This window comes from Vigna unguiculata, chromosome 7 (genome assembly GCF_037176805.1).
Source record: "Vigna unguiculata cultivar grain cowpea cultivar isolate G323 ecotype 2 chromosome 7, ASM3717680v1, whole genome shotgun sequence".
Taxonomy (NCBI): Eukaryota; Viridiplantae; Streptophyta; class Magnoliopsida; order Fabales; family Fabaceae; genus Vigna; species Vigna unguiculata.
Genome location: NC_140798.1, coordinates 36845876 through 36917964, shown reverse-complemented (window position 1 = coordinate 36917964; position 72089 = coordinate 36845876). Strand labels below are relative to the sequence as shown.

General features: G+C 29.9%; 4 protein-coding genes, 1 long non-coding RNA gene and 1 pseudogene across 6 annotated transcripts; 3 read left to right on the top strand and 3 right to left on the bottom strand.

The window, feature by feature from the left end:
- Positions 1 to 19698: 19698 nt before the first annotated feature.
- Positions 19699 to 20796, top strand: LOC114190352 (ethylene-responsive transcription factor 1B-like). Its single transcript, XM_028079200.2, has one exon. The coding sequence runs from the start codon at positions 19805 to 19807 to the stop codon at positions 20426 to 20428; it is 624 nt and encodes a 207-aa protein (XP_027935001.1). The 5' UTR covers positions 19699 to 19804; the 3' UTR covers positions 20429 to 20796.
- Positions 20797 to 27942: 7146 nt separating this feature from the next.
- On the top strand, positions 27943 to 29999 carry LOC146884853 (uncharacterized). The gene is made up of 2 exons (XR_014996584.1): positions 27943 to 28333; positions 29408 to 29999. It is a non-coding gene; the product is annotated as an uncharacterized LOC146884853 (long non-coding RNA).
- A 397-nt stretch (positions 30000 to 30396) lies between these two features.
- On the bottom strand, positions 30397 to 32218 carry LOC114191371 (calmodulin calcium-dependent NAD kinase-like). Its single transcript, XM_085676052.1, has 5 exons — positions 32214 to 32218; positions 31856 to 32047; positions 31405 to 31537; positions 30922 to 31265; positions 30397 to 30832 (listed from the first exon to the last, which is right to left on the bottom strand). Exons 1-5 carry the CDS (start codon positions 32216 to 32218, stop codon positions 30676 to 30678), a joined length of 831 nt encoding a protein of 276 aa, XP_085532178.1. The 3' UTR covers positions 30397 to 30675.
- Positions 32219 to 50458: 18240 nt separating this feature from the next.
- Positions 50459 to 53947, bottom strand: LOC146884852 (uncharacterized). The gene is made up of 4 exons (XM_085676051.1): positions 51989 to 53947; positions 51675 to 51898; positions 51339 to 51596; positions 50459 to 51257 (listed from the first exon to the last, which is right to left on the bottom strand). Exons 1-4 carry the CDS (start codon positions 53945 to 53947, stop codon positions 50510 to 50512), a joined length of 3189 nt encoding a protein of 1062 aa, XP_085532177.1. The 3' UTR covers positions 50459 to 50509.
- Positions 53948 to 59298: 5351 nt separating this feature from the next.
- Positions 59299 to 63020, top strand: LOC114192676 (calmodulin calcium-dependent NAD kinase-like; annotated as a pseudogene). Its single transcript, XR_014996583.1, has 8 exons — positions 59299 to 59981; positions 60056 to 60287; positions 60485 to 60546; positions 60760 to 60957; positions 61596 to 61740; positions 61945 to 62270; positions 62355 to 62499; positions 62601 to 63020. The product of XR_014996583.1 is annotated as a calmodulin calcium-dependent NAD kinase-like (transcript).
- Positions 63021 to 63576: 556 nt separating this feature from the next.
- LOC114191378 (calmodulin calcium-dependent NAD kinase-like) lies at positions 63577 to 65569 on the bottom strand. Its single transcript, XM_085676050.1, has 5 exons — positions 65565 to 65569; positions 65207 to 65398; positions 64756 to 64888; positions 64273 to 64616; positions 63577 to 64183 (listed from the first exon to the last, which is right to left on the bottom strand). The coding sequence occupies exons 1-5, from the start codon at positions 65567 to 65569 to the stop codon at positions 64027 to 64029; spliced, it is 831 nt and encodes a 276-aa protein (XP_085532176.1). The 3' UTR covers positions 63577 to 64026.
- Between the last annotated feature and the right edge of the window lie 6520 nt (positions 65570 to 72089).

Sequence of the window (72089 nt, the reverse complement as noted above, 5' to 3'; positions counted from 1 at the left end):
TTGTAAAGGTTGGCATGAGATATTGTGTATGGTAAACATTACTTGATTGATTGAATATGATTGGTCTGTGTTCAGTGCGTAATTCCTTGAAATCTCTAGGTGGGATTTCAGAGTCGTGCTTCAGTGGTTGGGGCGTAATTCCATGGCCCCTGTTAGTGGGTGTCCATAGTGGTGCCCCATCTATATAAGGATTGCATCTTGACACTCTAAGGAGTCAGTTAGTCTCACTTAGAGCGGACTGACTCTTGTGGTGAGAATAGTAGGAGACCTGAAACTCATTAAGGGCTAACCTTGTGTGTGAGAGAATTGATTCATTATAACACTTGTAACACATAGCTAGGGGGTGAGCAGTTCGGGGGTGAGCAGAGGTATCCACCACAAGTGCAAGCATTCGCTGAATCCGACCAGGTTATATGTATCCGGATGAGTCGAGTCGAGTCTTAGTGTATTGTTTTGGAAAGTCATAACATGTTTGGGTGATGTATGCATAATTGACTGAGAAAGTATATATGATTGCATGATAAAACCACTTTTGGCTCTAGCTTACCCTTCTGTTATTGTTGTGTGTTCTTGTAACACCAGATGTTTCATGGATGTCACAGTTCTATTGTGTGGTACTCTCTTTTGCGATGATCATCAACTTGTTGATGTGAGCAGATGCGAGAAACACCCGTGGTCAACAGGGAGGTGATGGTTCCGTTACTTAGTCTTTGGATTGACTTCTGCTTTTGGGCTTTTCTTTAAGGTTATGCCCATGTACGCTTTGCTCTTTAGTATTCTATTATTTTTTTAATTTTCGTTATGTCCTTGGATTCTTGGTTGTATCATGGTGTGCCTTAGTTTCTTCTAACATTTTTGGATATGGTAAGGAGTAACTCCAGGACTTGTCTCTAAATTTCTATCGGTGTGGCATTTCATTTAAATTAAAGTTATTATTTAAATGGAGTGTTAAATTCGTGAAAGTTTGTAATTGAATTGAGTTATGTGAGTTATAAATATCAATAAAAAGATGAGTGTGATGAAATTTATACAAAAAAAAATATGAGTGAGGATATTTATCATATTTAAATATAAACTATTAGATAAAAAATAATTTATGATCTATAAAAATATACACAAATTCAAAATATACAACTGAACATAAATTAATTTAGATAAATATAAACATTAAAAGTAACCGAAGTTAACACTTACTAAGTTAACATTAAATTAAATAAATAAAATTACTGTGTGTTAAATCAACACACTAACCTTATTTATTATTTATTATATATATATTTAACGTCAATTTATCCGATGCTAAATTAAATTAATAATATATTAAAATTAAATATAGTTAGTTAACAGTAATCTTATTTATTTTACTGTTTATTTATATATTTATCGTGCTTTAGTTAATGTTAAGTTAACTTTATATATATATATATATATATATATATATATATATATATATATATAAACTAACATTCACTTAGCTTAACTTTATTTGTTTTAATATTTGTTTAACTTTTCTAAATTAACATTCACTTAGCTTAATTAAATACAAATATTAAAAATAAACAATAATAACATCGTTAGTTATACCGATGTTAAAGTAAATATTTATTTAATAAAAAAATTAAAATAATTTTTCATTTTCAATTAAAATGACACGGATAACATTATAATTTGACCGATCCTAATATTTGAAAACTGGATTTATATTTTATTGTAGTAATAATTTTCAACAACCTATTTTATACTGAAATCTAGATTGTAACTTATAAGTACACTCTCAATATTTACATTACTTTATTAATTTTTATAAATCACCACCACCATCCAATACTAACCAGACTCAGCTTATTCAAAATCAAAATAGTATCCGAATTCGTCGATTAAAACCAATTTGAATAAAATAGGATACTTATTAATAATTTAAATTGAAATTTAAGGCAAAACCAATTTCTCTTACCTTAAAGTTTTCTTTGAAATACTTTAAGAAATATAATAATCCAAAGGGAGAAAGATACGGAACTATAGATACTTTGACTAATAACACGATGACTCGAAAAAAAAAAAATAGCATAATAACTAAAACAACGAAATACATTTATTTTGTATACTAAAAAGTTTACCTCACAAAAAATATAATTCCCCAAATTGACATTTGTTTTATAATCTTTTAAAAGTCGTTAAAAATTTATGTAAAGATATTCTTTCCAAAGTCTCGTTTCAATATATTCCTCTAAATCGAGTAGTTATTTTACCACATAATTAATTTTAAAATAAATTAACTGACCACTATAATTTAAAGTTAAACTAGTAATTCAGTCATAAATATATAACAAGATATTGAGTTGGAACAGTTTTCTGGGTTTGACGTTTATGATGAGAAATGTTGTTTGGTTGATGGGTTAAAGAGATGAATGTTGTTTAAATAAAATTTGGATGCAAAAGAGGTAGAGGAACATTGTGAAACACATTTAGCATAAGAAAGAAAAGAAAGAGTTGTAACAGAAAAGCGACACGTGATGAGGTTGGTGGGAAGGGCACGGGAGAGTGATAATGATGAGAGTTGGAAAGGAAAGTTTGGTGGGTAAAGGGAAGGGATGGACTATGTTCCATGAATCTGTAACATCTTCTTTGCCTAAAACTACCTATTCAAATGTCCTGGTGGGGACATTACTTCTTTCCTTCTCTTTTCTGACGTCATTGATTTTTCCACTTTTTCTCCCCTAATTTCCTTCTTGTCCTATTCATCCTAGCTTCACCACCACCAACTGCTTTTTTATTTTATATTTTAACATTATTATTCCTCAATAAAAATATTACTCAAAGAAAATCTCACATATAGCATTTTTTTTTTTAAATTAAAATGAAGTATTCAAAGACAACAATGTACTGATGTTCTGATATCGAGAACATAGTTAAAAAAATATTATCTCCTCAATTTGAAGTTTGAAGTTTTATTGTGATTTTATTATTAAAAAATGTCATGAGTTAAACAAGAAAAATATATTTAAATTTCTCTTCATCTCAACTAAAGTGATATGATATTATTGAACATATGTTTTATGAAAATTTCTTACTCAATATTGTATAAATATAGAAATAATATTAAAATATATGAAAATATTATTTGTTTGATAGGAGAGTTGAACATAAAAATATTGAAGAGTTTGAACAGAATATTGTTGGAAAAAAAATCTTTAACGAAGAACATTACTATTTTTATCTCCAAGAATAACCATATTAACCGGGAATAAGATTAACACAGAGAATACAAAAATATAACGTGAAAACTCTAAATATGAAAAAAAAATAACGATCACATAGAAAATAATCATTATGTACAAATTTGTACAACACACATAAAACACTCTCAACCATTTGACACTAAGTACACTCACATTTTTCAGAGCAAAAATTTAGCTATACCTCATAACCTTTTACTATAAGAGAACATAGTTAAAAAAAATATTATCTCCTTTCAAATTTGAAGTTTTGTTGTGATTTTATTATTGAAAAATGTCATGGTGAGTTAAACGAGAAAAATATATTTAAATTTCTCTTACCAACACATGTATGTTTTATGAAAATTTCTTACTCAATATTGTATAAATATAGAAATAGTATTAAATTATAGAAAAATATTATTTGCTTGACGGGAGAGTTGAACATAAAAATATTGAAGAGTTTGAATAGAATATTGTTGGAAAAAAAATATCTTCAATGAAGAACATTATTATCTTTGTCTCCAAGCAAGAATAACTCTATTAATAGGGAATAAGATTAACACAGAGAATACAAGAATATAACGTGAAAAATCTAAATATGGAGAAAAATCACGATCACATAGAATAATTACTATGTGCAAATTTGTACAATATACATAAAACACTCTCAACTCTTTGACCCCAAGTACACTCACACTTTCCAGAACAAAAATTTAGCTACACCTCACAACTTTTTACTATTATAAGAGAATAAGAAAAGTAAAAAACTAGTTCAAAGTGTCTTTGACTTGAGGCAAGGAACATTACGGACTTATAACCAATTATATAGTTACTAACACCTACCTCCTAGGTTATCCGAGACAATGTGAAACTTTTCAAGACATGTTATTTTTATCAACCCAAAATTAAGTCCAAGTGTGAGTTTAAGTCCCACATTTAGTAAAAATGAGAAAGTTGGATAACATATGAGGATGAAAACTCAAACTCATCGTTTTAAGGTTTTTAGTTAAGAGTTGTGTCAATCCCTGTGTGGGTTGAGCTCATGTCTTATTGGTTTTGTATATCTCAAGTGATCCTCTCTCGAAAGACCCAATAGCGATATTAGAGCCTAGTTCGTGTGATGATCGGTTTAGATGAGATCTTATATCGAAAATTTTCCTGACAATGAATTAGACAAGCATGTTCTGAGATACGGAAAAGGGGTCATTTAAGTAATGTTAAGACTATATTCTCGATATATGTTAATTAGTACATTGTTTAGTTTTGTTTAATTCGTAAATCAAACATGATGTGAAATTTGGTAGATTGAAAGAAGGTGAAAAAGAAAAAAGGTTCAAAGAATAAAGGAGTAGTTTTCAATGAAATAGTGAAAGTATACTCAAGAGAAAGAAAAACAAATCACAGAAGTCAGTTTGAAAATCTAAATGTATTGGTGAATAATTTTCAAGATTTTGAAGGAATAGTAAAAGAAACAAGTTTCTTCAGGACACTAGTATCATTAAGAGATTCAGAACAATGATTAAGATCAACATATACACCTTTTTACTTATGATAAATATGATAGCCTTAAACATGATTGTGTTTAATTCAAATGAAACTTAAGTATTTAAGAAAGAAGAAACACAATAAATCTTTTGAAAAAAATTATTTAGCATGAAAAATAAAAGAACCTATTTACCAATAATACAAGTGAAATATATAAAGAACTTATAAAATCAACCGAAAATTAATTACGGATATTTTCAGAATTATTCCTAATTGGACTTTTACCTTTCCAGTTAAATATTTAAATCATGAAAGTGAGTTATCATGGTTTGATGTGAGTCTCCCATATTTATATTCATTTACTTTTTCTTAACAAAATTTTAGTAATAAATAAATGATTAATAAAATTTGAAGTATTAATATAATTAAAATGTCAAAAATTTTAGTAACTTCTAACACAAACTTATTCAAAAATTATAAAAGTGAAAATAATTAGTATTCAGTTATATGTTTGTTGTTAAAGGTTGAAATTAATTATCATGAATTTGTTGAGAGTGGAATCGATTCCATGGTCTTTCTGTTTAAGATAATTTAATTTTTTATATTCTTTGAAAAAATTTGCATAAATTAATCTTAAAGATGTAGTGTTGAAATCTTGTTGTCCACTTACTTACATCCAAATTAACATATATATATATAGAAGATGGTTTACGTATTCATGACCAATTTCATTTATTTGACGAAACGAAACCGGTTTAAATCCCTTCATTCGTTCCTTAATCCAAACAATACCATAATTCATCTCCCTCCCCATCCCATGAAAATATTAAAATATTAGTCATAATTGAAACTATGAAGAAATCATTAACCCACAAAGCTTGAAAATTATTATAACTATTATTAAATCCTTTCTTATGTTAAAAACTCTTTTTTCCTCTTCAAAATATCAATTAAATCAAATTATCCACTCACTGAATTCATATTTTACTTAGATTACGAGTATGAAAGTATGTGTACCTACCTACATTATTAAGTTAATTATCATATAGGTAAATTACTACCTTATGATTGGTTATCATCATATAAATTTTAATAGTTAATTATTTTTTCATCAGAGATAACCTCAACAAACACCATCTTTTATCTTTAGTATATACTTATTATATACATAATCACTAAGAGATAGAATTTAACATATCACATTTAATCTTTAATATATTACTCGGTTACAACAACTTATTATGGTCGTATTATTGATTAAAAGAGACAAGGCCACACAATTATACACATTAAGATACTTACTACTTTGAGATCCAAACTTCAACTCATTCTCAAAATTTGTAAAAATAAATAAATAAATACTATACTAGTCGATGATGCATATAAAACTAATTCATAATCGGTAATATAATAAGATACACAGGTCAGTAATATAATATATTACACATACAAAACTAAAGAAAATGGAAATCACTCAAATTCTATTGAATTTTTTTTAATTACCTATCTATCATCTACTCTGATGTTAAGTATCATTATAAAACAGTATATTTAAAATAAATAAAAACATATTAAAAAAATCATATATATATATATATATATATATATTAATTATAGACAACGCATAAATTATATGTTAATTTTATCATAGAAAAAAAATATTATCATTCATTATTCTAAAATTAACAAATAGGGTGTTGTTATACACATTAAAAATGGAAAAACACAAATAAATATATATATATATATATATATATATATATATATATATATATATATATATATATATATATATCATTTAAATGTGTTAGATCATTATTTATTATTTATTTGGTTAAAATTATAAATGGCCAATCAATACTAAATTTATGAATAAAGACTTAATTATTATGAAAGGTTATTTTGTAGTTATCCTATAGTGATATTCTGATTTGATGAGGAGCTAAATTGAAATTATTAAAATGGGATGAAGAGTAAACATTTGTTTAAGTCCATTCCGCATAAATTCGTATTCGGAGAGGAAAAATTCTCATATCAATAATTTTGTAACTTTATTTTCAGAAAAAATCACATAAAGTCATTTGACGACTATTTTTTGTTCATTCACTCTGATCATCTTGTAAAATGTGACGAAGGGTAAAAAGAGCACCTTAAGCTTGATTTCACTGATGATAAATAAGGAGAATCTTTCACCTCACACATTGACATCAAGATTGATAACATCGTGTTGGTCAACTTTAACTTCCTACAGACCAATTATTTATATTTTATATTTTACTACATTTTATTATATATAAAGAGAGTATATGAATAAAATAAAATAACAAGTTTCTTCGGTAATATATCTCTTATATCTATCATATATATATATATATATATATATATATATATATATATATCACTACAAAAAAAAATTATATTAGCTACAGAATATTTCCTAACTATTCCGTAGCTAATCCTTCGCTAACTAGTTTTGCGACAGATTAACTATTAAATTGCTACGTAATGTTTGGTAGCTAAATCCATGTAGTTAATTGGAGAGGGATATATTTTCTCGCTATTCCGTTGCTAATGTCTCGCTAATTCCACGCTAATCCCTCGCTACTTAACATCGGAAAGTTTTATAAGTTGTAGCTAATCTGTCGCAATTCTGTTATCGGTAATCCGTAGCTAATTTGTCGCAAATGATTTCTCGCTAATCTGTAGCTAATCTGTCACAATTGATTTCTCACTAATCTGTAGCTAATCTATCGCAATTAATTTCTCGCTAATCCATAGCTAATATATCATAATTTATTTCTCGCTAATCTGTAGTGAATCTATCGCATTTTTTTTTCGCTAATTTGTAGCTAATATGTCGCCATTTTTTTCTCGCTAATCTATAGCTAATCTGTTGCAATTTATTTCTCGTTAATCCGTAACTAATCTATCGCAATTTTGTTCTCGCTAATCTGTCGCAATTGCTTTCTCACTAATCTATCGCAATTATATTTTCACTGTTCTTTAACTAATTGCTCACAAATATTATTTTGTTAATTACAATTACTTCATAGGTATTCACTCTTTAATATGCCCATGAATGATTCACAAGAGTGTCTAAACAACTCCAATATTTGCACTACATATTCGAAAAGGAAATTAGTCCTGCCATGATCAAAGTATTTCCAACAATTATATCAAACAATACAAAATAACATAAGTTCTCACAAATATATAATGGTTTTGGGACACAAAAACATTAGAATGTATCAACACAATTATAATAAAAATAAAGTTTTGTAGTTGAGACACATCTTCATTCTTGTTTCTTTAATGCAGACAATAATTATCTCTTAAAATATTGTATTTGCTCTTGCATTTGTTGTTGCATAACTGCTTGCATTTTTACTTGTGCCTTCATTTGTGCTTGCATTAATGCTTGCATATCAGTATGTGCTTGCAACTGTGTCTTCATTTGCTCTTACAAATTAGATATATGAGATAGGAAAATGGAAAATTGAAAAAAAAATGGAGGAAACCACGTGCCTATGAGCACATTTGAACTATGAGCACGAAGACGAAGGATTCAAAGTATGAGTGAGGAGAAGAACGACCAAAGTGTGAGTGAAAGGAAAGTGAACATTTGAGTGTTTGAAAATGTGAACAAGAAGCACAGAAACGAGACATAAATGTTTGAAGATGTGAACAAGTGGCACGTTGGTCTCTTTCAAAAAAATTAAAAAAGATAGTTTCTAAATAGAAAAAATCTAAATAAAAAAAGGAAAATCGCTTTACTAATTTTCTTTTTAAACTATCTTAGTAAATAAAAAATATCACTAGTTAAAGTATACATAAGCTATCTCCTTCTTTGATTTATATTTTTATTAAACTTATAATTTTTTTACTAAAATTAAAATTTATATATCTAATTTCCTCTTTTTTATTATATATTTTAATTAATATTAATATCTATATTTATATTTTAATATATACAATTATATTTAAAAATATTTTTAAAATTTTAAAATTTTAAAATTTAAAATATTTAAACTAAAAGTAATTTTAAAATATTTAAATTAAAATTAATTTTAAAATATTTAAATTAAAAGTAATTTTAAAATATTAATGTTAAAAATAATTTTAAAATATTTAAATTTAAGATAATTTTAAAATATTTAAATTAAAAATAATTTTAAATATTTAAATTATAAATATTTTTAAAATATTTAAATTATAAATAATTTTAAAATATTTATATTATAAATAATTTTAAAATATTTAAATTATAAAAAAATTAGAATATCTAAATTAAAAAATTATATATTTATACTAAAATTAAAAATAATTTTAGTATGAATTTAATTGAGAATAATTAGCTACAAATATATTTTTTAGTAAACTTGTAGCTATTTTGCTACAAACTAGCTACCTTTTTATTACTTCGCTATTTCATTGCAAATAAGAGAGAGATTAGCTACAAATATATGTTTTAGTAAATTTGTAATTATTTTGCTACGAAGAAGCTACAAATTGTTTCCTTCACTACTCTCTCACAAATTAGTTAAAGATTGGTTACAAATATATGTTCTAGTAAATCTATAGCTATTTTGCTACACGCTACAATTTTATTCTTTCGCTATTTTCTTGCAAATTTGTGAGGGGTTAGCTACAAAATTTTTTCCTCGCTAATTTTCCTAGCAAAATAGAATTTTTCTTGTAGTATATATATATATATATATATATATATATATATATATATATATATATATATATCATAATTTTAAAATCCCTAACAATTTTTAATATGCATAATATTTCATACTATAATTATATGACTCATAATATAAAATTAGAGATCTTGTTCTCTCTTCAGTCCTATCTGGAGAGATAATAATAACAGTGTCTAAAATTTTTCATTATTTAAAATCACATGTTCGTGATTAATCTCATCATTCACATAATTTCTAATGACAATCTCATGAACACTCCCCTATTCTTTTTATCATGAAATATGAAATAGATTATAGATTTATTAAAAATGAATATATGATTGTACTTTGCATTTTGGATATATATATATATATATATATATATATATATATATATATATATATATATATATATATATATATATATATATATATATATATATATATATATATATATATATATATATATATATATATATATATATATATATATATATATATATATATATATATATATATATATATATAAAAGCGGAGACAGAATATATTGCATATATAAAACTCACTATTAGTCGTACTAACTATACATATATATTATAAATAAAATAGATAAGGAATAATATTATTATATTAAAAGTGAGTTTAACAAAACTAGTAAACTTGTTATAAAACATAAAGCGTAGATATTTCATAGACCATGTCACTTATTTTGGTCCATGAATGCTGTCCGTATGTGTGAGTAAAGAAGAGAGAAAAGTCAAAACCATAATTATTTGTAGTTTTGAATTGTAATCGCAAGGAGATCTGCATCCCTGTCCCCATGCAAAAGGGAAACCCGTCTTCCTTCAACTTTCCTTCACAAAAATTCAACTATATTCTAACCGCAAATTATTGTACCCTTACCTCTGCATCATATTAATACATAATTTAATAACAATAAAAAAACATATTATATAACTGAGGCCACCAAATAATTATACGTGGACTCGAATTAATTAAGAGACTAAGTACTCTTGTTTTCAACCATACACCAAAACTAAAATTGAAAGGAAATTATGTAGAAAAAAAATGGTTTGTTTTGTTCTGCGTGGTGAAAGGGACATTAATTAATAGTTAAGCCCAAAATGGGGCTTTCGTAGAAGCTGCACGTATATATGAAAAGGTCTTTAATTTCAAAGATGCGTATTGGTGTGCTATAATGCCGAAAGGAAAAGTCCTAATCTAAATAATAATGTCCATTTTTTTTTAAGGATTTTCAACACATTTAGCCAAAATCTTAGTTTTGGTGACTTGGAAACAAGTTCAAAGGGGGCATGCATCTAGACCATTCAATGCACCCATTTCTAACCGTGATTGAAAGCTTTATGTGCAAAAGAGATTGTGACTTCTCATGACAAATCGATTATCTCCGAGAAAATTCATTCATCACTATATATTGCAGAATAAGATAAAAGGGGTCATTTTCTTTTCGGTATTCACTCACATTCATGTGCACCAATTAATATATACCTTTCACTTTTCAAGTTTCAACCAAAACTATAATCGTTTAACAAATCTCATTTCATCACGTTATTGTTCCATTCATCTTCCAAAACTTTATCAATTTCTATTCTAGAAAAATAATGTTTTGAAAGTTTAAACTATATAACCCTTTGATAACTTGGTTTTAATAATATATTATCGATGAGAAATTTGTGGATATGAATATGAATAGAACAACCAGGTTAAATACATTTTTGTTTCGTCTAAATTTGATTTCCATCATCCAATCTTTTTTGTCAATACAAATTAAATTCTTTTAAATTGATCATCATTACTCTCTCTATTCAAATAAGAGCAATTTTTTTCTGGTAAATTTAAATATAAAAAAAAAATAAAACTACTCTAACCGTATTCAATATCTCCTTATATTTAAAATTAAACACATTTATCAATAGATATATAAAAATTAATTAACAGTTAAGTGAAATGAAAAATATAATTAAATTTATTTTAAAATTTAAAAATGATATTTAAATGGACTTAAAGAAAAAAATGATAGTTAAAAATAAAAGTACAGATTAATCTCGTGGACTAAAATAAGAGTTTACTCTTTCTTTTCAACGTGTTTACATTTCAAACACTGGTGGCACTGTGAACATAAGTTGCATGAATACTGGTAATTGTCTTCTTGTAGGACGATTTTTCAACATGACGAAGTAAACTCACCATAGATTTGTACTCTTAAAATTGTTTACACTTCACATTATCAATCAACAAGTAAATGATAAAACAAAAGACATTTACATTATCATCTGTGAAAAAATTAGTATAATAAATATGTTATTTTTGGGGAAATTAAATTAAAAAAAATACCATCGTTAAAAATGTGAAAATGCTAAAGAAACATGGAGAGTACTCAAAATGATCGTAGACTATGAATTATTCCACACACACACACACACACACACATATATATATATATATATATATATATATATATATATATATATATATATATATATATATATATATATATATATATATATATATATATATATACCAGTTATATTTAAATAATAATGCACTTTTGTTAAATTTTATTAAGGGTGACAAAATGTGTCAGTTCGACTTGTTTTGACTCGATTTGTCCATAGATCATCAAAAACGGATCACGTTAGGTTGACCCGTCAAACAAAAATGGGTCAATAATCATAACATGTCTTGTACAGGACAAGCTAACTAATGGGTCAGGTCAGGTTGCTCGTCAATTCTTTTTTCTTTTTTTTTATCTTTTTTAATTTGTTTTCAATTTTTTTATTTTTAATTTTTTTTATATATACGTATAAATGAATATTAAAAGTATATTTAATCAAATAAAATATTTTTTAAACTTTTAATTGATTAGTTAATGTTTTTAATTAGATAAATTAAAATAATTATTACATTTACATTTTAAATTACTCAATTATGACAAATACTTGAAACTTAATTTGTGAGTATTAATAATTTAAATTACAATACTATTATATAATTACACATTTAAAAATATAATACAATTTTTTTTAATTTAATTTAATTTTTTAAAAATGGGTCAATGGGTAGGGATAGACTGACTTGTATTTTGATCCGTCAAATTGACAAACTAGATGGGACACACCAGAGCAGATTGACGTGTTGAAATCTTTAACTCAACTCATCCCTTTTAAGACAGACTAATAGACTGGCTCGTTCGATCTAGCCTGTTCTGTCACCCCTAATTTTTATTAGACCAGACAACTTGAACAAAACTATATTATTCTTGTGTATATTAAATTTTTTTTTATATATAGTTTAAAATTTTCAGCAAGTACAAAATTGGGATAACACAAAACTATTTTTAAATTTTAAAATATATTTTGAAATATGTATATATAAAATAAAATTCAAGGATAAGTCTAAATTTCAAATTAGGTAAAAATGAAAATGTGAAATACCATGTAAAAATGAAAACTCATAAATTCATCGTCTTAAAGTTTTGGATGGAGAGTGATCAATGTCAAACTCTTATATGATTGAACTCAGATCTCATTGATGGTGTGACTTCCGAATAAATATTTCACCTTAATAAATCCTTTATATATATATATATATATATATATATATATATATATATATATATATATATATATATATATATAATATAAGATTTACATAATATAATTATAGCAAAAGAAAATTTTCATAATAAATAATAAATTAAAATTGGTCTCCTGTTATCTCATTTCAAGATATAACTTGTAGACTTAAACAAACATATATTCATGTATTAACTACAACTAAAACACAAACAACAAATAAAAAGGTAATTTATCAAAATTAAAGATAATACTATAAATGAAATAAATTATATTGAATTCATTACATTCATAAATATAATTCATTTTTTACTCAAAAGGATTCATTAAGTATAAATACACATGTGAACTAATATAACAAAAGAATAATCAAATCAAACAATTCTTTTTAACATTTACCAGTGAAAAATACGATTTGATGTTGTAGTTAATTTTTAAAAATATTTATATAATTATAGATAACAATTAAAGAATAATCAAAACTTATACTTTGATTCCATGAGTATAATAATAAGGGTTAAATATGTTTTTGTCCGATAAATTTTAGAATTAGTCTATTTTAAAATTTTGGACCAATTTAGTCTTTCATTTTTCAAAATACATCAAATTTTAAAATATATGTATTTTTATTTTATTTTTAATAAATTTTTATAATAACAGATAATTAATGAACTTTATAATCACGTTATATCAAAATTCATAAGTATGTTTAACATATTTTTATTTAAAAATATAAAATTATAGGTACATTGACAAGAGGTAATACAATACATTATAAATTATAATTAAGTTCTAGGAGTATACTTTACATTTTATTTAATGTATTTATTGAAGTTGTTATATATTCATGACAAATATATTAATGCGAGAATCAACCGACATAAGAATGTTTTAAAAATTTTAGAAGTCTCAAATTGTTGAAGTTTGGATCCTGCTGTTATATGAAATATTTTAAAAATTCTCAATTCATATAATTCTATCTAACTCTCGACTTGTCAAACATCATTAGCAATAAAATAATTGTAAATTAAATATTACATTAATTTAAATGTATATTAAATTTGTTGTCTGCTTTCTCATTCTCCGCGCCCAAAAATTCAATTGTCCCACATGGAAACGTAACACTATATTTATTGTCTGTTTTTGCCTGGTGGTATTTTTTTTTTATCATTTTTACTGTTCAAAATTAATAGTAATTTTTTTTATCAACCTTTTCATCTATTTAATTTTTTCACGAATTTTCATCCGATTCCATAATTTTCTGTGGCTCATTCAAATATGTGCCTTATACTTTTCTCTTATGTACATGATTTTCTTCCCCACTCGTTTAAAATATTGTTATGATGATCTTTTCTCTTAATCGTAGTTTTTTTTTTTAATTTCATTAATTTTCATATGTTTTCCATAATTTATTTGAATAAATTGTTCATATCTATTTAAACTGATTTTGTTAAATAATTGAACGTTTTCTTTCATTTATTCATTATTTACATGACTTTTATGCCAACTCATTTACAAGTAGGGATGACAACGGGACGGGGCGGAGACGGGTTTCACTATCCCATACCCATTCCTGTAAAAAAAATTCATCCCCATCCCTATACCCAAACCCAACGAGTATTAAACTTTTGTCTCATCCCCATCCCCCACCGGGTAACGGGTATAATCTCGTACCCATACCCGTACCCGTTTACTTACTACTTTAATATTAATTTTAACTAATTTTTATAAAATAATAAAAATTACGGTAAAGGAAACATAATATTATCAAATATTCAATATTAGGAGTATGGTTGTTTCTTTGATATCAAATACTTTGAAATAAATTATAATTGTTTACATTTTAGATTAGAATACCAAATAAAATTTAATGAAAACACAAACATTTATTAAATTTGCAAACATTAATGAAACCTAGTTAATAAACTTTAAAAATATTTTTTAAAAAAACTATAAAAGGAAAAAATATTTTTAAAAAAATATAAAAGGAAAAAAATATTTAAATTAAAATATATTTTAAATGTTTGTTTACTTCAATTTTTTAAATTATAATGAATCTATATTTTATACACTAATAAAAGTTATAATACATCACTTGATCAAAATGATGCAAAGAACAAATAATAAACATAATAATAAAATTTTAACATAGATCTTGTATCTTTTGAACCACAATATATGTTGGATGGTGGTAAAAAAATATTCATGGCAATTACATTAAATTTTTATATTATAGTAAATAAAAATTATTTATATAATTATATTGAAAAAATTAAAGTATGATTGTAATGAGTTAAAAAATAAAAAATAATTAGATAAAATTTATCAAAATAGTATTCTACATGATGAAAATAAACAAAAAATAAAAATATTAAGAAATTATCAAATGTGTGTCTTATTAACAATTTGGAGACTATTAGAAGGAATCACACAAAAAGAAACAAATATATAATTAAGGGTATGATAAGATGAAAAATATCTTAGAGATCTAAGAAAACTTTTCAAATATCAACATATATACTCAATGGTTGATAAAGAAATGACGCAAAGAACAAATAATAAACATAATAAAATTTTATCATAGATCTTGTATCTTTTAAACTCCAATATATGTTGGATGGTGATAAAAAATGTTCATGACAATTACATTAAATTTTTATATTGTAGTAAATAAAAATTATTTATACAATTATAGTGAAAAACTTAAAGTATGATTGTAATGAGTTAGAAAATAAAAAATAATTAGATAAAATTTATCGAAATAATATTCTACATGATGAAAATAAACAAAAAAAAAATATTAAAAAATTAACAAATGTGTGTCTTATAAACAATTTGGAGACTATTGGAAGGAATCACACAAAAGAAAACAAATATATAATTAAGGGTATGATAAGATGAAAAATATCTTAAAGATCTAAGAAAATTTTTCAAATATCAACATATATACTCAATGGTTGATAAAAAAATGACGCAAAGAATAAATAATAAACATAATAAAATTTTATCATAGATATTGTATCTTTTAAATTCCAATATATGTTGGATGGTGATAAAAAAGTATTCATGACAATTACATTAAATTTTTATATTGTAGTAAATAAAAATTATTTATACAATTATAGTGAAAAAATTAAAGTATGATTGTAATGAGTTAGAAAATAAAAAATAATTAGATAAAAATTATCGAAATAGTATTCTACATGATGAAAATAAACAAAAATAAAATATTAAAAAATTAACAAATGTGTGTTTTATAAACAATTTGGAGACTATTGGAAAGAATTGCACAAAGAAAAAACAAATGTATAATTAAGGGTATGATAAGACGAAAAATATCTTAGAGATCTAAGAAAACTTTTCAAATATCAACATATATACTCAATGGTTGAGAAATAACAAAAATTGTTTTAACGAAATAAAAGAGTTATTGAAATGAAATAAAAATTAATAATAATAAGTAAAGATTTTTTTTATATTACCAAGTAAATGAAATGTTTATGCTATTAAACACTTAAATTAAGAGTATTAAACATTCTCATGTGAAAGGAAAATATACAATAAATAAAAATATTAAAAAATAATAGAAATATTCAAATGTTAGACATAATTTTTTTTTTTAATTGACATACATCATTTTAACATAATTACATAAAGATTATGATAAGATAAAAAATATATTGGAGATGCGAATGAGTTTCATGACAAACCAAATATTTAGAAAAAATAAAAAATAAAAAAAATATATAGGGTTACTTAATTAATTGTGAATATTTTAATAATTTAAACGATGATGGAAATATGGCGGGGACGGGTATCATGGCGGGGATATATTCATCCCCATCCCCATCCCCATACCCAATTGAAAAAATCGGAGATTCCCCATACCCATACCCAGTCAATGCGGAGATTCCCCGTCAAAACGAGGACGGGTTCGGGCAATACCCACGGGGACGGGTTTATTTGCCATCTCTATTTACAAGATTTTCCTAACCATCTTTTTTATTTTTTATATAAAATATTTTTTCCATTTTTCATTAATTTTCTAATGTTTCATCTAATTTATTTGGATTTTTTTCATTATTCATTTGAATATTTTCTTTCATTGATTTTCATTTTTTTCTCATTTAATTCTCACTTTTTTTTTTCTTTTGGGATTTCCTATTTATGTACATGTATTGTATTTAAGAAAAGGCAGAAAACAGCATGACACAAAAAAACAAAAAAAAAATACTAAATGTTAGACTTTCCCACCGTTAGATTTGTGCGAAACAATTATATAGGTTTATGTTTTCAAGGTAATCTATTATATGCATACAAAACAGTAACAGTATTGTACTGTTGTCAAAATGTTTGATAAATTATTTATAGAGAAAATGGCGTCATAAGATGAGGTCAGCCACGACCACGAGAATGCATTTCTGACCTGGCCGCCATCCACATCCACTTAATTGACCCACGTGTGCTTATCAATCACCCTCTGCGGGTCCCACTTCTCACACTATATCATCTCCCTACGTCATTTTTTACTTTTTTTTTTTTCATAAAGACAATGTTGCATAGCAAAAAAAATCTTTATGTTCCGCTCATAAATATCAATTAAATTATTTTTAACTTTACATTAAACCATTTTTCATTATTAAACCATACCGCTCTTGTTTAGGAATGTCAACGGGGCGGTAGGGGTAGGATACAGGTAGTAGCTCTCCCGTATCCTACCCGTTAGATAAATATTCGTCCCGTACTCGTATCCATATCCGTCGGGTATCCGTTATGCGGGTACCCGTCTATATTTTTCATACCCGCCCACGAGTACCCGCGGGTATTTACAAAATTATTTAAAAAATAAATATTTAATCATAAATTTAAATAAAATAAAATAAAATACATTACTGTCATAAACTTTAAATAAATTCCACACTAACTCAAGTCCATACAAGTCCAAATAATTATAAAAATAAATATAAAATGACGTTCATGAAAATTCTTTAATTAGTGTTTTGATCAACAAGTCCACTTTCTCCGATTGATTGCTGAAATAATCAAATAATAAACCTCAACTGTCACGTGTCAAGTATTCTTATTTTGAGTCCATTATTTGACAACAAGCATATCATAAACGTCACTATCTATATATGGTGGTTTGATGTATATGCCCAATTTCAAAGAAGGGAAAGAGAAAAATGTCAAGAGATGTACTTAAAAGAAGACAACGTACCAATACTTGAAGTTGGAAGAATGAAGACAGAAGACAAGATGTGCAACTTATAAAAAATTAGGACAAAATGTTTTTTACTAATATATATATATATATATATATATATATATATATATATATATATATATATATATATATATATATATATATATATATATATATATGGGTATTTTTGTAAATTAAAGTTTAGCGGGTACGGGTATCCACGGGTACGGATACTATGATACCCGTACCCGCCCCGTTAACATGCGGGTATCAAAAATACCCGTACCCACAGGTAGCGGGTATCCATTTTTAATATTCATTTCTTACCCATTGCGAGTTTTATCCACGGATAACCACGGGTACGAATATTTTTGACATCCCTACTTTTGTTTCTACGTAGCAAAATGTATGAATTGTGATTTAATTATGACTTTTTAAAAAGGAAGTTTATGTAGTGATCGAATGAAATTCTTTTTTACTTAAAAATATTAGTCATAATAAAATTAAAATTACTTTACATGTTTTTCTTTTTATTTTTTATTTTTGAAAGGATTTCTAATTTTATTCCTTATAAATTTATGTCACTTTTATTACGCACCACTTTTTTTTTTAATTAGTTGAATGATGCTTTTTGATAGGTTCAAAAGTGTAAACGGGTAATATTTATTAATTATTATTACATAATTAGTAAGTGGCATACGTATAAACGAGGAATCCATCATAGATTACCGATGTGTCCCGGTCCTTTGACGAGGCTGGTCCAATCATTTTCTTAAGAAAGCAATACTATATAAACTTTTTTGTTTTATTTAGAATAATGCACAACTTAACTATATTACGTAGTTATTGCTCTGTGAATACCAAATATAGATTAGCATACCTGCAAAAGGATTTCTCCAAAAGCTTCTATTAAACAACTGAGTTGAAAGAGCTCATAAACCAAAATAAAATGTTGAATTATCGAATTTAAAATATGTAACAAAGTTAGCAATCGACAATAAAATTGAAGAAAGTAGTATAATAAAAAAAATTTATATATTAACATCAAGATAAATTTAACTTTTCAATATCTCTAGTTAAATAAAATAATTTTAAGGATTAATTAAGTATATTAGACTCCAATAGGCATGTATTATAAGTGTAAAGGATTCCAGAGATTAATCATTAAGATATCAAGATAACAATCAATGAATGATTAGTATAACTGTATATCAGTTAAAAAAATTTATTGGCTGATGTAGTGGTTCATTAATAATATATTTACTAATATTTAAAAAATATAATAATGGTACCCGAATGTTATTTATTAATAGAAAAGGACAAGGAATTGTTATTGAAGGTACGTGAAACAGAGAGAGAAAAACAAAGTTGTCTTGTTAAAGAGACTATTAGTAATTTAGTATGTATAAATTTGGCATGCTTTTGCGTTTTTCCTCTTTTTCACACAATGTTTGATTATCCGATTCGCTTTAGCGGCGTCTTTTACCATTTTACCATGGCCAAAACCGGGTATAAAATGAGGTTGTAGGAGCAAAAGAGACGAGAAAAACAGAGCAACTCAACAACACCTTACTTCTCCTTTTCACTCTTCACTCTAGTTTTCTGAACATAGATATGGATTCCACCTCCTTCTTCAACTCACCTTCTTCCGATTTCTCCTCCGAATCTTCCTCTCCAGAGGCTTTCTCCTGGGAGGGCTACCTCCCCTTCAACGAGAACGACCCGGAGGAGATGCTCCTCTATGGCATGATCGCCGGCGCCAACACAGCCGAGCGCGCCGCCGATCGAGCGGGCTCTGAGGAGAGCGAGGCGGTGCAAAAGGAGAAGTCCTACCGCGGAGTGCGGCGGCGCCCGTGGGGGAAGTTTGCGGCGGAGATCAGGGACTCCACACGGCACGGGATGAGGGTGTGGCTTGGGACATTCGACAGCGCGGAAGCCGCGGCTCTGGCTTACGACCAAGCAGCGTTTTCCATGCGTGGCTCCGCCGCGATTCTGAACTTCCCCGTTGATATCGTTAGAGAATCGCTGAGGGAGATGAACTACACGGTCGACAGCAATGAAGAAGGGTGCTCCCCTGTTGTCGCTCTCAAGAGGAAACACTCCTTGCGGAGGAAAATTGGTGTGAAGAAAAACAACAAACAGAGTACCGTAGACAATGCGGTCGTGTTTGAAGACCTTGGTCCTGACTACTTGGAACAGTTGTTGATGTCCTCTGATCATATTCCCTCCTCCTTCTGATTCATTCATTCCTCAATTGCAATCCAAACCTCAAAAGCCTTCACGCTGCGGCTCAAGCAACAATCCCGCAACGTTTTTTTACATCCTTATAAATATCCCATGATGCATAGTTTCTACTTAGGCTTTTTATGTTAGTGTTAATTCCTTTTTCTTCTTTGTTCTTTGGTTCTTGTGTGGCTGAGATGCCCGTGTCGTGTTTGGATGACAGATTTCAACATCTGAATCTGTATCTTTTTCTCTCTTGATGGTTTTTTTAGTTTTCATTTTTTTTTTTTTGTTTTCCTAGAATTGGAGAACTTTCTTGTTTTTTTGTAAAGTTTAGACGATAAGGAATGCAGTAATCTACGTGGGGCACCATTTATGTCAAATTGTCGATATTTATTGAGGTGACTGGGACTGTTGTTTTAGCTTTATCGGACTATAAGTCAACATGCATGGTCGAGTTTAGCGCGGGGAAGGCGGCACGTGTGGGCGCACCGCATACACAAACAAATTACAATCGGTTTCTTATCCATTTTGCCAACCTCTTCCCTTTTGTCTTGCAGTGTGTTTGAAAATTTTCTCAGTTTTGCCAAACATATATGGTCACATAATTAATAGCATCACAAGAGAAAAAAGGGGTTTATCAGGTTGAAAATCTAATTTTAAGAATATACAACGTTATAATAGAAAAATGGCTTTTAAAGTATGGTTGATGAAGGTAGATCTGGTCCCATTAAGGTGACATAAGGGATTATTAACGTGGTGCATGACACGCGAGAGAGTTATTTTTTGTAAATGAAAAAGTGATGCTTTAGTTTTCAAAGTTTCGTATTTGATTGTGTTCAAAACAAGTGGCAGGGCTAGTTTGATAGCAGGTTAGGCTAATTTTGTCCTGTGAGCAGAACCGCATCTACGAAACATAGACTTTGATTTGAGACAGCACATCGATCGCTTAGGTGAAGATGAAATACCAAATTTTTGTTGTTCCACAAGGAATAAAAAATAAGAAGATAAAATGGATTAGCACTTGGACGCAATATTTTATGGAGAAAATATGGTAAAGGAAGACGCAAGGAAATAGGGTGAGTTGGTGGGGTTTCTAGAAATTTGTCAAATCTGTTGGAGAGTAGAGAACCGCAAAACAGTTTATTTATTTTTTCTCTCCAACTGTTTGAGTCCAACTTTGAAGCAAAAGAAGCTTCTTCCAATTGTGGTCTAACAGAATTGGTTGGACACTTAGACCAACATCTTCAATCTTATGACTTATCTCAATATTATTATAATCACGTGCCATTACTTTGCTTTATTCATTTTTTTTTTCTACTCCTAAATATGTTTCAGTATCTTAAACTATTAATTTACATGCTAAGAAAGTCACCCTTTATATCCCATATTCAAAGGAAGATGTTTTATAATATGTACTCAAGTCGAACAGTTAAATACTCGTATATAAAACAATAAAAGGTTGAAAGTTTTGCATAACTATATAGTATCTCAGATGCAGTGTCAAATTTTAATCTTGCAACGATAAAAGCTAGTATTGAATTGATTAATCACTTAATTAAATGTTTTTTTCCCTTATACGATTAGGTATTTTATTTAATTAAATATTTTATCACTCAATTATCATTACTCAACTAATTTTATCATCTAAATTTTTTAAAATCATTTACCATTAATTTTGTGTATTCTAATGCTAGATGTTTAAGATGTATGAAGAACAAAAGAGTCATTTTAAAAAATATAACAAAATGCTAATGTCTTTGTTTATTTGTTAAACTTTTTGTTAGGACACGTGATCATCATTTACTATATCCATTTAAGTGTGGAAGTTTAAGAAAAACAGAACGATAAAACATTTGGAAAAAATGTTAGTGGTAAAATTCGTTAAAGGATAATTATTAAATAATAAAATATATGATTAAGCTAAAATAGGCTTAATTATATGTTTTTATTATAAATTTAAAAAATACAATAAATTACAATGAAATTACTCATTGATAATATATTTATTTTCGTTAATAAATTTAATACTCAAAACAGAATAAATTTCAATTGGTCAAATTACTGGTTAAAAAATTATTATCAAAAAATTTATATTACCGTGGAATAGAATTTTTTTGGTAATAACAAAAAAAATTTATCCATAGATTTTCATCAACCCAAAATGCTTTGATGGAGTGGTCATTGATAAAATTTATCGACGGATCACAAATTAGTTGATAAATATATGTCAATAATTATTGGTGAAATCTAACTATTCGGTAAAAATTGTAATTAGGTTTTCTTCTTTCTTTTTTTTTTCCTTCTCTACTTTCCCTCTCCTCCTCGTCGTGCATCCACCGCTGTCACCTTTGGCTTATCCTCCTTTTCCTCCTCTTCATCTTCTCTATATCTCTTTCTCTCTATCTTGTTCTCCTCTTATAATTTCGACACAACCATCGTTGTCGCACCTTTGTGTCACTCTTGAGCCGCTGTCTCGATCATCATGTCTTTGTTTCCTTCTCCTCCTCAATTGAGTGACTTAATTGTCAAATATTATTAAAAAAAATATTTATCAATAATATAAATTTTAATTTATCCACTAAAATATTCATGATTAATTTAAAGTTCGTTGATAAAATCAATTGATAAATTTGAATTTATTAACAAATTTATTTCTCTGAGTAAAAGTTCATCCATAATTACAATTTTTTTTATAGGAAATATAACTAATTAGTACATGTTAAAAAAATCAACTTTCACCAAAATATCCAATTACAAACATTGAATATAATATTCAAAATATACTTATATTTATTTAAAAAATTTTAAACTAAAAAATCAAATCACATAAGAAAAATGTAGACAAATAATAAAATATAAATTCTTTTAATAATCTGATCAGCGAAACTAAAATTTCTTAAATAAAAGTTGACGAGTAAAAGTCAATTTTTCTATGCCCAATCGTCAACTGCAAATGTTTATTTATCTGCCAGTAGAGCAATTTTGTTTAATGAGATAAAATGTTTATGAAAATTTTGTCTCAAATCCATTCCGAGGTTTAAGATCAATTAAGATTATGCATAAATTTTACAATTCAAAATTGTATTAAGAGAATAACAAAACCATTCCAAAAAGCCCAACAAATATTAAATATACCTTAAACTCAATTATGACTTATATTTTATCAATAATCCATTCTGTATAACTTTTCTACCATCCCAAATAAAAAAATAATCAAATATAGGCAAAGGAAAACCATGTTTACATTCAAGGGCAGGCCTTGCTTGTGACCGAGAAAAGTCATGGCTCTCCTAAGATTTTTAATTTTAATTTATATATATTTTAAATTTTATATTTTTTTATATTATTTTTATTAAGTTATATATATATTATTTATATTTGAATTTATTTATATATTTTTTTAAAATAAAAATAAAAACTAATTTGATGGACCTTAGTTAATAAAGGGATTAAGATTTTGTACATGGCCATAAAGTTTTTTTTAGAGCAAGCAAACCATTAATAAGGTGTAGAAATAAAAGTAAAGACAGATTGAGAACTGGAGATTAGAGATAAGAGAAATCGAAAAATGCTTCCTCACAATATCTCCTAAATGAGTATCTTAATTTGATTTATGTATGTTAGGTTTATGATTCTCTCATTACGATATTTCTCCTAAATTAATTTTTTTTAAAATTAGTATGAAAACTAACTTAATTTTAGAAATAATTTTATGAAATTGGCATGAACCCTGATTATATTTTTCTTTTCTCAAATTAGTATAATCCTACATTATAAAATATTGAGATTTTATGTTTTTCAGTGTATAAAATAAATTAGTTGAATAATCTTGAATTGAAATAGAAATTAGAATACTCATTTTGTGTAAATTCAATTCATTAGAAAGATAAGAGGTAAGAATTGTGAATTGCCATATGAAAATGACTTAAGTAAAAGAAACAAAAAGTTTTTTTAATTAATAAATTATATATAAAAAATCTAAATTGACAGAATTTGTTTTCAAGTTCCACCACTCCTTATATTAATTTTTTCCAAATTATCAAACCATCCCAAAATACTCGATTTCCTTAATTTTCCAAAAACTTAAATTTTACACATTTCATCTTAAATTCATAATTTCCCAAAGTCACAACCCAAATAATCCTTCAACCTGGAAACTAAAATTTAAAACGATAAATCTAACTTCCCTTACCGGAAGTGATTTAAATATATAAGAATTCAATGGTTGAGGATGAATTACCGAGACAAATCCACCACCAAGCGTCTCTTACTCTGGTCATTATTAAGATCTAACAGGAGAATATTACAATTTGTATTTGGACAACAGAAGAAACATATGTAACGTAATCTTCATTCATCTTTTTGCATGTTTCCTTTTGACGAGGGAAATTGGTATTCAAAGGAAGGAAGTTGAAGATGACTTGTCCTTATTCCACTTTATCTTTTAACTACATTGTACTATTGAGAAGCAACTATTTTAGAGGTCGAAAACAGTTGAGTTTTCTTCTTAGGTACCTGGACAAGGAAGAAGGAGGAAAAAACATATTTTTGTCAAAGATAAGGTTCTGTTTTTGGCAAAAGAAGACACAGTTTTTCTTCCTTTATTACTGTTCTATTTTACTCCAGGTTTCATATGCCCACATCCCACACTTTAAGTTTTCAACAAAAAAGCCCACCTGAACACCCATTCAACTACCCAATTTTTTCTACCTACTCTCATTATAAAAACATTTTTATCTTACACTATCATTATATAGATACCACAAATATAAATAAAATAATACTAAACTAAATTCCTATAGTTATTGATTTATGTGGGCGAAATTATTACTCATACGGTTCGTTGATTATTTTTTTTTTTCCAAACTTTAAAGTCTTGTTTGAAAATCCTACACGACAAAAAAAATTGTGTTTAAAACTGTTAAAAAATGTTTCAAATTCATATCATGTAATTCACGTTTAAAAGTAAAAATTAATTACAGGATTGTCTAGTAATTCATGAAATCATTACACTTTCATTTATTGTCTCGTAGGCAATCCAGTGAGAGAAAAAAATAAGGTATTTGAATCACTAAAAAGAATCTCATTAATAATTATTAATAATCAATTTTAATGATTTAAAGTTTTAATTACTACAATAATCAATTTAAATATTAATTTATAAAATTAAAAATTATTAATAACTAAAATAATCACTATTATAAATAAAAAATTATACTTAGTTACTAAGTAATTATAGATCAATTTAGTATTTAAGTCATTTTAGTATCTAAAACTATGGTAACTAATTTTAAAAATCAATTTAATGACCAATTATAATTTTTTATTTATAATAGTAATTATTTTAGTAATTAATAATTTTTTACTTTGTAAATTAGTATTTAAATTAGTCATTATATTGACTAATAATTTTTAGTCACTAAAATTGATAACTAATAAAACATTTTCTCGTAGTAAATTAAGAACTTTTAGAGCTAAAATAAAAAAAAAAATATTTTTTAATAAATTTATTTTGGATAAATTTGACAAAATTTTCATAAATAAAATTAAAATAAATTAATTTTTTATATTTTAACCAAAATGAAGTAATAAAATAATATCCTTTTTATCTAAATAGATAGTTTTTCAAAGTTTATGATTATTTTTTAAACTATTATTTTCTCAAACGTAATTATAGTATTCTCCTTTTACCACACTTTCGTTTTTAGAAGCTATGATATGAAATGAGATTTTCTTCATTCTTCTTTTCGCTGAGAGGAAGCTTCCCGAATTGTGATTAATCTGAAGCCGGCACTGTATTGGTGGTCTCATCTTGGCAATTAGAAATTGAAGAACTCTCCACCTCAGAAAAATCCACCAACATGCTTAAACATGAAAGAACACCGAGAGAAAAAGGTGGTCCCGTCATCACATTTTTTAACTATTAACTATACCTTAATTATATGTAAATAAGTACGACCAAAAGCAATTAACACATTTCTTCATAAATTTACAAAGTAGGGTTAAACAGTTAGTTTCTAATTTCACTTATTTGTATAGTTTAAATGATATTATTTATTATTAAGGTGTGAGTGAAAATAACTTGATACTCAAGAAATTGTAGTTATTAATATTTTTATTTGACTAGTTGGTGTAGTTAGAGTAGTTGCATTAACTGATCAATGACTAAGATATTGTCACGTGATGAATAACAACAGCTAATAAATTTCTAGGTCAATACAAAGATATGTATATATAATAAGTCCAAATAAGAACGTAATGTGTTTGGGATTGCTTTAGATAATAATAATTTAGTGGAAAATAAATTATTCTACTTTGATCTGTGTGGGTTCCACTCCCATGTTAACTGAACCTGGTCACCGATTCACCGGTTTAAAAGACAAACACAAATACCAATATGATTCTCATTATAATCTATTCAACGACTAAGCAAACTTTTAGGAATAGAGACGGACTTTAGGTGAAGTGTTTTTAGAACCCATTACACAATAATAAAATAATTTGATTTAATTATAGTGAAAGACGACATTTTTTTCACTCGTAATCAAGTGTTAATTTGTTTCAAGAATCATGATTACCTTACGTTATTGGTCTTAAATCCCAGCCAAACTTTTAGGTAGGTCAAATGTAAATTGTCGTTTGTGTTGAAGAAAATAAAACACGATGAGATCCCGTATTAGTTGAGCAAAATGTGACCACATTTTGTCGTAATTTTTGTAGAAAGTTATAAACAAACTTTGTTGGGGTCCAAATTACGGAAGTTGCAAGCTTATCCTTGACCATCCACCAAACTTAAAACCTGACTTCACACTTTGGACTGAGAAAAGATTAATCTCAAATACATTTTTTAATCATTTGCTTTACTTTTGAGCTTCGGTTTGGTATATTATTAATTCATTTTGGTTTTCTTAAAGTGTTCCATTCAATATATCAATTTGATCATTTGTTAGTTTCTTACGCTACCCATAACCTGATATTTATCCATGTACGAGTGATTTTTTGTTAATAGGAAAAGTTTAGCATATAATGTTTTTTTATCAGTTTACAATGTTGAAAGAATTCGTTTTGAATATTGGAAATCCTAATTTTTCTTTTTATGTAAGATATTATTGAAGAACCTCTCTAAATTTCATATAAGATTTGTGTTTTTGAACAAATCACCCTCCTGAGTTTAACCCATTATACTGTGTTTCCTTCTCTCTCGGAGAAGGAAAGAGGCCCAACTCAAACTATAGTTTTCACGGCTATTTCTTCCTGCCCGCACCTTTTTTCTTCATACACCCCATAAAACTCAAATCCAAAATTAACGTCCATTAAATAATAAAAAGATAAAAATTACCTTTGTATAATGTATTCTGGATTGTACAATTTGAAAAATATTTATGTATCCAGAACTACATTCTAAAATATATTAAAAAATATGTTTTGGATAATGTGAAATCCTTAAAATATGAAAATGTTTTCTTAAAAGAAATAATAATAATAATAATAATAATAATAATAATAACCAAAATAACCTATGAGTTTCAAAAAAGGAGCATCATTCTCTCTCAAAATAACTTCTTCTCCAAAAACCTTCATCTCTTCCCTTTTGTGAATTCACCCAAATCCTCTCCTTTTTTTCAAACAAAGGACGTTTTCTTGATTGTCGCAAAGCCTCTTCGAGTCTAGCCGAACAAATTCTTTTTTTAGATAAGTCAAAATTTCGGTCTCCTTTGATGCCCAATCTGTTTTAGCTTTGCATGTAACTTTTCTTTAGTTGCACGTGCTCCTCGAGCCTTTGATTTTGCTCTTTGCTAATTAGTGACTCTTTTGGACCAGTTGAAACGTGTTTACGATGTCTCTAGGTTGAGGTAGAGGGTTTGCGAATTTAAAGACAATTTTGGGCTTTCTCAAGTGGTTGGGTTGTCTTCTAAGGTAAGAGAAGCTAATGACTTTTTGTATTAGTGATATTCCAATTTAATTAGAGTATTGCATGTTGATTCTGCCCGTAATGGAGGGTTTTCGTTTAGCAAATTGGGGCTTTTGTTAATTGAGGGTTTAATTAAGTATGTATGTGAGAAAAGTTGAGTTTTAAAAATGATAATTGAATAGAATTGATAAATCTGTCCAAATATGTTATGGTTGCTTCTTATATATGAGATGCATCGAAATTGATGATTTATTAGTGTTATGTTGAAAGTAGATTAGTTTGACAAGAGAAAGTTGATGAAGATGAAGTTAAAATTGTGGTGTTGGAGTAATGTGATGTTTGAGTTGAACTTGGAATTTGGTTGTAATATGGTAACATTGAAAGTAAAATCTTAAATCAAGTGGGAATTCAGACTTGTAACAATTTTGAATTTGAAAGATTGATATTACTTAGTTAAGGATGTGTTTTCACTCATTTATGGGTTTGTAAATGTTATATTTCACGTGGTTTAGGATGCAAATTGGAATGAGAGGTCTTGGTTGTTGCAATTGTACAATTTGGTATCTTTCACAAGACATTTTGAAATAAGTTTGAAGAGAGAAAAGTGAAAAATACCAAACGGTGCAGTGGAGTAAACCAAAAACCTCATACCAGACACATTTGTCATGGGGCCAGGCCCTGCATTTCGGGGGCTCTATCCTAGAATTTGCAAAGTCAGAGTGCAAATTTGAAGCCAGCTCCGAGCAGTGCATTTCAGGGCTGGGTGCCCAACCTTTGTTGCGCCAGTGCCGAGCGTCGAGTGCCAATATACTATGTTTTATGTTTTGATATGTTTCATGTTCCCTGGTCCTGTGATTTTATGATTTATGTTTTTCATGCTCTTTCAGTATGAATAACAATGGAAGATGAGCTTGTTGATACGAAGATCTTTAAGGGAAAGAAATTCTATTCCATGTAATTAGTAGTGTACACATTGATGTAAGGAGTTACTACTGATGAGTTACCTGATAATTAACATTATCATGTTTTAATTTTATTCATATTTGTATCTTATTTTTGGATTTTATTTAATATTTCAGGTTTTATCAAATAAAAGTGGAAAAGATAAATGGTCAGGATGTTAACCTATTGATACACCAGTAGAGGAAGGTTTAAAGTTGTGTGTAGATCCTAATCAAGTACTTGTTAATAATGGACAATACCATAGAGTTGTTGGAAGATTGATGTACTTAGCTTACACAAGGTCTGATCTTGCTTATGCATTAAGCATTGTAAGTCAATACATACATAAAGCCGGCGAGCAACACATGAATACAGTCATGCGAATTTTAAGGTATTTGAAATTTGTTTTACGAAAGAGAAGTCTATTCACAAAAAATTCAGATTATCAAAGCATAGATGTATACACAGATGCAAATTAAGCATGATCAATAGATGATAGGCGATTAAGTTCAGGATACTTCATCTTTGTATGTGGTAATCTTGTTGAAGTGGACAAATTTTTCATCAAGGAAAAGCTAGAAGAGGACATTTTGTGATTGCCTAAATTCGAGTCGAGTGTTTTCTGCATTTGTAGTCTAATTGGGCATGTGTGAGATCTATGTACGAACTTGAGGAAGAATGTTAAATTATTGTTGATTGACTGTCAATCATATAAATATAAATTCCTTCCATATTTAGGATTTGCTAATAATATGTTATAGAACATGAAATTATTCACGGTCCTGAATCTAATAGGAAGCATTGCAATTTTCATAAGATGTATGTGTATTTGTTTGTATGAAATTATCTGGAATTGAATTAATTCCACAGGTCACTTAATACACGGTGGATGACAACGAACATGGTTATGCTAGAGGGAATATTCATTGATTTTGATTTATAGAGCTTATGCATCAAATAATTTACTTGTGGATTTTAGCATGAAAAGAATACAATAATCTTCCCTGTCTTAAATCCATACTACTAACAGATACCAAACTAAACTTCAAAACCTATAGTGATAGTTGAATACTACTCATTACACAATAATTTGGTTATATTTTTTGAATGATTTCTCTATTTTTTTAATGGACTCCCTCAAATCCTTTTTATCACTTTTCCTTGAGGGTGATAGAACAACAATCTTACTCCAAAGAGAATGAGGTTCCATTATGGGGCTGGGTTCCTTGTGAAGTTCGTAGACGGAATCAGCTTCAGCATTCAAATCGGCTAACACTTTTAAGCATTTGTAATTTTTAATACACGCCTCCCCTCGATCCTCATTCTCGAATATGCTCCTTATAGTCTGTTATGTATTACAAACAAGTTATTATTTCCATGACATTTTGATATTCACAAAGTAAAATCAAACTCTCACATCTGGTGAACGACCAACAACATTTGTGCAGTAGAGTCTGGCGTAATCAACAAGATTATAATATCTTGGAAATGCATTAGCAAACATTTTGTGAGATTTCAACTGTGAATTTATGTTCACTGCGCTCCTTGTTATTATAGCTTTCCTGTCAAATTCAAATGTGAATGTTAATCGTCAAACCAATAAAACAAATTACCTAATTAGTAACATGGTACAACTCACAAGCATGTATACCTAATGATTCTAACCATAGCAAGATAACTATCACAAACCACGCCAAATAGCGCAATGCTATAAGGCTTTTTCGTGCATGGTTTTCCATTAGAAATTTCCTTTGATTGATTTTCTTCTTTTGTGTCATGTAATCTCTCCCAGTAATTTTCGGTGACCGTCCCATCTTCAGCTACTTTATACCCTACTCCCATTTGGTATTGGTATTCGTGAATATTTCTTGCCATCGCAATAGTCTGCTTTATAAATGACTCACATGATAAGGTATCATTCATGATCACATCCCGACCCTCATTTAGAGCTGTCACAAGCTTAGATAATGCAACATGAGTGGAAGATTGATGCATCTGTTCAAATTTTGAGTAAAATTAACTAATAAGAAAATCTAACATATCTCGATCATTTTGTAATAGCTAATTAAATTAAAAATAAAATTTATATGAACATGAAAGTTCTTAACATGCAAGTGTTCACACATAAACATACCAATTCAGCAGTTTGGAGCATGTCATCATGGTGAACTCTTGAATTAAGGGCCATATATATGATTTCAGTCTCACTAAAGACATTTGTCTCAACAACTATCACAGCATTTGTAGCTTCTCGAGACCAAAGTGCTCTGTCAAAGCCGTTTGATAGGTATAAATAATTTTACTTCAATATTGAAACTAAGTTAGAACATAAAATTTATTTCATACTTCAACATTGAATTTAGATTGTTGTGATCCTATATATTCTATAACAAGATAAACATCAATCAAATTAATTTATACGGTGAATGAACTAGTGAGATCCATCCTCTATATCATCATCGTATTTACGTGTCAAATACTTGGATTGGTATCTTGTAAATCTTGTGTTTTCATCATCATCTTACTTTTTATTATTTTGCAAAACTATTAGTGTCAAAGAATGATAATAAGTTGAGTGATAATACCCTTTGAGAACACTTTCAAGGACACAACTCTTTCCGGCTCCCATGCCACCCCCTATAAGTAGTAAAATCGGACTCCTCTCGCTGGGTATAACCTCATCCATGTCACCATTTTTTGCTTTCATCTCTTCTGTCGAAGTAGACAACCTTCTTGTCACCTGAATATTCTTGTTTTCTCTTTCAAACCTTTGTTTTCTGTGAACACCACACCATAATATAGCCAAACAAATATTTAATATATGTATACTAAGAAATATATATCATTAAAACTTTAAAAACTTTTAGCTCCATCACACTATCGTGACATTAATTTGAACTATATTAGAAAATATTGTACAAGTTAAGGAAAATATAATTTTACCTCATAGCTGCCAATATAATTTTCTTGAACTTTTTCGTATGTCCAGACTCAACACTTAAAGCCTATATATATAGATATTAAGTTAGGATTAACGTATAATTTACTTTGGAAGGGTGACATCAACTTTATTATTTATCAATTCATAATTTGTTCACTAACTTTATATATATTTTTTAAAAGAAAAAAAAATATATTGGTGAACGAACAAGGTAAGATAAGATAAATACCAAATTAATGACATGTGTGACTTGATTCCAGTGAAATGCTAAATAACTGTTAACGCATCTCTCAAACTCATCCATGAGATTCATATATAAAGAATAAGCGTTGCTCCCGTTGACACTACAAATGTATTCATAGATATTTTCATCACATTCTTTGGATCTTCTCAAAAGGTCTTGGGCCAATATACATAATACTGGAACCTCACTAGCATCTTTAAATCCAATCTGTCTTGCTGCAGCCACATCAACTAAATAAGATAGTGAAAACATTATACAACATATATTATAGACACTGAAAAAGTGCATGAAGATTTAATATAAAAAGAATAAAATAATAAATTTATAAGTTATATAATGTGACAAGGAGTTAGATAAAGTGAAAAAACAGATATATAATAGACGATATATGTACATAAAATCATGATATATGTGTATTTTCCTTTTAGCTTATTTCATTGGAGAGAACAGAAAAATTGAAAGTCACAGATTAAACATCATATACCAACGTAGTGGGAGAACTTTTCAATCTCTATAAGACGGTTAGATTTCGTCTTTTTTAGCAGTGGAATCAACTTCTTCTGCTCTCTCACCATCCTCGCTCGTGGTAGGAAGATTGAGGCTGTGACGACAATTAACCCGGCGAAGGAGACACCTAAAACATGTAATAACTTCATTTCCTTTAAAACTCGAATCATAGCTATTGGTTTAGGTTTACAAATGCGGGAGGCAACACTGGCAGACTTCTTTACCTAAAACATGAGTGGTCTATCAATTTTGTTGTTTTTATAACTAATTTGCTGTAGTTCCCTTTTCTTTTTTTTCTTTTTTTTTTTTTTATAAAAGTCTAAATCTTAACAAATACGACTTTCAGATCTCAATCACTTAAGGCATGACAATTAAGGACCACGAATTATGCTTTAAATAATGTATCCTTCACTCCGAGCCACATGTTATAATAAAAACATAAAAGAGGTGTAATCAAAACATTAGAAACAGGAAATTATCACACTTATCAAGGATTTTACTAGCACTCAAGTCTCATTCTTGTGCAAAGACTCCTCTTTTCATCTAGGGGCGGAATCCACTTGTTATCCTTAGCAAAACATAAACAACTGCTTCAAAATATCTAGTTGATTTAATCAACTTCACCACTTTTATGGCAACTAACGTATCTTTTTTTCTCAATTTAAGTACTTATATTTTTTTAAAATAGACTTTATACTGTTCATTCCGTTACGTTCTATTTTTATGTCATACATGTCAATTTGTAATATTTTTTTTTCTTTTATTCTTTTCTTTATGTTTTCTTGATCATGTTAAGTGTTAGCATTAGTGTCATGTATTAGTCCAATTTATTTTAATAATTAACATTAAATAATTACTTTAATAACAAATCAATATACAACAAATTAATTCATAATCATCGACGGATGCCGAATGACGTCGGATCGGATCAATAAAAAAATGTTAAGAAAACATAAAGTATAATTTATTTGGAAAAAATAACAAATATAGAGAATATTATACTATTATGTTACAAGACCGTAAAAGAATATTACACTTCAACAATATTATACTACAGGAGTCTTATATATCTGCATTACAATTTCAGACTTTGATACATAATAAATATAAATACTCATTAAACATTAACTTAATTTTTAATTCACAATAATAAATGTGTTAGAAGTTTTAAATAATGACAAATACAAGATTATACCATTAAGACATAATAAATATAAATAGTAATTAAACATTAAAAAAAACTTTAATTTACAAATAATTTTTTTTTGTTAAAAGTTTGAAATAATGACAAATCAAAATATTATAACATTAACATATAATAAATATAAATACTAATTAAACATTATTCAAATTTTTAATTCACTAACTAAAAATTGTCTTTATTTTGAAATTTAAATAATACTAATTAAAAATTATGATTTTTCTTTCATTAAAACACACATGTATGTTATTTCATCCGCATATTATTATAATTAATATTAATTGAATTAGTTAGTGAAGATTTACTATCAATAAATTGATGCATATTATATTTCGATTAGGAAGTAAAAAATGGTGTGCATGCAAAGATGTCAGTGGCTCCCTTAGAGGAAAACGTGGGGCTGACCGATACGCTGGTTCTTTTGCAGGTTCCTCTGAAAAAACAAAACAAAACGAGGTTATTGTCCTCTTTCCACATAAAAATCAAAATCGTGCAAAAATGTTATTTCTCTCTCAGCCTGTTCTAATGTTTATAATTATTGTACTCCTCTGCACCACAAAATAGGCTCTACATGAATATAGTCAAAAAGCTTCAGCCCTCCTTACCGAGATAATGATGTTCTCTGGGTTAAGGGTTTTATGTTGTAGTTGTAGTACTGCGCTGAGCCTCTGCTATGATTTCCATTTCTTTGCAGTCAGACAGAATTTTTTTTTCTGGAGATTATTTAGAGATTCACGTTTTTGGTGAGTCACATCTGAATCAAAACTTTGAATATTTCAATAGAACTGCTTACCTGAATGTAATGTTTTTTTCTGCCATAGTTGTTAATCCATTGGTACTAACATCTCCAAATTCCTACTTTTAAAATTGAGGTAGTTCTAGATTGTTCTCATAATTATAGGAATTATTAGTTCATGCAGTATATTCTAGGATTTTTATTTTCTTCAACTTTCTAGAAATTTATATCATTATTCAAAATACCTCTTATAATTGACGGGAATGAAACTTCTTCCAACCGGTGACACGAATGAAACCTCTTACTTTCCCTTTCCTTCTCGATGCGCATCTACCGCTGCCACCTTTGACTTATCCTCGTTTTTCTCCTCTTCATATTCTGTATCTCTTTCTCTCTACACTTCTCTTACAACTTCGACACAACCATCTTTGTCGTACTTCTTGTCACTCTTGAGTCATTGTTGTGACCATCATATCTTTATTTCCTCATCTTTCTCAATTGAGTGAATTAATTGTCAAGTACATTATTAACAAAAATATTTATCAATAATACAAATTTTAATTTATCCACTTAAATATTCATGATTAATTAAAGTTGGTTGATGAAATCTATTAGTAAATTTGGATTTACTAACGAATATATTTCTCTGAATAAAAATTCATCGATAATTACAAAAATTCTTTTAGTAAATGATAGCTAATTAGTACATGTTAAAAAAAGTCAACTTTCACCAAAATATCCAATTACAAACATTGAATATAATATTCAAAATATACTCATATTTATTTAATCAATTTTAAACTAAAAAATCAAATCACATAAAAAATGTAGACAAATAATAAAATATCAATTCTTTTAATAATCTGATCAGCGAAACTAAAATTCTTAAATAAAAGTTGACGAGTAAAAGTCAATTTTTCTATACCCAATCGTCAACTGCAAATGTTTATTTATCTGCCAGTAGAACAATTTTGTCGTTTGTGTTGAAGAAAATAAAACACGATGAGATCCCGTATTAGTTGAGCAAAAATGTGACAACACATTTTGTCGTAATTTTTGTAGAAAGTTATAAATAAACTTTGTTGGGCTCCAAATTACGGGAGTTGCAAGCTTATCCTTGACCATCCACCAAACTTAAAACCTGACTTCACACTTTGACTGAGAAAAGATTAATCTCAAACATTTGCTTTACTTTTGAGCTTCACTTTGGTATATTAATTCATTTTAGTTTTCTTAAATTGTTCCATTCAAAATATCAATTTGATCATTTGTTAGTTTCTTACGCTATAACATGATATTTATCGATGTACGAGTGATTTTTTTTGTTAATAAGAAAATGGGTTAAATATGTTTTTGTCCCTCAAGTTTCAGTGAATTTTGGAATTAGTCTCTCTTTGAAATTTTATACAAATTTAATCCTTCATCTTTATAAATACGTTGATTTAGTATTTCTTACCAAATTTTGTTAAATTTATCTGACATTTTAAACACATTTTATGATAATATTTGAATTAACGTTGAAGCTAAAATATGTCAAACGGTGTAAACAATTCAAATACTATCATAAAATGCACTTAAAACGTCAGATAAACTTAACAATATTTGGTTAAAAGGAATAAATTCACGCATTTTTAAAATGAAGGATTAAATTGGTCAAAATTTTTGAAGAGAGACTAATTCCAAATTTTACTGAGGGACAAAAATATATTTAACCCATAAAATTTTTTTAGCATATAATGTTTTTTTATCAGTTTACAATGTTGATGATTCTTGTAGAAATAATTCGTTTTGAATATTGGAAATCTTAATTTTTATTTTTATGTAAGATATTATTGAAGAACCTCTTTAAATTTCATAGAAGATTTGTGTTTTTGAACAAATCACCCTCCTGAGTTTAACCCATTATACTGTGTTTCCTTTTCTCTCGGGGTAGGGAAATAGGCCCAACTCAAACTATAGTTTTCACGGCTATTTCTTCCTGCACGCCCCTTTTTTCTCCATACACCCCATAAAACTCAAATCCCAAATTAACGTCCATTAATTAATAAAAAGATAAAAATTACCTTTGCACAATAATTTGAAAAATATTTATGTATTCAGAAATACATTCTAAAATATATTTTGGATAATGTGAAACCGTTAAAATATGAAAATATTTTCTTAAAAAAAAAAATAATAATAACCAATGAATTTAAAAAAACAGCATCATTCTCTTTCAAAACCACTTCTTCTCCAAAAACTTCCATCTCTTCCCTTTTGTGAATTCACCCAAATCGTCTCCTTTTTCTTATAAAGAGGATGTTTTCTCGATTGTTGGAAAACTCTCTTCGAGTCTAACCAAACAAATTCTTTTTTTGATAAGTCAAAATTTTGGTCTCCTCTGATGCCCAATCTATTTTTAGCTTTGCATGTAACTTTTCTTTACTTACACGTGCCCAACATTCTCTATCCTGATTAAAATAAACACATCTTTATTATCTATACCGGCAATCATACTCTACCATAAGGGGTATTACTTAGAATCAAGATGTCCCGAGAATTTCCACTTAGAATCAAACTATTCCAAAAATTTTCATTTGACATCAAACCATCCCAAAAAACTTCATAATTGCTGCCACCCGCAACAAAAACTTTATAACATGAAAGAATACAAATATTTTACCCACCCACGTAGAACATTTAGAAACTCAAATAGTGGTAGGTTATGTGGCTTGTATGTAGTGGTCATTTTTATTTGTTGTGTTCTTCTTCGACTTTGATTTGTTTATATAGGCTTCTAGAGATGATTGTTATTTCATCTCTTTTTCTAAGATATGATTTTTTTTTTTTGATGGGTGCTGCTCTAAAAGCTTGATAAAAGTATTGATCTTGTATCAACTTCGTACTTTTGACTTTTCTTGATAAGAAAAAAATTTAAAACAAATATCATTTTAAAACATATAAGTGTATCATGAGTGAATTATATAATTAATAATTTGTTTCCTTTTTTCATATTTAAAATTGTTGTTGACAAACTTTAGTATAAAAGCTTGATATGTGAACATTGTAAATAAATAGTTTCCATTGAAGGTTTTGCAACGGTTAATTGCATTTCAAATTTGCCTCACAAATTTTATATTCTATGAAAATTTACTTACAGATTATAACAAACAAAACAAAACTAATATTACACCTTTACCTAGCACAAAACAAAAGTTAGAAGGTTCATCAAACAAATAACGTATATATACCTACGTATAAAAACTCTCTTTGAGAGTCTACTGGAGCTTAAATCGTCTCTTATGCTTTAAGAAGGACAAACAAATTGCTTAAAGAGCTCGTCATCGATGATAAAAAAAAATAAAATCATCAAATGCACATTAAAAGATAAATGAAACTTCATTTAATACTACTTAAAATGAGACCTACATATGTTGCTACCAAAAAATACACGTTAGAAAATTCTCATAACTAAAGCATGTACGAGAGTTTTGTCTTTTTGTGATCATAAATATCTCTCTTGAAAAATATTTATTAAAGTTATACCATCTAAAAAGACTATATAAAGATTATTATACATGTAAGATTTCAAATTCTATATGCTTTACTACTTTTGGTATATATCTTTGGTTACTCCCTTTAAGTTGTTGTTCATTCAAGATCCTTTGGATCTAACAAATTTGAACTTTTGTCATATTTTCTTTTTGAAATAAATACCTCGTACTTTCTAATCACTTATGAAAGATTTTCACATTTCTGGTTTATTATACTCAGAAATTTTTAAAAAGTAGAAAGATTTTTCATATTTTTTTGTCTATTATATCATATATTTAAAAATCTTAAGAAGTAGAAATATTAGTTATTCATCGCTTCATTTCTCATTTTTCCTTTCTATTGTTTCTTTCTCTCCTTATTACTCATACACTCTTTCCCTTTCATATTACTCTGTCGAGAAAGTGACATATGATCATTAGTATATTCACATTTTATTAATAGTAAAAGAAATGATATTTTTTTACTTTTTAACTTAAAAGTATAATATGAAAATTTTAAAATAAAGTTGTAGTGTGAAGGTATGTTGACATACCTTCATTCTATTGTTTTAAATCTTTTTAACTTTATAATTCACAAAAAAAAAATAGGCGATTGATAACACTAATGAAAAAAAAGTTTAATTAAGTCGTATAATTCATGTTTGAGTACAAAGAATTTGATGTTAAATAATATCACATCGTTTTTTAAATTGAAGTAACTTTTTTATGTATAACATTTTATACTGCACGTAATATTGTCATTTATGTGGGGTCATGAGTGTTAAATTAATTTTTAAAATATTGACATAAATTATGTAAGTAATTGAACTTCTTCTTTTAATAGTTTGTATAAAACAAAAACTTAAAAAAATGTATGATTTATGTTAATTTAAGTAACATCCATCCATTGCAACAAAATTCAAAATAAAAACACATTTTTTTACTTATATTAACAAATGGTGGACGGAAGACAAAAGTATAAGAGAAATGTCAGTTTATTAAAATATAACAAAAAAAACTATTAGTAATAAATAAATAAATTTTATTTTTCATTTATTTCTAATATCATTCAAAGAAAATTTAAGGAATCTTCTAAACAAATTCTGTCATAACATAAATAGAGAAGAGAGAGCCACAATTCAAATTCAGAGGAAAAAAAGCAAAAAGACAAGACCAGACCGACACATATGCATAGGGTGTCTTTGGACAAGAAAATGAAGGAAATGTGTTAGGTGTTGGACTCTCTTACTATATGGAAAAAAAGTCCATAACTTGAGAAACTTATGTCTCACTTAATCTAGTGAAGAGAGAGACTGCAAAAAAAATAAAAATAAAGAGGTAGAACAATAGAGTCAGAATACAGTAAAAATCTAACACATAGAGGGAGAGGAAGGGGAAAAAAATTGTTCACGTTTTTCACAGAGCTGCCATCGTAAAATTGGCATTGCGGAAGTTGATCGGGCTGAAACTCTTACCGCAGGTTCGGAACACATTGTTCTTCATTCTGACTAGTTAGATTGTCGATACGAGGTCTAAGTTGGAAGAAATTATTTTTGCACTGCAGCAGTGATTTTATAGGTTTTTATTCTCTTGTTCTTCTCTATTTGAAAGCTTTGTTACTTTGCTCTTTGGTTGGGTGTTGGAACTAATTTGTCCAGTTAATTGAGACTCATTTGTACTCTTGTTGATCATAATGGAACTATTTCTTTGATATGGATGACTCGTGATTTTAGTCCTTGATTTGAGGGGCTTTCCAATTTAAAAAAAATTTCAGCCCTCCTTACCGAGAAAATGATGTTCTCTGGGTTAAGGGTTTTATGTTGTAGTTGTAGTACTGCGCTGAGCCTCTGCTATGATTTCCATTTCTTTGCAGTCGACAGAATTTTTTTTTCTGAGATTATTTAGAGATTCACGTTTTTGGTAAGTCACGCCTGAATCAAAACTTTGAATATTTCAATATAACTGCTTACCTGAATGTAATGTTTTTTTCTGCCATAGTTGTTAATCCATTGGTACTAACATCTCCAAATTCCTACTTTTAAAATTCAGGTAGTTCTAGATTGTTCTCATAATTATAGGAATTATTAGTTCATGCAGTAGTTTCTAGGATTTTTATTTTCTTCACCTTTCTAGAAATTTATATCATTATTCAAAATACCTCTTATATAATTGATGAGAATGAAACTTCTTCCAACCGGTGACACGAATTCCCTTGATATAATTTTATGTTCAACAGCTCAGCTGTAAGTTTATCTCCAAAGCTCTCATCCCACCTTTGTACTAATTTTTAATGCATGTGATATAGTTAATAATTTCTATAATTATTTTAACGTATATTAATGAAACTAAAAGTTCTAAAAATATGATAATAAAGTTTGAATTTAAAATAAATTTTAATTAAAATTTTTTTAAAATATGATGTCTTCTTAATATACTTTTTTAAGGTCTTTAAACAACTTTTACAGATTTCTAGTCAAATTTTCTACTTAAGATGGAAACAAAATCTGAAAATAAAGTAATAAAAAAATTTAATGAAAATATGTGAACAATAAAAATTAATAATAATAAAATTAAAATATGATATACAAAAATAAATAAATAATGATATAATGATATAATCAATAAAATAAAAATAAAGTAAATAATAAAATATTAGAAGTAATACTTCATTTAAATTTGTAATACACTTATATTAAATTTATAAATAATTTCAATAACTGTTTTACTAAAATGTGAAAGTTATAAATTCTTTAAATTTTTAAAGATATAAAACTATTTATTGATTTCAATTTCAATTTTTTTTTAAAATTAATATTTATATCGTCAACTTTGAAATTCTAAATATACGGTTACAAAGTGTTTGAATTTGAAATTTGAAATCTAAAAAAAGTATAAAAATATGTTAACAAAAAGTTGAATTCGAAATTCAAAATAATGAAGCTTTTTTTATGGCAACTACCGTATATTTTTTCTGAATTAAGTACTCATATTTTTTTTAAATAAACTTTATATGGTTCATTCTGTCGTATTAACGTGTTATATTTTTATGTAATACATTTCAATTTGTAATACTTTTGTTTTGTTTTTAATTATTATATTTCTTTTTTATGTTTTTTTGATTTATCAGTGTTGTTTATGTTAGTATTACTCTTACAATAATAATAATAATAATAATAATAATAATAATAATAATAATAATAATTATTATTATTATTATTATTATTATTATTGAAGTTCCATCATCTATGTTAACATTGAATTCTGTTGGATCACATATAACCACTTTTTTATCATTGATATTTGTGGTAATGATCTTGCCTTTCCATTCTTTTCCCGAATCATTCATCGAGATTCGTGGTTGTCATCTGTTCTACGTTCAGTTTATTGGCTTGAACAAATTTCACATTTATGCCTATACATTCTTCTTTATTTATATTATGTACTTCATGTTAGTATAATTGGCTAAAGAAAGGAAGGTTTATAGAGCTTTAGACTTTTTTCGATGAAGACTCGACCTATAAATAACACAAAAATCACTTTATACTGGTTTACCCAACTCAGATGTTATGTGTAATTCTTCTTTAAGACAAAGCTTGAAATGTTCCATTAATAAAATAAATTAATTGACTACAACAAGTACGTCAAGTGTCGTTGATTACAACGAGTACACAAATCAATTTTGGTTCCAAGTGCACAAATTAATCATAGTTATTCAAGTACATTAATCACTTTTGATTATATAATGAGTGCACAAACAACTCTTGATTTTCGTTTTAATCTCTCCCTAAGTCTAGAACCTCACGTAATCATAAAAGAAACAAATTTCAAAAAGGGAGCAACATAAGCTCACTAAGAAACTTAATAACATGAAAAAACACAAAGATTTTACCCACTCACATAGAGCATTTAGAAACTCAAATACCGGTAGGTTATGTAACTTGTATGTAGTGTTCATTTTTATTTATTGTGTTCCTCTTTGACTTTGATTCCTTTATATAGGCTTCTAGAGATAATTGTTGTTTCATCTCTTTTTCTAAGATATGATATTTTTTTCATCTTTGATGGGTGTTGGTCTAAAAGCTTGATAAAGAAATGATTAATCTTGTATCAACTTCGTACTTTTGACTTTTCTTGATAAAGAAACAATTCAAAACAAATATAATTTAAAAATATAGAAGTGTATCATGAGTGAATTATATATAACTAATAATTTGTTTCCTTTTTCATATTTAAAATTGTTGTTGACAAACTTTATATATAAAAGCTTTATATGTGAACTTTGTAAATAAATAGTTTCCATTAAAGGTTTTGCAACGCTTAATTGCATTTCAAATTTGCCTCACAAATTTTATATTCTATAAAATTTTACTTGACAGATCATAACAAACAAAACAAAACTAATATTAGAGCTTCACCTAGCACAAAACAAATGTTAGAAGGTTCATCTAACAAATAACGTATATACCTACTTATAAAAACTCTCTTTGAGAGTCTACTTGAGCTTAAATCGTGTTATGCTTTAAGAAGGACAAACAAATTGCTTAAAGAGCTCGTCATCGATGATAAAAAAAAAAAAAACTTCATCAAATGCACATTAAAAGATAAATGAAACTTCATTTAATACAACTTTAAAATGAGACCTGCATATGTTGCTACAAAAAATTACACGTTTGAAAATTCTTATAACTAAAGCATGTACGAGAATTTTGTCTTTTTGTGATCATAAAAATCTCTCTTGAAGAATATTTATTAAAGTTATACCATCTAAAAAGACTATATAAGGATTATTATACCATGTAAGATTTCAACTTCTATATGCTTTACTACTTTTTGTATATATCTTTGGTTACTCTGTCATATACAAAACTGAGGCAATGGCTGAATTAAAAATTGTTTCTCATTCTGTTAGAAGGTGGGACAACTGGCACCGAATAATAAAATCGTAAAGAGAGAGAGTAACAAATTCAAGAATAATTATGGGATGAGACTCAAATAGATAAATTGGTCAGAGGGAATAGTGAGAGAGAGGGAAAAATGGTTAGTCTATATTTTTTTTCTTGAGTATTCTTCTTCTCTGATAGTTTGTAAAGTGTTACTGGGTGCTGTTAAGTGCTTTTCAAAAAGAATAATACCACCGAAACTATCTTTTCTTCACACATCATTAAATTTGAACTTTTGTCATTTTTTTTGAAATAAATGCCTCGTACTTTCTAATTACTTATGAAAGATTTTCACATTTATTATTTATTACACTCAGAAATTTTTAAAGAGTAGAATGATTTTTCATATTTTTTGTCCATTTTGCTCTTTTAAAAATCTTAAGACGTAGAAAGATTAGTTATTCATCGCTTCTTTTCATCATTTTTCCTTTCTATTGTTTCTTTCTCTCCTTATTACTCATCATGTTAGAATTATGGTGTTTGATTTAGTCCCACATCGCTTAGAATAGTGAGATGTGGTTCTCTATTTTACTATATAAGAGACTCTATGTAAAGCTTTAAGATACACCAGAAATACAAATACTTCCTAGTGTAGTCGTGGACGTAGGCATACACATTGTACGTCGAACCACGTTAAATTCTCTGTGTCTATTTTTCTCTCCTTTATTCTTTCCTTTATTGCCTTGTTCCTAACAATTGGTATCAAGAGCCATTTTTCTTAGTATGCTCTGTGGTTGCAGCATTGTCTGATCTTCCACATCAGAAAAGATTTGGTTTCTATTTTTTCTTCTTGGGGATCTCAGTTTAGAGAAGTAGTGGGAGCTTTGGTCAAAGGCAGCAGGAGCTTTGGTCAAAGGCAGCAGGAGCTTTGGTCAAAGGCAGCAGGAGCTTTGGTCAAAAGCCGCAGCAGGAGCTTTGGTCAAAAGCCGTAGCAGGAGCTTTAGTCAAAAGCAGCAGGAGCTTTCGTCAAAGCAGCAAGAGCAATGGCATTGGAAGAAGGGAAGGTGAGGATTGAGAAGTTTGATGGCAGTGACTTCGGGTTCTGGAAGATGCAGATAGAGGACTACCTGTATCAGAAGAAGTTGTATCTACCCTTAACAGGGCAGAAGCCAACTGACATGGAGCAGGCGGAATGGGATTTATTAGATCGGCAGACACTCGGTGTGATCCGGTTGACATTAGCCAAGAATGTTGCGTTCAACATCATGAACGAGAACACAACCGTAGATTTGATGAAAGAATTGTCAAATATGTATGAGAAGCCATCTGCAGCCAATAAAGTGTATTTGATTCGCAGGCTAGTCAACCTAAACATGGGTGAAGGTAACTCGATTACTAATCATATTAGTGAATTCAATACAATTATTGCGCAGTTGACATCAGTGCAGATAACATTTGATGATGAGGTGAAAACATTAATTTTATTATCATCTCTTCCGAAAAGTTGGAGTGCAACTGTTACTGCAGTTAGTAATTCTGCAAGTAATAGTAAGTTGAAGCTTGATAACATCCGTGACTTGATCTTAAGCGAAGATGTTCGCAGGAAAAGTTCAGGGGAATCTTCCAGTTCTATAGTTCCGGTTCAGCATTGAGTATTGAAACTAGAGGAAGAAGTAGCCAGAAAGGTCGTAATCAAGGCCGAGGCAGATCAAAGTCTAGAGAGAAATCAAAACCAAAATTCCGGAATGATATCACTTGTTGGAATTGTCAGAAGAGGGGTCACTTTACAAATCAATGTAGGGCTCCAAGGAAGAACAACAACAAGAGGCAAGATGATGATCAATCAGCAAATGCAGCAACTGATGAAATTGAAGATGCACTATTATGTAGTCTAGATAGTTTTATTGACTCATGGATTATGGACTCAGGTGCATCATTTCATACTACACCTTCCTTAGAACTATTATCTAACTATGTTCCAGGAAAGTTTGGGAAGGTCTACCTTGCAGATGGGAAATCTCTTGATATTATAGGAAGAGGTGATATCAATATCAGAACCTCAAATGGAAGTGTGTGGACTTTGAATGATGTCAGACATATGCCTGCCTTAAAGAGAAACTTAATATCTATAGGGCAGTTGGATGATGAGGGGCATTACACCACCTTTGGAGATGGACACTGGAAAGTAATGAAAGGTAATCTTGTTGTTGCTCGTGGGAAGAAGCGAGGATCTCTTTACATGATTGCAGATGAGGATATGATATCAGTTGCAGAAGTTGGCAACAATTCCTCTTTGTGGCATCAGAGGCTTGGGCATATGAGTGAGAAAGGAATGAAGCTCATGGTCTCAAAAGGTAAAATACCTAACTTATGGTCTCAAAAGGTAAAATACCTAACTTGAAGCATGTTGACGTTGGACCTTGCGAACATTGTATCTTTGGAAAGCAGAAAAAGGTTAGCTTCTCCAAAACAAGTAAGTCGTCTAAAGTTGAAAGACTAGCACTAGTGCATACAGATGTTTGGGGGCCAGCTCCAGTGAAATCTCTTGGAGGTTCACAGTATTACGTAACCTTCATTGATGACTCTACAAGAAAGGTATGGGTTTATTTTCTTAAAAATAAATCTGATGTGTTTTCTGTGTTTAAAAGGTGGAAACAGGAGGTTGAGACTCAAACAGGTTTAAAGATTAAATGTTTGAAGTCTGATAATGGTGGAGAATATGACAGTAATCAATTCAAGGAGTTTTGTTCAGAGAATGGGATCAGAATGATCAAGACGGTTCCAGGAACACCAGAACAAAATGGTGTGGCAGAAAGAATGAACAGAACCTTGAATGAGAGAGCAAGATGTATGAGAATCCAGTCAGGATTACCCAAGGTATTTTGGGCAGATGCAATAAGCACAGCAGCCTATCTCATAAACAGAGGACCATCAGTTCCTTTAGGCTATCAGTTACCTGAAGAAGTATGGTATGGAAATGAGGTAAACCTTTCACATCTGAAAGTTTTTGGTTGTGCTTCATATATTTTGTTGAACTCTAATAGTAGAGATAAATTGGACCCTAAGGCAAAGCGATGCTATTTCATTGGCTATGGATCTGACATGTATGACTACAGGTTTTGGGATGACCAAAACAAGAAAATTATCAGAAGTATAAATGTTACTTTTAATGAAAATATGTTCTATAAGGACGGGACTGCAGAATTTGCAAATGCAAATAAAAAGCCAGAGCAGGTATCATTAGAAGAAGTTTCAGAAAGTGATGTAGCCAACAGAAGGCAGAATACAGAAGTAGAGCCTGAGTCAAAGCCCGAGTCAGAGTTTGGGTCAGAACCTGAACAGATAGAAGAGTCAGTAACTCCTGAATTACCGACTAGAAGGTCTAGCAGAACAATTGTAGCACCACAAAGGTACTCCCCTTCATTGCATTACTTGTTGTTGACTGATGCTGGTGAGCCAGAGCATTTTGCTTAGGCTATGCAGGGAGGTGAATCTATTAAGTGGGAGCTAGCAATGGAAGATGAGATAAAGTCTCTTCAGAAGAATAAGACATGGTCTTTAACCAAGCTTCCAGAAGGAAAGAAGGTTTTGCAAAACAGGTGGGTCTATCGGTTAAAAGAAGAACCAGATGGCAGCAAACGATATAAGGCCAGACTCGTAGTGAAAGGGTTCCAACAGAGACAAGGAATTGACTTCACAGAAATTTTCTCTCCTGTTGTCAAGATGACTACCATTAGAGTTATCTTGAGTATAGTAGCTGCAGAAAATCTTCATCTGGAGCAGTTAGATGTGAAAACTGCATTCCTACATGGAGATCTTGAGGAAGAAATCTTTATGGCACAACCAAAAGGTTTTGAAGTACAAGGCAAAGAGAATCTTGTATGCAAGCTTCATAAAAGTTTGTATGGGTTGAAACAAGCACCGTGACAATGGTATAAGAAGTTTAATGAATTTATGAGAAACTCAGGATTTCACAGATGTGAAGAAGATCATTGTTGTTACGTGAAGAAATATGTTGATAGTTATATCATTCTTGCCTTGTATGTTGATGACATGTTGATTGCTGGTGCTAATATGGCAGAAATTGACAGGTTGAAGAAACAATTGTCAGAAAATTTTGAAATGAAGGATCTTGGTCCAGCCAAACAAATTCTTGGTATGAGAATTTCCAAGGATAGATCTAAAGGTATTCTAAATTTATCTCAGGAAAAATATATTGAAAAATTGCTTAGCAAGTTCAATGTTGGAAATGCTAAAACCAAGAATACACCTTTGGGAACTCACTTAAAGTTCTCAAAAAGGCAATCTTCTCAGACAGAGGAAGAAAAAAATCACATGTCTAAAGTGCCATATGCATCTGCAGTAGGGAGCTTGATGTATGCTATGGTTTGCACCAAACCTGATATAGCACATGCAATGGGAGTTGTGAGCAGGTTTCTATCCAATCCCGGAAAGGAGCATTGGGAAGGAGTGAAGTGGATATTGAGATATTTGAAGGGCACTTCAAAGATGCATTTGTCCTTTAAAAGAAGTAATCTCACTTTACAGGGATTTTCTGATGCAGATTTGGGAGGTGATTTGGATGGTAGAAAGAGCACAATAGGTTATATTTTTACGTTGGGTGGCACAACTATCAGTTGGAAGTCCAAACTTCAAGGAAGAGTCTCCTTTTCAACCATTGAAGCTGAATATATAGCTATCTCAGAAACAGCAAAAGAGATGATATGGTTGAAGAATCTTCTAAAAGAATTAGGAAAAGGGCAAGATGAACCTTCATTGTTTAGTGACAGTCAAAGTGCCATTTGTCTTGCTAAAAATCCAATTCTTCACTCCAGATGCAAACACATTGAATTGAAGTATCATTTTATCAGAAACTTGATAAATGATGGAGATTTGATTTTGTTGAAGATTCCAGGTGCAGAGAATCCAGCTGATATGTTGACCAAGACTATCACAACAACTAAGTTGAGGCTTTGCATTGCCTCAACTGGCCTTCGAGAAAATTGATGATGAAGGCACTACAGTAGGTGGTAATGTAAATCAAACCCCAAGTGGGAGAATTGTTAGAATTATGGTGCTTGATTTAGTCCCACATCGCTTAGAATAGTGAGATGTGGTTCTCTATTTTACTATATAAGAGACTCTATGTAAAGCTTTAAGATACACCAGAAATACAAATACTTCCTAGTGTAGTCGTGGACGTAGGCATACACATTGTACGCCGAACCACGTTAAATTCTCTGTGTCTATTTTTCTCTCCTTTATTCTTTCCTTTATTGCCTTGTTCCTAACACATCACACTCTTTCCCTCTCACATTACACTCTCGAGAAAGTGACACATGAACATTAATATATTCACATTTTATTAATAATACAAGAAACGATATTTTTTTTACTTTTTAACTTAAAAGTATAATATCAAAATTTTAAAATAAAGTTGTAGTCATACAGCTTCATTCTATTGTTTTAAATTTTTTTAACTTTATTATTTACAAAAAAAGAAGAAGCAATAGATAACACTAATGAAAGAAGGGTTAATTAAGTCGTATAACTTATGTTTGAGTACAAAGAATGTAATATTGTCATTTATGTGGGGGTCATGAGTTTTAAATTAATTTTTAAAATATTGACGTAAATTATGTAAGTAATTGAACTTCTTCTTCTTTTAATAGTTTGTAAAAAAAAGAAACTTAAAAAATAATGTATGATTTATGTTAATTTAAGTAACATCCATTGCGACAAAATTCAAATATGAACACATTTTTTTTTCTTATAGGTTTAATTACTCGTAAGGTACCCAGTTTGGGTCAAGGGTGTCAATTTGGTACCCGGCGAAAAAAAGGTTTCAATTTGGTACCCAAGTTATTTTAAGTGCATCAATCAGGTACATCCCGTTAGATTGTCAGGAACGGCGTTAAAATCTTGGTGACGTGGCAATGGATAACGGATACGTGTCATTCAAAGGTGAAGACGTGTAAAAAAAATAATTGTACAGTGTGCAGTGGTGGTTTAATGAAAGGTGAAGTCTAAATTTGCCCTAACTCTTAAATGTACCATATCATCTTCTTCTTCCTCTCCATTCGGTTGCAGGTTCAGAGTTGAAAAGGTGGCTTCTCGATTTGTGTCTTCTTCTTCCAATCAATTCGTCAATGTCTCATCTTCTTCTTCCTCTCCATTCGGTTGCAGGTTTAGAGCTGAAGAGGTGGGTTCGTGTTGTGTGTCTTCTTCTTCCAATCAATTGTTCAATGTCTCGCAGTGAGGGTTGTGCGTGTTCGTGGGCATCACAAAAAAATAGTGTCTCCTCCCCTACTGTTTCATATAGGAGTGCGGGTGGAACCCAAATGTGCTACTGTGGGGAGGTTGCAACGTTGAGAGTTGCTAAAACAGTTAAGAATTTTGGAAAACAATTTCTTGGGTGCCCTAACTACAAGGTATGAATTATTGTTTAAATTTTTGCTTTCCATAATGTGACCAGCGAAGTGGTGGTAAGCATTTTTTTGGGTTTGATTTCATGTGACCAGCGAAGTGGTGCCAATGAAGAATCTAAAGGATGCAATTTTTTCAAGTGGTTCAACGAAGACAATGGGGATGAAAGAGATGCAACCATAGGAAGACAAAGGAGAAAAATATATGCTCTTGAAAAATCAGTTATGGTGTTCGAAAAAAGGATTAAGTTTTTAACATGGGTGATATGTTTTCTGGGGCTGGTTAACGTAATTTTGGTTTGTAAATTGATCCAATTTTTTTGATTTTTTTGTAACCTGGATGGAGTATAGTGGGTGTGGATGTAGTTTCATGGGTTGGAATGTTTGTATTTACGTTATGTTATTGTAATGAATTATGATTATGGAATGAAATTAGCTTTGAAGTAAATTTTTCTGTCACTTTATTTGAACTATATTTGATTATTGAATGAAAGCACACAAACTGGAACATCATATTCATCCAACAATCATATATAGCCTTGTAATAGTAAGCCACAACCTGTGCATAATAAGCCAAAAACATTGCCATCTAGTAATAAGCCACTGTGTGCATAATAACCCAATATCACATTCATTGAATATTGTTCTGCTATCTCAAAAGATGGTAATTGATGTTCGTACCATGTGGATGTTCAACATACATAATGCTTTTCAAAATAGAAACCAAAATACACCACCACATTACAAAAGTTTCTTCCAATTTCATGTTCCAAAACACAACAGCAAATAAAATTTAAATTGGGCCCCTCCTGAAGGACAATTTTTCTCTGTAGGCTGCTATTGTAGTAGACTGCATCTGATGGACTGCAGTAGTCTGACTTGCTTGTGTTGGTAGAGTTTGACTTGCTTGTGTTGGAAGAGTATGATTCTGTGGCTGTGAGACTTCTGTAGTCTGACTTGGTTGAGTACACTGAGTTGGTGGAATAGGCTGACTTGGTTGAGTATGGTCAGTTTGTGGAGTGCTCTGGCTTGGTTGAGTAGGGTCTGCAGGTGTGTTTTGTTGTGTTCCAGATGGACCAGTTTCTGCTGGTGCAGGAGGAGCATGTGGGCAGCTTGTTCTTTTGTGGCCAATTTGTCTACACAACCCACATTTTTTACGGGTACCACCTTGTCTCAATTGAGTGTCATCTTTCCTCAATTCCCAAGCCTCCAATCTTCTTTTCTTTTTCGGTCTTCCTGGAAGGACCCTCTTTGTTGGAGGCAAAACATCATTTGCAGCAGTGATCTCCCACAGATGAGGCCCGTTGACAGGGTATATGAGTGACAAATAAGTCTCTTCATACGTAGATGCAAGAAACCAATGTGGAAGGAAGTCTTCAGCATTCAGATTTAAAAATCTAATAGCAGTCAGCGCATGGCAGCATGGGATTGCTGTTATGGTCCACTTTCTACAGCTGCATTCATGTTTGTCAATGTCAACCACAAATTGTTCTCCAATCATTGACCTATGACTGACCTCAAATAATCTTTGTCCTGACCAGCTGTTATGAATGCAAAAAGATAAAGTGAATTGACATTTGAAAATGAATTGTAACTTTATCAGAATAATGAATGAGTATTACCTTGGAAGCCAATATTTAGTCTTTTTTGCCTCCTCTTCCATCCTCTTCTTAATTCGTGGGCAGATTGTACCTTCAAATGTACTAATCCTCTTTCTATTGCTTGCCCATCTCTTCATGAGATAAATCCGAATTTCTTCCATCATACTTATAATTGGTTTGCTCCTTGCGTCCACAATTGTACTGTTGAATCCCTCAGACATATTATTCACCAGTGTATCACATGCAGGTCTGGCTGTAAATCTGGACCTAGACCAAAACCTAGGTTGCAAAAAAAAAAAACCTATCACATGCAGTTCACACTATATACAATACACTGCAGAAATTATTTCAACATACCTTGGGGGGATGGCTAACAAGTGTTTGAATGCGTCCAGATTAACTTCTTTAATTTCCCTCATGACTGCCTCCCATGCTTGAGGATGTGTGCAGTAGGCTGCTTTCCATAACAACAACTTCAGATTTTTTCCAGGAAATTTCTTCCTGAAATTAGAGTAGATGTGCCTCACGCAAAACCTTTGGTCCACACCAGGTAACAATTCTTGCAATGCTGGGAGCAGTCCCTGTCAAAGTAATGTGAAGTAATGCATTATTAAAAGAATAGTAGTTGAATGAGAATCTGAAAAGTGACTAAAAAAGGTTAAGAAACTTACTTTTTGTTGATCTGAAATAAATGTATAAGTGCAGCAAAGTTCAGGCCCACCAAGGTCTCCAATCAATAAATCCAAAAACCAATTCCATGTCTCCTTATTTTCAACCTCAACTACTGCGTATGCCAAAGGGAGCATCTGGTCATTTCCATCTCTTCCTACAGCTGTCAACAACTCACCACCATATTTGCCCTTCAAAAAACAGCCATCTACACCAATTATGGGCCTACAAGACACAAAACTGTCTTTGCAGGCCTTCAGACAAACATAAAGTCTTTTGAATATTGGGTTCCCCTCATTCTCTTCAACATGAACTTTTACAGTTGACCCCGGATTGGACCTTAAAAGTTCATTTGCATAATCATAAATGCGTTTATATTGTTCCCTAAATGAGCCATCTATGTTTGTGTATGCCATTGTCCTTGCCCTGAAGGTCATAGACCTAGAAACACCTATATTCCATTTCCTTCCAATCTTATTTTTCAAGGCAGTTAATTTAACACCTGGATTGTCTCTTAATGTCTTCTCCAACCGTCCACTCAACCATTTAGAAGTCATTAGCCTCACATTGAATTCACGGCTACAAGTGTGCTTGTTTATTATTTTCCTCAATTGCCAAGTGCTTTGGGCAGCCTTGAAAGCACAGTAGGCATACCACTTGCACTTACCCTTCGCACCTAAACACTTAACACAAATTCTTCTTTTGTCATTTCTAAATATTTTCAGCTTCCTCCCACTGTGCACCCCATAAGTTCTAATTGCATCAGTGAAGTGTTCCTTTTCAGTGAAGTAAGTCCCAACCTCCCAGTTATAATCCTCCATATTTTTTGGTTGAGAAAATATACTAAAACTCCCATATCTATCTCTATCTTCATCACTTGTATCACTATCTAATGTTTCAGATTCCCATTCTGTATCAGAGAATCCTCTTTGGTCCGCATGTTTAGGGGTGGGCTTTTGGGATGATGACCCTCTCACTCCACCAACATTACCTTCTTTAATTCTAACTTCAAAAAGTTCATCTTCAGATGCATCATCTCCTCCAACAGGTACATCAAACAGACCATCACCTCCCTCAGCAGCAGATAATTCCTCCTCAGATTCATTCCAACTATGAACTTCAAAATCTTCATCGCTCTCACTACTACCCTCAGATGATTCCTCCTCAGACACCTCTACACCTTCTACCCCAACCTCTACACCACCATCAACTTCTGCAGCACCATCCAACCCAACTTCTACAGCACAATTAGCCTCACCTTCTACCTCAACCTCTGCACGACCATCAACCTTTGTGCCACCATCATCCTCTCCCACCTCTGTAGCAGATGTAATTCCACCATCATCCTCTCCCACCTCTGCAGCAACTCCAATTCCACCATCAACCTCTCCAACCTCAGCAGCTCCATTTCCACCATCCTCTCCAACAGCTGCACAACCTTCTATCCCAACATCCACATCAACAACTGGAGCAGCGCCAATCCCAACTCCACCATCTACCTCTGCAGAAGCTCCAACTCCAACATCTTCTCCTACCACGGCAGCATCAACAACTCCACCGTCTTCTCCTACCTCTGCAGCATCTTCCACATCAACTTCTTCATCAGCTGCAGCCTCATTACCACCATACTCCAACAAATGAACTATCTGAGGTTCAGACACCATGTGCACAACAAAAAGATGCACTTGGCCATTGAGTATGGCGATATTCACCATATGGCATGCTCCTTTGTCATAACTTAGCAACTCTAACCTACCTTCCAACACTGAACCTCCACCAACTAAATACCAAATCTCTTTCACGTTCACATACCCCATCTCCTTCAGAATGGACAATATTTCGAAGTAGCTCCACCTATCTGGGTCACATGTAAGGGTATTGCTCTCACCCACGTATTTTAGTGACCCATCATTTATAAACTTTCCCCCATGGTGGAAGACAACTTCAAAGTGGTCGTCCATCTGTAATCTATAAAATTGCCCAAACAATAATACCAAATTTACAGTCAATACTACATACACACCGACAAACAATTTAAAATGGGGGACCACAACTATAACACCGTCACTTTCGCACAAACGGTGGACCACAAAATTGATTAAACAAATACACACCCAACCGCATTACTTAAAAACCACAATCAACCGACAAAAGCGTATAAAAACAACACCCTAAAGCATACCAACACACCAATTTCAAAGTAAACGCATTCAAATAAAAAAACCCTAAATCCAGGGAAAAATGAGAACGACGAACAGGGGTCTCAAAAAAATGTACCTTTGATCGCCTTCTCCGAACGGTTTCACCTTGTCCAAACGATTTTCACCTTCTCCGATCGATTCGCCCTTCGATTTTGCAGAAACCCCGATCGCTTCTTTCTCCAGACCTTCTCACTTCTCACTCACCTTCACCTTTTCGACTTTCCAAAATTAACACTCTCACACACTTAATTTTTTAATTCAAACGCAAATTATTTTATTCCTTATTTTCAAAATACCACGTCAGTAATAAGTGCCATACCACGTGTCAAATATTGGTGTCAACAGACCCTGTTCATTTGTCAATGTTAATGACTTTCACGGCGTCAATGAAAATGTACCTGATTGATGCACTTAAAATAACTTGGGTACCGAATTGAAACCTTTTTTTCGCCGGGTACCAAATTGACACCCTTGACCCAAACTGGGTACCTTACGAGTAATTAAACCTTTCTTATATTAACAAATGGTGGACGGAAGACAAAAGTATCAAAGAAATGTCAGTTTTGCTGCTTTGGTAATTGTACCTTCAAACGGCTGCGACTTTTCTTTTCCATTTTCTTTTTTACAAGTTCTAAACTTTAGCAAATCACTATCTCCATATCTTTGTGACATAGAGAGGACAAAGACAGTTTGGAAGAAGAAATAAAAAGCAAGAAGACAAGACGCACAGGTTGCGTTTTAGACAAAGAAAATAATAGAAGGGTTGGAGCGGAGAAGGAGAAGGGAACGCCAGGAGCTTCAAGCTTCAAACACGGAAAAGGTGTGACCTTTCATTTCCAGTTCATAATATTTTTTCATTTTTTCTCATTACTTGGTTATGTGTTATGAAACTCTCGAACTTTCTCGTGCTCTCTTGCAGTCCACCACTGTGGTTCGTGTCTCGTTCTGTGTTTCGCGTTCTCACCGGTTCATTAGCAGCAATTTCCTTCACACTAGTTCGGTTCACGTACTCGCTACATTCTTCAAAAGTTATATCATAATCTCTAAGTTCCTTTTGCTTGATTATACTGTATGTAAAAAAATTGAATGAAAATTTTAGTTTGAAATCCATGTTATAAAGATAGAATGAAGGCTACTCTGTATCATATTTGAAAGTTTAATTGATATTTAATATTAATTAATATATGTTGGATTCTCTAATTTTTTCCTATCACATTACAGTTTAATCGGAGAAGGTTGTTTGAGTGAAGTTTCATTAAGTTGCCTAGTGAAAACTTGGGAGAAAATAGAAGTAACATTCAAGAGTTGTGAACCTGCAACAAAGGTGAGTTATGAAGTTAGCATTTTATCTTGCTCATGTTCAATTTAAATTTTAATTAAATGTTGATGGAACCTAGATTTAAAAGGACAAGAACAATGGATGGTTGCACACACGTAAAAAATTGTTCTGAGAAATGATTAACATGAAAAAGAATAGAAAATTGTCAATTTAAAAGTTGATCTTATATAAACACTTTTTTTATTTCTATTTAGAAAGTTCTATACTCATGACTTGAAATTAAAAGTGTAAATATTTGCTTGATAGATAGTTGCTATTTAATATTAATTAAAATATATATTGGATTCTCCCTTTTACAGTTTGTTTGGAGAAGGTTGTTTGTGAGGTTTCAGTAAGTTGCAATAGAGGTGAGTTATTGAGTTAACATTTTATCTTATTCATGTTCAATTTATATTTTAATTAAATGTTGTGTTTTGAAGATTGGTTTCACTCTTTATGTGTTAATTATATGTTATTACCTAATATTTGATTACATAATAAAATTTTACATGTTATTTCATTTCATTTTTGATATTGTTAGGCTCTTATTTACATAAAATTTTAAAATAAATTATTGACTTTTAGGTTGTAGTAATTTTGCATACATATACTAATTTTAATAACATTTAAAAAATGTTTTTAAAAGCTAAAAAAATGTTGTCCTTTGCAAAGGCAACATTTATACACATGTTATGTATAGTGCATGTTACCAAAAGGTTTTAGCAACATTTTTATGTACTTTTAGTATCATTTATAAAAATGTTACTAAGTAGCATCTTTACTAACACTAAAAAAATGTTGCCAATTTAAATTTTTTGTAACACTTAACAAATGTTACCTATACATTTTCTAACATTTAAAAAAAATGTTAGCTATGTATTTGCTAATATCTAAATAATGTTACCAATTATCTTATTTTGTAAGAATTAAAAAATGTTAAGAATTGCCTTTTTTTTACATTTTAAAATTGTTCCTAATTTATCTATTTAGAAATAAGAAATATCAAATACCACCATAACTAAAAATGGCAACATCTAATATACATTTCAATCTTAATTATGAAATGCACAGTTCTTGTAAATATAAAACCAAATACCAAGTTCCATCCTTTGTTAACTTTAATTTAAATACAAATATTTACTTTTGTAAAAATCTTAGTGAGTAGTTTAGAAGGACCAATCACTCTTCACTAAGAATGTCACGAGTGGAATGAAAAAGTTTCTCAACTTTATGTAGTACAATTATGACAAATAAAACCTAGATGCGGGGAGGGAATTGACAATTGCAGCAGTCAAACTGGCAGACGTGTAAACACAAATAATAGGAAATGGTGTAGTGTGGGTGGGAGGAATCTTGGGGAAGTGAAGAAAGGTGTCTTTGGGTCATAAAACTCAATCTGCATTCTTTAGAGTAAAAAGCTTTTGACAATTTTGTATCTATTCACTCCATAAATTCACCTAGAATTAATTAATAAGGTCATGGAACTTTAAATTTGACTCTATTTTCTTGCTTTTAGCTTGCAAAAATAAAGAAATGATGAAACAGATGCTATAATTGCACTAAAGGAACCCACATGGGCATAATCTTGTTAGTGAAACCCACATAGGCACCATTGCCAAAGAACCATTGAGATACTTCCCTTATATGTTTAGATGGGCCTTTTAAGTTTCATCCTGCATAAGGTTTAAATATGATATATAGAGTAGAATGGGACTTGTACTTCCCATCCACCAAAGAGTGGGACAGTTAGTGCCATTCCTTTCGTGAACCTAGTGCCTTAAAAGGTTCCATATTGTGGTTTTTTTTTATACCAATGGTCACAAAGAAAACAAGACTAAAGATCTCTACCAAAATGATTGGCAAGCAAAAGACACAAAAAATAAGTGCAAGTAAAAAAACACCAATACTTGGCTGAGAGCAACTCACCAATGAAGAAAGTTACAGCATGTGATTCTTTGTGTTGGCTTGGTCTAAGGTATTTCATGGCCTATCTTCAGTTTTCCTCAACAAAATTTTTTATTAACAGTTCCTCAACTTCGTCTGCCAACTTCATCTACTAACTTCACCACCTGTCATTTGAGTAATAAGCAAACAAAGCCAAGCTAGTTCAAAAAGTTAAAGAAATCTTTGTGCAAGTGACAGACAACCATATCTAATTTTTATTTTGCATGCTTCAAGGTCATCTAGTGGTACACAAATGAAACATACGATTATTTGCCACTTGAGATTGTTGGTGACCATTCATGTGCAAGCATAACTTGTGGCCAAACTCTTGACATGATTTGATATGGTATCACACATATTTTTATCAGTCTATTTGATGGAACTCAAATATTTTACTAGGAAGCACTTTTAGTGTATGTTTGCCTGAGATTTACCTTATCTAAGCTATTGAAATAGGAACTCTCAACCACTTTGAGATAAATGGGAAGAATTTGTTTTTCTGTGACCTGAAAAACCACAGAGAAATGTTTTGTACTGTTTATTTAGTACAACATAGTTGAAACCCCATTTGTAGCATCAACTTTGAAGCCTCTAATTCACTTTACCTTATCAAACTTCTTCAGAATCTTTATAAATGCAAGCATGTTCAAGTTCTTGAAAATTGGACAAAACATAAGATTTTTCATATTAAATGTTATACTTCTATTAAGTTTATTAAACAAACATGCTTGAAAAACAAGTTTTTTTTTTTTTTTACTTGTAAACTTTTAGATATCCTAGGCCTTTGTAGAGCTCAATGAAACCTCCTTTGATCATCTTTTCAGCATGGTGCAAATTAGTTTTGTTCAGGGGGATGTTTCCACCTTCTGGACGGTGTGGTCAAGGGAATGTTTATCCTCAGATTCTTCCCTTGGAAGTTGATCACATGGCTAGAAAGTGTTCTTAATTTACCATCTTCTCTTTTCATTTGCAAAGACTTAGCAAGTTCTTCTGCACCAGGGGAATCTAAAAATGGAGCTTCAATTTTCTCCAATTCATCTGTGCTTGTTATGGCTTGCAGTTCTTCTTGTTGTGGTCTGCTCCTAAAAGAGTCCTCCTCTGTTTCCAATGAACAAAGTTTTAGACACACATAATTACACGTAGCATCCAAAAGTATATACTCTATAGCTTTACCCTTACTACTACCTACAAGATACAAATTTGCACCATTCTTGAAAAACCATTGCACTGATAATGGCATGTACATGTCATATGGATGAAAGTATATAATGGGACCATAATGTTGAACAAGTGCAAGAATCTGGTTCTGATTTTGCATCACATGCAAGGAAGAATCAAGATTTTTTAGGCTTGCTATATCCACCACTTGTTCAGAATTAAAGTAGGCACTACCATAGCAGAATGTCCCAACAAACACACATCTAGCTAACATACCCCTATCACAGGGTTTTGTATTCCCAACCTGAAATGCATTTTTTGCATATTTTGACTTTATAGTTAGTGATAGATCTTTAGAATCGCAAGTTTATACAAAGAACAAATACTCGAGTTAAAATCTACCATTAAACATCATGAACGTCTGCTGGCATTACACTTTGTAACAAGAAAGAGGTGTGTGAAAAACAACACTACCTTATTTTACTAACAATGTTGGCCAAATGCGGAAGGCAAGTGGAACACCTTCAACAAATCTCCATACCTCTCTCGTATCCCTAACAAACACAAGTTAATTGATTACACCAAATGAATTGAAAGTAAAAATGTTTCCTATTTCGAAACTTGTTGTTCGTCGAAACATAAGTTGAAACAGCGAGAGTGGAAATTAGAAACTCACCACCAAAATGGATTGATGAGCAGAATTTTCAAATTCAACCATATTCCGAAGCAGGAGGCACCAACGAAGCAACAAGTAGCGATCGTGCATGTGCTTCCTGGCAACGACGCCAACGAGAGCCTCAACAAGAAGTTGGAAAAGAAGCTCGTATTGGAAGAGCCAGTTCAACAAAAAGCATAGCTTGGTCACCATGCTTGATCTTCAACACCAAATCCTGCAAACACAAAACACAACGTAACGAAGAGAAATCGGAATCCAAAATAAATAAATTGAAAAGGAGAAATTAAATACGTTGTCGATGATTGGAAAGAGTTGGTCGAGGGAAGAATTATTGGTTGTAGCGTCGATAACGTAGTTGTGAAAGAACAACACCAAATCCATCTGAATCTTTGCGAGTATTTCACCATCTGAGTCTCTATTTCGGTCGCTAAACGATTTGCTACCGATTTTTGGTCATTTAGCGACCAAAATGGGTGATCACTAAAACACATTTTTTTTGTAGTGTTTTTTCATTTTCTCATTACTTGAGACAGTTTTACAGGAAATGAAGTTGTCAGATGTTCTAATTGTTTCCGCCGGTTTAATTGCCGCCGCTGCCGCTTTCTCGTACCTCCAGAGTGGTGGGAAAGAACGAGAGAAGAAGAAGGTCGTTCCTAAGAAGAAATCTGGAAAAACAGAAGGCTTTTCTCACTATGTTGGTAAGTTCGTTTTGGGTTCTCAATTCCTTTAACCTACATGGTAATGTTTTTTATATGGTGTTATTCATTTGTAGCAAGACAACTGGGATTTCAAGACGCGGAAGAAGTTCCACATTTATGCTCGTTGATCCAAGACTATTTGAAAAGAAGCGAGGAGTGTGATGGGAGAATCTATGAGTATATTTCTCATTCCAACGGAGAAAACATAGATTCCCTATATATATAAAGCTTGTAGATGAAATTGAAAAATGCATCCTAAGCTATTTTTCATTCAACTGGAATAAAGCTCCATCTATTATTAATCAGGTATAAATCTTAGCTCCTCTTAGTATTTATTTATCCGTATGTTTTTTCCTTACATTCTTACTTAAGACTGGTTGGGAATTTTATTTTGCTTTGCTATCATGCAATGATAATCTGAAATTTCATATTAAATCTCCAAATACAGTCATATATATTTTAAACTTACTATATTAATTATTCCATTGATGGGTTGATTGCAGGCTTTAAGCGTGAAGTCTCCCCTTATAAGAAAGCTGAGGGAAATTATCTTGGCAGCTACAAGGTAAAATTTTATTTTCTTTAATCCTTGCATTATTTGTAAAATAGCATCTCATATTGTTAAACTAAAAGTTTTTGAAATTTTAAGAACATATGTTTCTAAATATGTGAGAAATGCAGAGAAATGCATTATGTAATCATGTAAGAGAATACATATTAATCTAAATATTTGTTGTACTTAATACTTTGCTAATATGCTAATACGGTGTGTCTACAGGAAAATACGGTTTGAAAGAGTTATTATGAGTTTGCGAGTAACCAGAGTATTCTCTACCTTAGTAGAAGAAATGAAAGCACTGCAGTGTAATCAAGAAATGGTGCCCGCGAACTTACCTGAGAGGAGTCCAGTATTGCTGTTTCTGGGAGGTGACATGGGGGCTGGAAAAAGCACCATCCGTGAAGCCATCCTGAAGGAGTAACTCTCAACCTATTGAATTATTACACTATAATATTATTAAAATATATGATGATTATCTGTTGATTGTTTTATAAAATTTATCTCAATACAAAATAAAAAAAAAAAATGATGGGTAAGAATAACAAGTAAAATGATGATGCAACGATCCAATAATAGCACATCAAATAATTAGTTATATTACTGAATGATCTTTTTAGACATATAGTAAATGCTTTTTTAGTGCTAATTCTTTTATCATTAGCTATAAGCATAGGTGAGAATTATTACAAGATTGTAAATAAAATCCACTTAGGCAGTTACTTCCTGCACCCTCCCATATTTAGTCATAAATATAGCCATCTATTACTGTCCACCTGTTTATCCATAACATATCAAAAGTAAACACTTGTATTGCTGCTCAATACTTTTCTTTCTTGAGGCATGTAGTAGACTCTTTTGTTATAATATAAAATCTGTTAGCTCTGAGAAATTGTGAGAGCTACAACATTATAAATAGAATTTATTATATAATATTCAAATATGAAAAGAATTCTTTCTTACAACTTACTTTATAAATTTGAATAAGATTATTTATATTTATATAATGACTTTACTTTATAAATTTGATTATTTATACTTATATACTGGCTTTGCAGAGCATTCTGGTCACAAATAGCTACCAATGCTGTGATAGTTGAGGCAGATGCTTTTAAAGAAAAAGATGACATATATAACTCTCTTAATTCCACCACCGTTCACTTTGGTCCTGATTATAATGAGGTGCTGGAAAGTGCTGAAACGGTATGTTTCTGTGCGAAGACTTTCAATTTGTATTTGTACTTTTTTTCAACTTATGACTATTGTGTATGCACATATTTTAAAAGTTTATGTTGAGTAAATTTTTTTTTTTAATTTAAATATTATGAAATATGTGAGATAGGTTAGATCTTCTTTCTTATTTATAATTAATAACAGTTTTATGTTTATCAAATATGATCTGAACAGGTGCATGAGTTTTCTACCCGTGCTGCATCATCTCTCCTCGTGACAGCGCTAAATGAAGGTCGAGATGTAATCATGGATAGTACCTTGTCATGGGAACCATTTGTAAAACAGACCATTACTATGGCAAGAAATGTTCACAGATGCAAATATAGAATGGGGGAAGGCTATAAAGAGAATGAAGATGGGACTGTCATTGAGAATTATTGGGTTGAAGATGAACACGGGGAAACTCCTCCAACAGGAGAATCAAACACTCGACAACCTTACAGGATTGAGTTAGTGGGCGTGGTTTGTGATAGCTATATTGCTATAGTGAGAGCCATTAGGTATATACATATTTACTAAGTTACTCATTAAGCAATTGATTTTGTATATTTGACGACTAACGTTTCATATTGGAATTTTGACAGGAGAGCTATTGCGACAGGAAGAGCAGTAAGGGTGAATGCGCAACTAAAATCTCATCAAAGATTTGCCCGTGCATTTCCAAAATATTGTGAGCTTGTCGATAATGCCAGGCTTTATTTTACAAATGCTATCGATCATCCACCAAAGGTAAATTTTAATAATTTTATTTTAACAATTTTAGTTATAATGTGAAAATTTGGTTTTATTGTGCCAAATGTCATGAAAATAACTTTTAGAATACATTGCAGCTCATAGGATGGAAAGATGGTGTTGAAGATTTACTGGTGCATCCTCGAGATTTTAAATGCATGGAGAGGATAGCCAATTTGAATGTTAAGGCTGATTGCATCTATAACCTCTACAAGGAACCAAACACCGTCATGGAATCCGGTTCCATTTGGAGTGAAATAATTTTGGCACCTTCAAGAATAGAAGACCAAAAAGAATTGAGGAAGGCTATTGAGAAATCAGAGAAATATGATGGCTAAATACCTCAAGTTATTGGAGCTCAATAGCATTTATCTATCAAGACTGTTGGGTTTCAATGGTGAAGGATGCCGGTAATCTAGAATTAATATGACACCAGAACAAGAACAAGAACAGTGCAATTTTCTTTACTTAGTTATTGGATATTAAAGTACTAACCAGATTCTCTGTTCTGAACTTTTAACAAGTTGACATGCCGCAGTTGTTTTACTACTCTCATTATTTTTTTTCTTGTGATGCTCTCTAAGTTTTCACCGCTTCACATCTGCTCTGATTTATTATTATTATTATTATTATTATTATTATTATTATTATTATTATTATTATTATTATTATTATTATTATTATGAGCAGTGATGAGATGATGCTCTCAATCTTTGCTGATAAAAATTTATTTCCTCCGCATAAGACCACTCCTTGGTTTCTGTAGCCAGAAACAATCCAATCATCCAATATATGTCCTTACAACCTACCAAAGTTTATTTTGAGTACATGTTAATATATGTTGGCACGCTGGCAGCAAAAGTTTTTGACCCACACCATTCAACAGAAAGATAATAGGAAGCATGCAATTTTCGTAAGATGTATGTGTATTTTTTTGTTCGTATGAAATTCTCTGGAATTGAATTAATTCCACAGGTCACTTTATACATGGTCGATGACTACGAACATGGTTATGCTAGAGGGGATATTACTGATTTTGAGGATCTTTAATCTATAAAGCTAATAAGCTGCATCAAATAATTTACTTGTAGATTTTAGCATGAAAAGAATACAATAATCTTCCCTGTCTTAAATCCATACTACTAACAGATACCAAACTAAACTTCAAAACCTATAGTGATAGTTGAATACTACTCATTACACAATAATTTGGTTATATTTTTTGAATGATTTTTCTATTTTTTTAATGGACTCCCTCAAATCCTTTTTATCACTTTTCCTTGAGGGTGATAGAACAACAATCTTACTCCAAAGAGAATGAGGTTCCATTATGGGGCTGGGTTCCTTGTGAAGTTCGTAGACGGAATCAGCTTCAGCATTCAAATCGGCTAACACTTTTAAGCATTTGTAATTTTTAATACACGCCTCCCCTCGATCCTCATTCTCGAATATGCTCCTTATAGTCTGTTATGTATTACAAACAAGTTATTATTTCCATGACATTTTGATATTCACAAAGTAAAATCAAACTCTCACATCTGGTGAACGACCAACAACATTTGTGCAGTAGAGTCTGGCGTAATCAACAAGATTATAATATCTTGGAAATGCATTAGCAAACATTTTGTGAGATTTCAACTGTGAATTTATGTTCACTGCGCTCCTTGTTATTATAGCTTTCCTGTCAAATTCAAATGTGAATGTTAATCGTCAAACCAATAAAACAAATTACCTAATTAGTAACATGGTACAACTCACAAGCATGTATACCTAATGATTCTAACCATAGCAAGATAACTATCACAAACCACGCCAAATAGCGCAATGCTATAAGGCTTTTTCGTGCATGGTTTTCCATTAGAAATTTCCTTTGATTGATTTTCTTCTTTTGTGTCATGTAATCTCTCCCAGTAATTTTCGGTGACCGTCCCATCTTCAGCTACTTTATACCCTACTCCCATTTGGTATTGGTATTCGTGAATATTTCTTGCCATCGCAATAGTCTGCTTTATAAATGACTCACATGATAAGGTATCATTCATGATCACATCCCGACCCTCATTTAGAGCTGTCACAAGCTTAGATAATGCAACATGAGTGGAAGATTGATGCATCTGTTCAAATTTTGAGTAAAATTAACTAATAAGAAAATCTAACATATCTCGATCATTTTGTAATAGCTAATTAAATTAAAAATAAAATTTATATGAACATGAAAGTTCTTAACATGCAAGTGTTCACACATAAACATACCAATTCAGCAGTTTGGAGCATGTCATCATGGTGAACTCTTGAATTAAGGGCCATATATATGATTTCAGTCTCACTAAAGACATTTGTCTCAACAACTATCACAGCATTTGTAGCTTCTCGAGACCAAAGTGCTCTGTCAAAGCCGTTTGATAGGTATAAATAATTTTACTTCAATATTGAAACTAAGTTAGAACATAAAATTTATTTCATACTTCAACATTGAATTTAGATTGTTGTGATCCTATATATTCTATAACAAGATAAACATCAATCAAATTAATTTATACGGTGAATGAACTAGTGAGATCCATCCTCTATATCATCATCGTATTTACGTGTCAAATACTTGGATTGGTATCTTGTAAATCTTGTGTTTTCATCATCATCTTACTTTTTATTATTTTGCAAAACTATTAGTGTCAAAGAATGATAATAAGTTGAGTGATAATACCCTTTGAGAACACTTTCAAGGACACAACTCTTTCCGGCTCCCATGCCACCCCCTATAAGTAGTAAAATCGGACTCCTCTCGCTGGGTATAACCTCATCCATGTCACCATTTTTTGCTTTCATCTCTTCTGTCGAAGTAGACAACCTTCTTGTCACCTGAATATTCTTGTTTTCTCTTTCAAACCTTTGTTTTCTGTGAACACCACACCATAATATAGCCAAACAAATATTTAATATATGTATACTAAGAAATATATATCATTAAAACTTTAAAAACTTTTAGCTCCATCACACTATCGTGACATTAATTTGAACTATATTAGAAAATATTGTACAAGTTAAGGAAAATATAATTTTACCTCATAGCTGCCAATATAATTTTCTTGAACTTTTTCGTATGTCCAGACTCAACACTTAAAGCCTATATATATAGATATTAAGTTAGGATTAACGTATAATTTACTTTGGAAGGGTGACATCAACTTTATTATTTATCAATTCATAATTTGTTCACTAACTTTATATATATTTTTTAAAAGAAAAAAAAATATATTGGTGAACGAACAAGGTAAGATAAGATAAATACCAAATTAATGACATGTGTGACTTGATTCCAGTGAAATGCTAAATAACTGTTAACGCATCTCTCAAACTCATCCATGAGATTCATATATAAAGAATAAGCGTTGCTCCCGTTGACACTACAAATGTATTCATAGATATTTTCATCACATTCTTTGGATCTTCTCAAAAGGTCTTGGGCCAATATACATAATACTGGAACCTCACTAGCATCTTTAAATCCAATCTGTCTTGCTGCAGCCACATCAACTAAATAAGATAGTGAAAACATTATACAACATATATTATAGACACTGAAAAAGTGCATGAAGATTTAATATAAAAAGAATAAAATAATAAATTTATAAGTTATATAATGTGACAAGGAGTTAGATAAAGTGAAAAAACAGATATATAATAGACGATATATGTACATAAAATCATGATATATGTGTATTTTCCTTTTAGCTTATTTCATTGGAGAGAACAGAAAAATTGAAAGTCACAGATTAAACATCATATACCAACGTAGTGGGAGAACTTTTCAATCTCTATAAGACGGTTAGATTTCGTCTTTTTTAGCAGTGGAATCAACTTCTTCTGCTCTCTCACCATCCTCGCTCGTGGTAGGAAGATTGAGGCTGTGACGACAATTAACCCGGCGAAGGAGACACCTAAAACATGTAATAACTTCATTTCCTTTAAAACTCGAATCATAGCTATTGGTTTAGGTTTACAAATGCGGGAGGCAACACTGGCAGACTTCTTTACCTAAAACATGAGTGGTCTATCAATTTTGTTGTTTTTATAACTAATTTGCTGTAGTTCCCTTTTCTTTTTTTTCTTTTTTTTTTTTTTATAAAAGTCTAAATCTTAACAAATACGACTTTCAGATCTCAATCACTTAAGGCATGACAATTAAGGACCACGAATTATGCTTTAAATAATGTATCCTTCACTCCGAGCCACATGTTATAATAAAAACATAAAAGAGGTGTAATCAAAACATTAGAAACAGGAAATTATCACACTTATCAAGGATTTTACTAGCACTCAAGTCTCATTCTTGTGCAAAGACTCCTCTTTTCATCTAGGGGCGGAATCCACTTGTTATCCTTAGCAAAACATAAACAACTGCTTCAAAATATCTAGTTGATTTAATCAACTTCACCACTTTTATGGCAACTAACGTATCTTTTTTTCTCAATTTAAGTACTTATATTTTTTTAAAATAGACTTTATACTGTTCATTCCGTTACGTTCTATTTTTATGTCATACATGTCAATTTGTAATATTTTTTTTTCTTTTATTCTTTTCTTTATGTTTTCTTGATCATGTTAAGTGTTAGCATTAGTGTCATGTATTAGTCCAATTTATTTTAATAATTAACATTAAATAATTACTTTAATAACAAATCAATATACAACAAATTAATTCATAATCATCGACGGATGCCGAATGACGTCGGATCGGATCAATAAAAAAATGTTAAGAAAACATAAAGTATAATTTATTTGGAAAAAATAACAAATATAGAGAATATTATACTATTATGTTACAAGACCGTAAAAGAATATTACACTTCAACAATATTATACTACAGGAGTCTTATATATCTGCATTACAATTTCAGACTTTGATACATAATAAATATAAATACTCATTAAACATTAACTTAATTTTTAATTCACAATAATAAATGTGTTAGAAGTTTTAAATAATGACAAATACAAGATTATACCATTAAGACATAATAAATATAAATAGTAATTAAACATTAAAAAAAACTTTAATTTACAAATAATTTTTTTTTGTTAAAAGTTTGAAATAATGACAAATCAAAATATTATAACATTAACATATAATAAATATAAATACTAATTAAACATTATTCAAATTTTTAATTCACTAACTAAAAATTGTCTTTATTTTGAAATTTAAATAATACTAATTAAAAATTATGATTTTTCTTTCATTAAAACACACATGTATGTTATTTCATCCGCATATTATTATAATTAATATTAATTGAATTAGTTAGTGAAGATTTACTATCAATAAATTGATGCATATTATATTTCGATTAGGAAGTAAAAAATGGTGTGCATGCAAAGATGTCAGTGGCTCCCTTAGAGGAAAACGTGGGGCTGACCGATACGCTGGTTCTTTTGCAGGTTCCTCTGAAAAAACAAAACAAAACGAGGTTATTGTCCTCTTTCCACATAAAAATCAAAATCGTGCAAAAATGTTATTTCTCTCTCAGCCTGTTCTAATGTTTATAATTATTGTACTCCTCTGCACCACAAAATAGGCTCTACATGAATATAGTCAAAAAGCTTCAGCCCTCCTTACCGAGATAATGATGTTCTCTGGGTTAAGGGTTTTATGTTGTAGTTGTAGTACTGCGCTGAGCCTCTGCTATGATTTCCATTTCTTTGCAGTCAGACAGAATTTTTTTTTCTGGAGATTATTTAGAGATTCACGTTTTTGGTGAGTCACATCTGAATCAAAACTTTGAATATTTCAATAGAACTGCTTACCTGAATGTAATGTTTTTTTCTGCCATAGTTGTTAATCCATTGGTACTAACATCTCCAAATTCCTACTTTTAAAATTGAGGTAGTTCTAGATTGTTCTCATAATTATAGGAATTATTAGTTCATGCAGTATATTCTAGGATTTTTATTTTCTTCAACTTTCTAGAAATTTATATCATTATTCAAAATACCTCTTATAATTGACGGGAATGAAACTTCTTCCAACCGGTGACACGAATGAAACCTCTTACTTTCCCTTTCCTTCTCGATGCGCATCTACCGCTGCCACCTTTGACTTATCCTCGTTTTTCTCCTCTTCATATTCTGTATCTCTTTCTCTCTACACTTCTCTTACAACTTCGACACAACCATCTTTGTCGTACTTCTTGTCACTCTTGAGTCATTGTTGTGACCATCATATCTTTATTTCCTCATCTTTCTCAATTGAGTGAATTAATTGTCAAGTACATTATTAACAAAAATATTTATCAATAATACAAATTTTAATTTATCCACTTAAATATTCATGATTAATTAAAGTTGGTTGATGAAATCTATTAGTAAATTTGGATTTACTAACGAATATATTTCTCTGAATAAAAATTCATCGATAATTACAAAAATTCTTTTAGTAAATGATAGCTAATTAGTACATGTTAAAAAAAGTCAACTTTCACCAAAATATCCAATTACAAACATTGAATATAATATTCAAAATATACTCATATTTATTTAATCAATTTTAAACTAAAAAATCAAATCACATAAAAAATGTAGACAAATAATAAAATATCAATTCTTTTAATAATCTGATCAGCGAAACTAAAATTCTTAAATAAAAGTTGACGAGTAAAAGTCAATTTTTCTATACCCAATCGTCAACTGCAAATGTTTATTTATCTGCCAGTAGAACAATTTTGTCGTTTGTGTTGAAGAAAATAAAACACGATGAGATCCCGTATTAGTTGAGCAAAAATGTGACAACACATTTTGTCGTAATTTTTGTAGAAAGTTATAAATAAACTTTGTTGGGCTCCAAATTACGGGAGTTGCAAGCTTATCCTTGACCATCCACCAAACTTAAAACCTGACTTCACACTTTGACTGAGAAAAGATTAATCTCAAACATTTGCTTTACTTTTGAGCTTCACTTTGGTATATTAATTCATTTTAGTTTTCTTAAATTGTTCCATTCAAAATATCAATTTGATCATTTGTTAGTTTCTTACGCTATAACATGTTATTTATCGATGTACGAGTGATTTTTTTTGTTAATAAGAAAATGGGTTAAATATGTTTTTGTCCCTCAAGTTTCAGTGAATTTTGGAATTAGTCTCTCTTTGAAATTTTATACAAATTTAATCCTTCATCTTTATAAATACGTGGATTTAGTATTTCTTACCAAATTTTGTTAAATTTATCTGACATTTTAAACACATTTTATGATAATATTTGAATTAACGTTGAAGCTAAAATATGTCAAACGGTGTAAACAATTCAAATACTATCATAAAATGCACTTAAAACGTCAGATAAACTTAACAATATTTGGTTAAAAGGAATAAATTCACGCATTTTTAAAATGAAGGATTAAATTGGTCAAAATTTTTGAAGAGAGACTAATTCCAAATTTTACTGAGGGACAAAAATATATTTAACCCATAAAATTTTTTTAGCATATAATGTTTTTTTATCAGTTTACAATGTTGATGATTCTTGTAGAAATAATTCGTTTTGAATATTGGAAATCTTAATTTTTATTTTTATGTAAGATATTATTGAAGAACCTCTTTAAATTTCATAGAAGATTTGTGTTTTTGAACAAATCACCCTCCTGAGTTTAACCCATTATACTGTGTTTCCTTTTCTCTCGGGGTAGGGAAATAGGCCCAACTCAAACTATAGTTTTCACGGCTATTTCTTCCTGCACGCCCCTTTTTTCTCCATACACCCCATAAAACTCAAATCCCAAATTAACGTCCATTAATTAATAAAAAGATAAAAATTACCTTTGCACAATAATTTGAAAAATATTTATGTATTCAGAAATACATTCTAAAATATATTTTGGATAATGTGAAACCGTTAAAATATGAAAATATTTTCTTAAAAAAAAAAATAATAATAACCAATGAATTTAAAAAAACAGCATCATTCTCTTTCAAAACCACTTCTTCTCCAAAAACTTCCATCTCTTCCCTTTTGTGAATTCACCCAAATCGTCTCCTTTTTCTTATAAAGAGGATGTTTTCTCGATTGTTGGAAAACTCTCTTCGAGTCTAACCAAACAAATTCTTTTTTTGATAAGTCAAAATTTTGGTCTCCTCTGATGCCCAATCTATTTTTAGCTTTGCATGTAACTTTTCTTTACTTACATGTGCCCAACATTCTCTATCCTGATTAAAATAAACACATCTTTATTATCTATATCGACAATCATACTCTACCATAAGGGGTATTACTTAGAATCAAGTTGTCCCGAGAATTTCCACTTAAAATCAAACTATTCCAAAAATTTTCATTTGACATCAAACCATCCCAAAAAACTTCATAATTGCTGCTACCCGCAACAAAAACTTTATAACATGAAAGAATACAAATATTTTACCCACCCACGTAGAACATTTAGAAACTCAAATAGTGGTAGGTTATGTGACTTGTATGTAGTGGTCATTTTTATTTGTTGTGTTCTTCTTCGACTTTGATTTGTTTATATAGGCTTCTAGAGATGATTGTTATTTCATCTCTTTTTCTAAGATATGATTTTTTTTTTTGATGGGTGCTGCTCTAAAAGCTTGATAAAAGTATTGATCTTGTATCAACTTCGTACTTTTGACTTTTCTTGATAAGAAAAAAATTTAAAACAAATATCATTTTAAAATATATAAGTGTATCATGAGTGAATTATATAATTAATAATTTGTTTCCTTTTTTCATATTTAAAATTGTTGTTGACAAACTTTAGTATAAAAGCTTGATATGTGAACATTGTAAATAAATAGTTTCCATTGAAGGTTTTGCAACGGTTAATTGCATTTCAAATTTGCTTCACAAATTTTATATTCTATGAAAATTTACTTACAGATTATAACAAACAAAACAAAACTAATATTACACCTTTACCTAGCACAAAACAAAAGTTAGAAGGTTCATCAAACAAATAACGTATATATACCTACGTATAAAAACTCTCTTTGAGAGTCTACTGGAGCTTAAATCGTCTTATGCTTTAAGAAGGACAAACAAATTGCTTAAAGAGCTCGTCAAATGCACATTAAAAGATAAATGAAACTTCATTTAATACTACTTAAAATGAGACCTACATATGTTGCTACCAAAAAATACACGTTAGAAAATTCTCATAACTAAAGCATGTACGAGAGTTTTGTCTTTTTGTGATCATAAATATCTCTCTTGAAAAATATTTATTAAAGTTATACCATCTAAAAAGACTATATAAAGATTATTATACATGTAAGATTTCAAATTCTATATGCTTTACTACTTTTGGTATATATCTTTGGTTACTCCCTTTAAGTTGTTGTTCATTCAAGATCCTTTGGATCTAACAAATTTGAACTTTTGTCATATTTTCTTTTTGAAATAAATACCTCGTACTTTCTAATCACTTATGAAAGATTTTCACATTTCTGGTTTATTATACTCAGAAATTTTTAAAAAGTAGAAAGATTTTTCATATTTTTTTGTCTATTATATCATATATTTAAAAATCTTAAGAAGTAGAAATATTAGTTATTCATCGCTTCATTTCTCATTTTTCCTTT

Excerpts from the sequence above, each read along its gene's own strand:
- LOC114190352 (XM_028079200.2), top strand. The coding sequence starts at position 19,805 with ATGGATTCCACCTCCTTCTTCAACTCACCTTCTTCCGATTTCTCCTCC.
- LOC114191371 (XM_085676052.1), bottom strand. Across the intron at positions 31,538-31,855 it reads CTTGAAAGTGTTCTCAAAGG|AGCACTTTGGTCTCGAGAAG; the intron begins GTATTATCACTC and ends CGGCTTTGACAG. Across the intron at positions 31,266-31,404 it reads TGCTCCAAACTGCTGAATTG|ATGCATCAATCTTCCACTCA; the intron begins GTATGTTTATGT and ends AAATTTGAACAG.
- LOC146884852 (XM_085676051.1), bottom strand. The coding sequence starts at position 53,947 with ATGGACGACCACTTTGAAGTTGTCTTCCACCATGGGGGAAAGTTTATA. Across the intron at positions 51,899-51,988 it reads TTATTTCAGATCAACAAAAA|GGACTGCTCCCAGCATTGCA; the intron begins GTAAGTTTCTTA and ends TTACTTTGACAG. Across the intron at positions 51,258-51,338 it reads ACTAAATATTGGCTTCCAAG|CTGGTCAGGACAAAGATTAT; the intron begins GTAATACTCATT and ends CATTCATAACAG.
- LOC114191378 (XM_085676050.1), bottom strand. Across the intron at positions 64,889-65,206 it reads CTTGAAAGTGTTCTCAAAGG|AGCACTTTGGTCTCGAGAAG; the intron begins GTATTATCACTC and ends CGGCTTTGACAG. Across the intron at positions 64,184-64,272 it reads GCTATGGTTAGAATCATTAG|GAAAGCTATAATAACAAGGA; the intron begins GTATACATGCTT and ends TGAATTTGACAG.